The sequence below is a fragment of the Cupressus sempervirens genome, chromosome 4 (assembly GCF_028749045.1).
Source record: "Cupressus sempervirens isolate cs-2001-9-10 chromosome 4, ASM2874904v1, whole genome shotgun sequence".
In the NCBI taxonomy this organism is placed as follows: Eukaryota; Viridiplantae; Streptophyta; class Pinopsida; order Cupressales; family Cupressaceae; genus Cupressus; species Cupressus sempervirens.
The window spans coordinates 231165666-231237754 of record NC_143121.1 but is presented as its reverse complement, the minus strand read 5'-3'; the positions used below and the strand labels follow the sequence as shown (position 1 = coordinate 231237754).

At 33.5% G+C, this 72089-nt stretch overlaps 1 protein-coding gene across 1 annotated transcript; it reads right to left on the bottom strand.

Moving 5' to 3' along the window:
- Positions 1-51189: 51189 nt before the first annotated feature.
- LOC149560845 (germin-like protein 1-1) lies at positions 51190-53846 on the bottom strand. Its single transcript, XM_089827704.1, has 2 exons — positions 53720-53846; positions 51190-51776 (listed from the first exon to the last, which is right to left on the bottom strand). The coding sequence occupies exons 1-2, from the start codon at positions 53844-53846 to the stop codon at positions 51190-51192; spliced, it is 714 nt and encodes a 237-aa protein (XP_089683830.1).
- Between the last annotated feature and the right edge of the window lie 18243 nt (positions 53847-72089).

The window sequence follows — 72089 nt, the reverse complement described above, 5'->3', positions numbered from 1 at the left end:
TATTAAAGGATTTTACAATGATTGTTAAATCCACCTCAGTCAAAGGATTTCACCCTGCTAATACAGTTGTTAGAAATTAATAGTAGAATGTTTGATCTGATAAGCTTACAACTTTTCCTTGCTGATTTCAAATTGCAATTTTATCCATCTTGATCCTCTTGATCTATTGTAGCAATGTTGTATGGTTTCACCTCTATTCTGCAATTCTTTCACACTTCTAAGTCACCTTAAATGTATACTAATCAATTCACCCCTTTCACTTTCTTCAATTCTTTGCTCACATCACTTCCTCGCATACATTCATTCATACTTATTGAATTATGGGTCTTCATCTCCATTTAAAAAGACTTTGGTGGGTTAGGGTTAGGTATGAATCTACGATTGAGATTCATTCATTTTTCCCACTCAATTCCTTCTATTTTTCTGATTGGTTGCATGTTGATTGTATAGGGAATCCAAATAGATTTGATCTTATCTTCAAAGCTTCAAGATCTATCCACAAGTTGGCTCAAAAATGGTTTACGTAGTTGTTTGTGCCATCACAAATACTAGGTCCATTGCTTGACACTTGATGATACTGATGCTCAACACTTACTATAATTCTTTCTTGCTTAACACTTGAACTTGCTCAGCATCAACTATTCACTTAGTACTCGAACTGCGTGGCACATGAGTGACTCAACACTCATTGTAACTCGACATCTATACATATTATACTTGGCATGTGTTACTAGCTTGGTAGGAACTTAGTAAAAATCTTAAGTGTGTTGACACTCAATTATCAAAACCAATCTAAGATCAACACAATATATAATTAAATTATTATTTTCAATAGGTGAAACTTTTATATGCTACTTACAAAAGATTCAAAGTGTACTATGGATGTAAAATCTACCTTTTTGAATGGAATAATGGAGAAACAAGTCTAAATTGAACAACTTGAAGGATTCATTGATCCAAACAAAAGGAATATGGTATTTAAGTTACATAAAGATTTATGTGGTTTGAAGAAAGCCCCTAGAGCATGGTATGAAAGGTTACACAATTACTTGGTGAAGATTGGTTTTGAAAAAACTAATAACAATAACAATTTCTATTTGAAAAGTGAAGCTAAAAACAAGATATTGCTAGATGAATTTTTTTTTGATGATATCATATTTGGAGGAAACAATTCATTATGAAAGTCATTTTTTGATCAAATGAAAAAGGAGATTGAAATGTCAATGTTTGGAGAGATTAAAATCTTTGTTGGTTTGAAAGTTTATTAGATGAACAAAGGTATTTTTATTACTTAATCAAAGTATACAAAATAAACCTTGAAGACTTTTGCTATGGAAGAATCAAGGCCAGTTGGAATACCAATGGTGACTAGACACAAATTATCAAAGAATGATGATTCTATAGAGGGGATTTAAACATTGTATAGGTCAATGATTGGGAAAATACAATATGTTGTACATAGAAGACTTGACATTCCATTAGCTATTGGAATTTTTGCTAGATTCTTAGCTAATCCCAAAGAAAATCATATGATGGTAGTAAAGAGAATATTGAGATACCTGAAAGGAACAAAAGACTATGGCCTATGGTACAAGAGAAGTGAAATTTTTTAATTGAAAGTTTACATAGATGTCATTTGGGTAGGAAATGTTGATGATAGAAAGAACACAAGTGAAGGAGCTTTCTTCATGGATAGAAGATTGATTAAATGGGCAAGAAAGAAGAAGAACTATATTTCAAAATCTACATCAGAGGCTAAATATGTTTCTATAGTATTGAATTATTAAAACATTGTATGGATTAAGAAATTATTGAAAGGCATGAAGGAAGAGATCACTGGACCTGTTGTGACTTATTGTGATAATACAAGTGCTATAAACATATCAAATAACCATATGATGCATAAAAAGACTAAAAATATTGAGATAAAGTACCATTAATTCAGAGAGCTGGTACGAGATAATGAAGTGAGACTCAAATATGTGAACACAAAGGAATAATTGGATGACATATTCACTAAGGAACTACCTAAGGATGCTACATTGCATAAATTATTATGAACATGTAATATCTTACAGATTGATGTAGGAGCTCACACTTTAGGAGATGCCTAAAGGAGTGAAATGGAAGACACAAAACTAGAAGAAGAAGAAGAAGCTACAAGGAGATGTCATTGTAATATCAGCCAGAGTAGTGACATGATGATGTGGTATGGTATGTCTTTGGCATTATTGTGAAAGAGAGAGTTGAGTATTATCAAGTTACTGTACAAAGCCATGGATAAAGAGGGAAAAGTGTACAAGTGAGTTACCACACAAGGATGGATATAAAGAAGGAGATAATAATTTTTGTCAAGAGGTTGACATATGTTAATGTTTCTATAGAGACACATATGTACTAAATTGATAGAAGGAGCATCTTGAGATTGATTGAATGAGAATAAAAATGAAACTAAGAAAGAGAATATGAACACAGAGGGAGAAGATAGGAACATGTTGAAGAATTTTGGATTGCATGGTAACTAGTACAATAAGTGAAGTATATGAGGTGTTTCCATCAATGCCAAAGAGGGAGATTGTTGGAAACTATAATTGGAATAATTATTATGTTGTCATTGATGTCAAACCTATTGGTAAGACATAGTGTCAAACATACTATAGATATATTTACTAACAATGTAGATTTTCATATCATTTGATTGATAAATAGGAATTAAAAAGTAGAGATCATAACATGGTCTAGTGAAAGGTTGAGTTGAGATGTGTTAATTATCATGGAAATGCAATGGGCACTTGATAAGTTAGTCTTTAATAAGATAATGTTTTTTTTTCAATCAATACATGAAGTATAAAATAGTTGGATGAAGCTAAGAATTGAAATAAGCCATAAGAATACGTTTGACCAAATATCAATGTTGCATAATCAATGAAAAATTTTAAGTAGAAGATTCAAGAACTTAAGTAAAAGAAAAGTGGAACCATTCAAGCTAAGTGTTAGTTATTGCCAAGAAAATGTATGAAAAAGTATGAAAGAAACCAAGCATAGTATTGGTCAAGAGAGCATGTTGATACCGAGTAAGACAATGTAGTAATTTTTAAGCTACATAGTGATGACTGAGCTGAAGAATGCAATGATTGTTAGGTGACAAAAAAAGCTATAATTTGAGAAAGATTTGTTTTGAGGCAAACATAGTTGGAATTTTGAATTAATCAAATTGTGTAGAAGATTTAGATTGATGGGTTGACATATTTAATGCATGAGGAGAGTTTATTATGTGATCAAAGGAAAGGATTTTATTTGAATTTTCTAGAAGAAGAATGAGAAAAAAAATATGGTTTGATTTGATGAATATGACTTAAGCCTAAGATCGACAATGATGTTTAAGTGGCAAAAGATCAAAATTACCTATTTAAGGAGGCATACGAAATGAATTTTAAGGCTGGCTCATTATTAATTGACAATATTAAGGAGAAGATGTGAGGAGTTTAGTGAAGTGTGATTATTTTAGGAGGTGCCAAGAAAATAAACAATGGAGATGTCAAGGAAGGACAATCAACGAACCAACATATGAATGAATGGAGATTTGAATTTATAAAGTGAGTTGTACTTTATAGATCAAACCTACTATTACATTCTAACTATTGTATTAGTCCAAAATCCTTTAATCAAGGTTGACCTAATAGTCATTTGTAAATCCTTTAATCAAGGTGATATTCTAATGGAATGTTCTAAAGTCCTCTAACAAGGCCACTCCTGATAGGGTGATTAAATCCTTTAATATGATGAAATTTAATAGTGTGTTTTATAACCTTTAATAGGGTTAGTTCTTAACCAAGCTCACTTTAGAAGAGTGAAAAATTGGTAGCATGTTATTTGGTGGTTTTTCCCAAATTGGGTTTCCACATTAAATGTTGGTATCAGAAGTGTTATTTTCATGTGTCGACGTTATTGTTATGCATGCTATATTTTATAGTAGTTTATTTATTAGAAATCAACACATATAGAGATAAAGAATTAAGATATTGCATGGAATGTTAAATTATTGAAATTATGCTATAGAAATCAAGTGGGTATATGAGATTGATTAATTAGTTTGAAGTGTCTAAAAGTTGAATTGGTACATCTAGACTCGAGGATAATTGATCTCCCCCTCTTAGTTACTCGAAATAATTACAACACATGATTCTCAAGAGGAAAAACCAATGGATTGTTAATATTAGATTGGTTTTGACATATGAGTGTCTATAAAATTAAGTCATTTATAAGTTAGAACTTATTTCATGCTGAACAATTAATGCATGCCAAGCATAACATGTCAGATAGTGCATGCCAAGTGAGATACTTAGTATGTGATGAGTAAATTTTTAGTGCCAAGTCACTCAAGCATCGAGTAGATAGATGATGTTGAGTGATTTAGATGCCGAGTGACTGATGGATGCCGATTCATTCAGATGCCGAGTTACAAATTGAAGTTGCAGTTGATGCCAAGCATTAGGGACTTCACTTGCTGAGTAATATAGTTTTGACATAGTTGTTTGTAATGGCACAAACTACTATATAAACCATTTTGGAGCTGACTTGAGGATTTCTTTGTGATCCTAGATGATAAGAATGAATCTTAATTGAGAATTCCTATATAGTACATGCAACCAATTAGCTAAAGGGACGTTTTGAGTGGCTAGATGGATGAATTAAAGTTTTTGATTCATACCTAACCCTAAGTCACATAGGTCTTCTTAAGGAGGAAAAAAACTAAATTTTTTTTGAGTGTAGAAGGAGAAAAGAGAGAAGTTTGCATGCACAAATAGAGAATTCATGGTGACTAAGGTATTGTAAATTGAGATACATTATAGAACTAGTTAAAAGAGAATAGTGAAAAGAGGTTAGAGGATAGAAGAGATAAATTTGATCAAAGGAAGATCAAGTATACATGCAAAAAGGTGATCTATTATCTAGTAGCAGAGTGCTAACCACAAGATCATTGCTAAGACATTCTAACAGGTAAATTAGTTAAATCTCTTAAAAGAGTAGTCTTAACAAGCTAATGTAAATTATTTAATAGGGTGCTTACTTCATTGTAAGTTGAAGTCCTTTTACTAGGAACACTTCTAATAGGGTGTTGAAATCCTTTAATAGGGTAAGATCTAACAATCTTGTAAGCCTTTAACAAGGTAAACCTTTCATAGGGTAGATCATGTTTCATGATCAAACATTGTAACCTTCATTGGATACACTTTACAACTGTAGTAGTGAAGATTTGTAGGTATCATTCCCTCATTTTTACTTTCCCATTGGAGGGTTTCTGAGTAACCAAATATCTTGTATTGTACATGTGTTAAATGATATTTTCTTTCATGCTATGGATGAATATGTTTAGCTAACTATTTCAGTTTACATGCAAATTGTGAGATGGATGTGTGGTGAATGAATTTATGGTTAAAGTATTGAAGGAATGATTCAAGTTTACTTTCCCTATTGTATTTCCAAAAATTGGTATTAGAGCCTTAGTTCTTTGGAAGGGAAAGCTTTATAGCTTTGAGGAAAGATCTTGAAGATGGAAGTCTACAAGTTGGGAAATATTATTGAGAACCAAAAGATTGAAATTTAACTTGCCCTACATCAGCTAAATGAAGCAAGAGATGAGTTGAAGTGATCATATAAGAGAACGAAAGAGATAGATATTGAAGAGAATGAAACACATTACCAAGAGATTGACACTACTAAATTATTTACTGATGGAAACACAAGTGAATTTGATGCATTAGTAGTAGATATGATGGAAAATAATGGAACCCAAACTAAAGAGTTTAGAAATCTCAAGATAGAACAAAAAATCCAATCAATATTGCTATGTGAGTTGACTGAGTAGAAAAATAAAGCTAAAGAAGACAAAGTCATGATTGAAGATGACAAAAGAATACTGATCAATAGATTGGAAGAGAAGACATTAGAAGTGCAAAGGATTGCTAATATGCAATTGGTGACAATGAATAAGTCATGATTGCTAATCATGAATTGAATGGAAAAGATATTGAAATCACAACACTAAAGTTGCATAATGAACAATTGAGAAATGATCTAGAAAGAGAAAAAGAATTTGCTGAAAGTTTCAACAGACCTAATGAAGCCATCAAGTATTTTCAGCAATTGATGAGATCTCTTAGATCCAACAATGATACTACTTGATTGAGTTACACTAGTACTAAGAAAGGAGAATCATCTAAAAGTGGTGAATAAAGGAATATCAATGGTAAGAACTCCAAACCTACTTGTCATAATTGTGGAAAATTAGGACATACTATTAATGTTTGTAGAAGCAAGACTACAAATCAGAATCCTAAGTAGAAGTTCACAACCCATTGCTACAAGTGCAACAAGCAAGGACATCAGGCACATGAATGCAAAACCAAGACCATAAGTACACAAAGATTTGAAGGATACTACTATAATTGTTAGAAGTATGGACATAGAGCATATGAGTGTAGATCCAAGCCCAAGTGGTCATCAAACAAGTAGACAAAGGTAAAGCACAATGGAAACTCTTATAATTGGGATTACAATACAAGGTATAGTTATCACTATTGTTAAGAATATGGACATGTTCCTTAGAACTACACAAGAACCCATTTTAGAAGTGATCATAGTAAATGGTTAAGTCAGACTACATGGTTTACTTGCTTAAAGACTGGTTACATAAGCAGACATTGTCCAACAAAGTCAAAGGCACCAAGCAATGAATTCAACAAAGGAAAAGGAAAGGTTGATGTTGAAGAAGTCAAAGTGTAGATGAACAAGACATGGAAGAAGAAGGAGGATTGTGACACATCAAGTTTAGATGGGATCACCTGATCCACAACTAGGCAATTGGGAGGTATGTGTGGGACTCATATTTAAATGATATATCATGCATAAGTTTCAAGGATTTATTTTTGAAAAGATTATATATGCATGAAGAAAGATGAAAAGTATTGTTTAGAACCTAGTAGAAATATTTAAGTTTTGTTAGTTTCCATGTTGTTGCCAAGCATGAAAAGTTTCACCTAAGCTACCAAGTGAAATCTAGTTGATGTTGAGCTATCATAAGTAATAGTGTTGGCCAAGCTTGTAGTGGTTACTAAGCATGAATAAAACTATACAAAAGTTGAGTGAGTCAGAATTTCTATTTGCGCCAAGCTTACAACCGTGTAAGCATTGAGAATTTATTGCGAAGTTTTGAGGGTTATATGGTAGATTTTTGACTATAATCATTCAAATTTGGAGAAAGCATAAAGAGCTTAAGGTAAATTGGAGAGATCGTTCCAAGCATTTGTAGATTGAATTCAACCTATTTGAAACTACTCACTAGATTTGAGAAGGTATTTATCATGTACCGAGCTATGTTGTTTGAATTTGTACAAACCTTAGGTATCAAATATGGTGTCTAGTTCTTCTACTTATAAGGTTAAAGAGGGAAAATAAGTTTTTAATGTTTAGTTAATTAGTAATGAGATCAAACAACTAAGCTTTAAAGCAATTCTTGACATTGCATACAAACATGATCCATCTGGTGCATTATCCATGATACCACCACAAGTTTTAATGATTCAAGATGTAAGATGTTGTTACTCATGTAAGGTGGGTAGCATAGGTGTAATGGAGATAAGAGACATTTATGGAAAATTATGCGAGAGTGTATTAAAAGAAGAATTCAAGGTTGTAGAGAGAAAAGGGTTAACTTGTGCCCTAGATTTTCCAAACATGTTCAAAATAGAATGGATAAAGATTGTTCTTAGTAGAATTCATGAAAATTTAGTATGGTTTGAGGATGACCCTATAAAAATGCCCAAGAGGATTGTGTAGAGGGTAATAGGATATCCAACCCTAGATAGACCTAAGACCATGAGAATTGATGCAAAAGAGGCTACTAAGAAAAATACAGGGGCAATATGGAATAAGAGAGGAGTGACAATTGATACCATCATAGATCCCCTAATTGCTTTTGTAGTAAGGATAATTGCACATAAATTCTTTCAATCTAGTAGATTGGAAAATGTACCTTGCATTGCTATTGATGTAGGCTACAATTTAGTCAAGAAGGATCATTCTTATTACCTTGTTGAGTTGCAGTTACAATAGTTATCAAAAAACTTGGGAGCCATAAGAAAAACCAAGAGTGCACAATACAAGTTTAGTTCATTACTTTATATATATATTTTTCTCTATGTAGAAAACATTCCCTTCTTTTGCTAAATTTTCATGGAAGACAAATATATCTATTATAGTACAAATAGGATAATACATTGAACAACTTGGAGAAAACTTTGAGTCTATTATGACTAGTTACTTTGAAGACTTTAAGAAGTCAATTAAACAAAAACATAGGATTCTAGTGTCACTAGTTGAGAGGCATTTCAATGATGTTTCTCGTTCTAGTTGATACTAATTTCACATATGTATAGGCTGTAGTTCTAGGGGTTAGATGGTTAAAGATTTTAGGTTATGAGATAAATGTGGATGAGGCATTTGCAATAATTACAACTTTTGGTAATTATGATGTAACCAAGTCAAAGATAACCATGGATTTGAAGACAACATCTATAATAAGGAAAAAGAACAAAATTGTTAAGAAGCTCAAAGAAAAATTTGGTGAAGAGACAGAAGAAGAAGAATAAGAAAATGATGATGATGATGATGAAGGTGAAGATGCACCTACCCATGCACCACCGGCCATCACTCAAGGTCAAGGAGAAGAAAAAGGTGAAGAGGAAGTCAAGCTTAATGAAGGTGCTGAGGGAGAAGAAGCCAATAAAGTACCTGTAGCCAAAGAAAAGAAGAAAATAAAGGATAAAGATCCAATAGTTAGCAAACCATAGAAGGTTGTAAAACCTACACAACCTAAGCCTGCAATTCCTGCCAACAAGGCCAACACAAGGGCTACTATTAAGAAGGTTCAAGAAGTGCAAATGCCAAAAGGGAAGAGAAAAAGGACAACTACACATGAAGATGAGTTTGAGAAGAGACAAAAGAGAAAGTACATTTCTCTAGCTGACTCAGATGAAGAGAGGACAAAATTTGATGACAATAACCGATTTAAAGTGGTAAGTAACAATCTTTCTTCTAATTTGGGAAACCTCTATAAAAATATAAAGAATAATGCTGACTTATCTAAATTTACACATGTTGAGTTTGATAAACATGGAAAGATTGAGATGAACCAAGTGGAAGAGTCAATATATGCAATGATGACAACATTCAAGAAGACTCCAATTGAGCTTGCCAACTCTATGCCTAAAAGTTTATAGGCAAGAGTTGAGCAAAGATGGCAATATAGTCTCACTACATAAAGACAACTCAAAGAGATTTCACTTGCTCAAGTGATTCTAGAATTGGATAAGGCCATAATGTCAAAGGTAATTAATAAATATAAAGGGAGATTCACTCCTAAATATAGAGCATTCAGTATTTTACAAAAGGACATTGAGGGTGTTGTTTAAAATTCCACCCAGATATGGAAGTCAATATATGGACTAACAACCATTAAGCCAATTGAGTAGACACCTATTGAGGTAGGTGAAGAAAAAGGTGAACAAGAAGTAACTGAGGTTACTAAAGATGAAATTGAGAAAGATGCACATGTGGAAGGCATTGAAATAAATTTAGATATACAAGAAACAATTGAAGATGAGCAACAAACATAACATAGTATATTAGATATACAAATGTCGAGTAATAGTCCACAACATGTGATAGATGCCAACATAGATATAGTAAATATCAAGGATATTTTTGATACTGTAGCTTGGAACATCTATCCCCTAACAAAGGAGGACATGAATAAGATATTGTTAGAAACCATCACCAAGGCACAATTATGTAGTCATCCTATATTGATGAGTATAGATCAACTTGAGAAGGCAGAAAGGGAGGAAAGAAAATAGGACATAAATCAAACTCCTCTATTTACTATGGTACAACCTATAATGCCCATTGTAGTGTACCAAAGGAAAGAGACAACAATGGAAAATATTAGCACAATGGTGCAAAATGTGTTAGTACAAGAAGTTTCTATAGAAGCATAGGAAGTGACACAAGCTCAAATAGGTAAGTAAGATACTTCTATACCTACATACAAATTCAAGGTTCCATTGAGATTGAAAGGCAAAAAAAGAATAGGACTAAAGATTTAGTCTTGACTACCAAGCTTGAGGAGAAATTATCAATACAAAAAATGGTTGCTTTTCCAGAAACTCCTACTCATCCAAGTCAAGCTCTTCACAGGCCAAGTGTAGAAGCTACACCATTATAGTCATCAAGGCCTAGTCCTAGTACATCCAATGAAGATGACGTTACATCATATGGTGATGTCAACTTAGATGAGGTGATTGTGTTGCCAGAATTTGATTTTGCAACAATCAACATTGGACAAATGAGCATACTTTAGGATGCTCTTGCGAGGAAAAAAACACCAAGAACTTTTCAAAAGGGAGCATAGGTAGAATCAAGCATTGCAAGATATCAAGAAAATATTTCTTGATGCATTCAACCTAACTACACCTATAGGAGACAAGGCTACCATGGAGTAGTTGGTGAATATAGTAGCACAGGTAAATGATACAGATCTGGATTCAAATGTTAAACTACTTGAATGGTCTCAGAGAAAATTTCAAAACCAATTCAATGAAAAGATATCAAGTGCCATTGAACTTAATCAAGTTAAGTTAGTAACCAAGATTGACAACGAAAAAAAATTTTTAGAGAACATTTTCTCACTTTACAACAAGTTGTATTGCACTTAATTAGGTTGAGTTAGTAACCAAGATTGACAATGAAAAGAAAGTTTTAGAGAACATTTTCTCACTTTACAACAAGTTGTGTGATACAACTCTATTCACACAAGAAGTAAATTGAACCATATTGCAAATTTGGAGGGAGATATGGAGATGTCAAGTACTACTCTACCCAATTCTTGAGCTTAGAGTCAAAAGAACTTTAGGAATTTAATGAATTACCAAGGTTAGTTGGAAACCCTACATGCTCAAGATGCAAATATTTGGGCCACATCAATAAGCATCCAATCCATTCTGACCCCACACACGGACATATTACATAAGGAACTAGCCTTTGTAGAGATAGTGATGAAGAAGGATCCCCATCTTTCTATACATGAAGGCTTAGTCCACCTTGCTGCTAAGTTTGCCATCCAAATCAATTCATTGGAGCTAGCTTGTGATAACTGGGATGTAGCTTTGAAGATCATACTTAAGATCCATAAACCTTTCTTAGACAAACAAACTATACATGTATAACCCTTTGAAATTAGTTTCAAAAAAGGGGAGTAATAAGTTTTTTTTTGAGAGAGACAATCACTCCAAGGAAAGAATGAATACAACTTTTGGGGAGACCAAACAAAGGGGGAGTCAAAGACAAAAATAGAGTACAGTACAATTCAAAATATGCATATTTACTTAAGATGAGTATAGCTTTAGATTCAAAACAACACAATCAACTCAAGGGAAGTTATAAGATTTTGAGGTATGATTGTTAAGTCAAATTTTGCAAAATTTTGTACATATGCCAAATAGAGATAGTGAGTATTTGAGTTATGCTCATAAATTAAGATCATTCATGCATGACCGATTATTTTTGCCACTCATGTAAAAGAAGGAGATTATTAATCTTAGATTGGTTTTGACATATGAGTGTCTATACACTTAAGTCATTTACAAGTTAGAACCCAGTTCATGTCGAACAAGTAATGCATGCCAAACATAACATATTAGATAGAGCATGTTGAGTGAGATGCTTAGTATGTGCCAAGTAAATAGTTAGTACCGAGTCACTCAAGTACCAAGTAGACATATGACATCAAGTGATTTAGATGCCAAGTAACAAATAGATGCTGAGTCATTTAGATGCCAAGTTACACCATTGAAGTTGTAGTTGATGCCAAGCATCAGGGACTTCAAGTGTTGAGTAATACGGTCTTGACATAGTTGTTTGTAATGGAAAAAACTACTATGTAAACCATTTTCGAGCTGATTTGAGGATTTCTTTGTGATCCTAAATGATAAGAACAAATCTTAATTGAGAACCCCTATGCAATACATGCAACCAATCAGTTATAGGGATATTTTGAGTGGCTAGATGGATGAATTACAATTGTTGATTCATACCTAACCCTAAGTCACCTAGGTCTTCTTAAGGAGGAAAAACCCTAATCTTTTTTGAGTGTGGAAGAGAAAAGAGAGAATTTTGCACGCACAAATAGAGCATTCATGGCAACTAAGGTATTGTGAATTGAGATACATTGCAAAATTAGTTAGAAGAGAATAGAGAAAATAGGTTAGAGGAAAGAAGAGATACATTTGATCAAAGGAGGATCAAGAATACATGCAAAGAGGTGATCTTTTATCTAGTAGCAGAGTGCTAACTACAAGATCATTACTAAGACATTCTAATAGGCGAATCAGTTAAATCTCTTAACATAGTAGTCTTAATAGGCTATTGTAAATCCTTTAATAGGGTGCTTAATTCACTGTAAGTTGAAGTCCTTTTACCAAACACACTTCTAACAAGGTGTTGAGTCCTTTAACAGGGTAAGATCTAAAAATCTTGTAAGCCTTTAACAGGGTAGACCCTTCATAGGGTAGATCATGTTTCATGATCAAACATTGTAATCATCATTAGATACACTTTACAACTATAGTAGTGAAGATTCGTGGGTGTCATCTCCACCCTAGTTTTACCTTTTCATTAGAGGGTTTTTAGGTAACCAAATTTCTTGTGTCATACATGTATTGAATGTTATATTCTTTCATGCTATGGATGAATATGTTTAGTTAGCTATTTCAGTTTACATGCAAATTGTGAGATGGATGTGTGGTAAATAAATTTATGGTTAAAGTATTGAAGGACTGATTCACCCCCCCGTCTCAGAGTTTACTTTTCCTATTGTATTTCTAATATGGATTTGGTTACGAGGAAAAAAATGTGTGGAGAAGAATAAGATGCAAAAGAGATTCAATTTCCTTGGAAAGTGTGCATTCAATGTGTAGACAATTTTTTTAAATTTGATTTTTAAATTAGGAAATTTCCCTTTATATGCACACATAGAATAAATGGGGTTTTATTTAATTAAAATGGAGCATTTTCTTCTAATTAAAAAAATATTTAGGATAAGGTGGTCAAACCATAAGATAAAATTGAATAAATGATAAAATGATGATTTGATCAAGGAGTATAGATTAAATAATTATATAAAATTAATCAAGCATAAGATGTTGTCTAGCATAAAGATTGAAAATGTTGTAAAGGGGGCTTATAGTTTACTAGACCATTTTTTGGCAATTACAACAATAAAAAGAAAGTTTGGAAGGAAATAAAGGATTATATTAACCAGAGAAAATTTATGCATATAGTAATGAGTGAGTATTTTATTACTGTATTAGAATGTAGTGAAAAATGTGGAGGATCCCAACTTAAATCATAATCTCAAAAGGATTTTAGGAGTTGGGTTTGTAGAAATAATTTAATTGATATCAAACCATCCAATGAAACCTTCAATTGGAACAACAAAAGATTAGGTTTTAGTTTTATAACTAAGAGATTGAATAGGTTATGTTCTAAAGGGTATTTAGGTAGCATTGAATACTATGTCAAATAAAATTTTAAAACTATTTAATATAGGATCTAATCATTTCTTGGTTAGCTTGTTGATCAAAACATTCAAAAGACCTTCTAGAAACCCTTTAAAATAAAAAAAACATGGTTTCTCCACGAATATTTCATGTCCCTCCTTGAAAACTACTAAAAGGAAAACATGTTTGATGGCTTTAAAATATTTTTCTTTATCTCAACATTTAAATCACTTAAAAATAAGATACTAAGATGGAATCAACTATATTTCAAATATATTTTTGAAGAAAAACTTAAAACTGAACATGACTTAGACATATTGAATTAGGAAGTAATTAAATACACAATGAATGAAGAGCATTTTCTCAAGGAAAAGGAACCTATGGATAAACTTATAGATCTTTTAACTAAAGAGGATATATATTGAAAACAAAAAACCTAGGAGAATTGGCTTATGTATGGAGATAGAAATACCAATTTATTTCAAAACACTACAAAAAATAGAAGACAAGTTAACAAAATAAATAAAATCAAGAACTCTAGTGGAAATTGGATAGATAGCCTCAATATGGTGGCTAAAGAGTTTGTCAACTATTTTTCTATCATTCTTAATAATTATACACACTCTTATCTTATTAAAGAACATATCCTTCTTTCTACTATACCAAAAATCAATAGAAGAAAATAATTTTTGGTTAAACACCAAATTCATGATGGAAGAAGTAAAATAAGTTCTCTTTCAATTTTACTTAGACACATCTCCTGGCCTTGATAGGTTCCAAGAAGGAATTTTTTAAAATGTTGGCATATCTTGGGGAAATATCTTGGGGAAAATCCATTGAAGAAAAGAGAAACTTGAGTATCCTTCCAACATAAATTAATAACACATTTCTAACCCTTATTTCCAAAAAATCTAATAGTGAGGAACTAGGTGATTTTAGACCTATTGCTCTATGCAACCTGATTTTCAAAATCCAATCAAGAGCATTAGATAATAGTTTAAAGAAATTATTATCTAACCTTATATCTTAAGAGCAAACAAGATTGATACCTCAAAATTCAATCTTTGAAGGAATCATTATTGCTCAAGAAATCATACGTTTTTCCCAAAGAAATCATTACCCTTATATGCTTATCAAGTTAGATATGCAAAAATCCTATGATAAGGTGGACTAGAGATTTATTTTTAAAATTTCTTGAAGCCTTTAATTTATCTAAAGATAGATAATATTATTTATATTTTCATATCAACTCCTAGAATATCTATCCATGTAAGTGGTACTGCAGAGGGTTTCTTTGAAAATTCAAGAGGAATCCGACAAGGATACCCAATCTCCCCTTTTCTCTTTGTTGGATTAATTATGAAAGGTAGGATATAGAGAGTTGGGGGGGGGAGGTGAATCAATATCCTAAAAAAATTTCACCCTTAAAAAAATCTTCAATTCCTTTGTTCTTTTCACAACTTGGTAAATATATATAATTAACCACAATAATTTGAAAATGAAAGTAATTTTATCTATACTAGCTTGTATGAATCATGAAAACATAAACCATAAAATCATTGACACATAATTATTTGGTCACACATAAAACCTTGGTTAGAGGGAAAACTATGGTGGGGATGGTACCCAGAAATCTATCACTAGTGTAGTAAGATGGTTTCTTGTTAGGGTTTACAATGTGGTCTCACTTCTTGTGACTTACTCTACTAGGAGTAATACAATCATATTTTCTAGGATCTACCTTTTTCAAGGATTTTAGAACACTATACAAGTGTGTACTTAGTTAAAAGAGATTTACAATAAGACTATTAAGTCTACCTTGTGAAATGATTTAATCTTCTACAATAGTTAGAGAATAAAAATAAATTGATCTGTATGGTGGAAACTTAATCTTCTTAATCAAATCCCTTTTCTTCTCACCAATTTATCAACTCAAGTGATTGACATGCTGAATCCTTCCCTATGCTTCTTAAATCTCTATCCGTCCTTTTGAATTTACCCCTTCTCAACATAACACTAACAACATCAACAAACCTCATCTCAACATCAACATTAAAATTGTTCCTTGTTGCTCCTTATATGATATTGTTTTTTCCTTTTTGATCCTTAACCTAATTAGAGTTTAGGAATCATCTATAATATATCATAGATCGAAATAAAAAATTTGGTTCATAAATAACTTCTTCCATATTTTTCCTTTCTATTATTTCATTGATCTTTATTGTACCTTGGAATGATACATAGTCAATTCACATTTACTAATAAATATTTCCAAAATAATTTCTCAAGTGTGAGAATCTAGTTTCCTTCCTGGTAAGCTATTTCACATATGATTATGTGCCATTTCAAAATTTTATACGTGACCTCTATGCAACTTGGTGAGTATTCTATTCTAACTCAATAAGTTTTCTATCACATGATGACCTACCTATTGAGTTAAGCTTTCCCTTCTTAGTGATGTTTGTAATCAATTAGTATTGTTTAAATTAGTGAGTACTAAACTTGGTTATAACCTTGAAATATTATACTTTTCTTCCTTCTTTCCTTGGGAAACATATAGTGACTTGGTGATACTATTCATCGACCAATACCTACACATCTTCCTCTCTATCTTTTTGGCACTAATCAACAATATGAGCTCACTAAATAAAATAAGAATAGAATTGTGAAAGATGTAATTGTAAGCTTAAGAGTGCTCAATAAAACAAAACAACTAAAAAAATTGAGATATAGGCTCTAAGTGAATATTTGAGGTAGTTAAGGAAATATGGCCTAAGGGCATACTAAAATGGAATAATATGCTAGATGATACTCTAGCCAAGCTTAGACCTGACCTAAGAAAAAATGAGATAGGAGAGCTAGTTGAATCATCTAGAGAAAATGCTAACATGCTAGACCATGTAGCTCTAATAACTATAGGTATAAATAAGGATGCCTTTGCAAATGCAAAGAAGTTTTGATCACAACTATATGAAAAAGAAAAAGCCAACCTAAAAAAGAAGCAAGATTGAGGCCAAGAGGTAAAAGACAAGCCAAGAGAGAAAGAAGCACCTAAAATAATAGGACCAAGAAGTACAAAGAAGAAAATAATAGAATAACCTACTACAATATCTGAGAAAAAGATGCAAATAAGTCAAGACCTAAATAAATAACCCAAGGAAAGTATAGGGACACAATAAGAATTGGCCTCCATAGCACCACTAGAAGTAGAGGGACAATAGAAAGATGAAACATTGATAGGTGAGGGATACCCAAGTTTCATGGATGTAATAGTGATAGACTTTGGTCCAAAATATGTAAAAGAAGAAGGTTATAGTGCACCTGGTCATGCTAAGAAAACCATACAAGAAGAAAAGCAACTAGAAACTAAGGAAAATGAGACAAATGATGGAATGGGTGATACACAAATTTTTTCAATGGAAATGCCTATAGATAACATAAGAGAAGGAAAAAAAAGGGAAGAGCATGAAAAAGACACTAATAAGACACATATGTGTTGACCTTATAGTCAAACTATTTGTCAGTTAGTGCCAAAACACTTAATCATTTGGTTGGTTACATTGTTAGTAAGCACCACATAGTTAACCTTGTAGACAATGTCAAACGAGCCAAAATGGAGTGTTAATTGAGTAGAGCAACTAAGATAGTGTTAATTGAGCTAGCCATGTTAACCAAGAATAAGGAATAATAGTGTTGACCAAGCTTCAATTCTAGTTGAGTTGTTGTAGTATCAAATGAGCTCTACAATGTTTTTTGAGTCATCCATGTTAACCGAGTTCACACCTACTCCACATTTACCAATGTCAACTAAGTGCTAGAGTTTTCTGAGTTCACTATGTTTCCAGGAGTGAGAATATCACCTGACTAGACTTCTAAACTTGAGTGTCAGCATTGACCCAACTTAGTGAAGATTGCTTACTATAATGTTGTAGCCAATTTTGAAAGGTAATTATTTGGATTGGTATGAATGTGAGATATCTTGTCATATCCAAAAGAGTATGAGAATGTATGAAATATGAAGAGCATGCAAGTTTGAAGGCTACAATAAGTAAAAGGAAAAGTAGAGTCTCATCCATCACATTAAGGTGATCTTTCTACATCAAAGGAATCTCATTCAACAAACCAAGTTGTAGAGTAGAGATCATCCACTAGTTCATCCTAACAGATGCATCAGTCAAATCCTCTAACAAGGTGGACTTAATAGTCTTATGTAGAATATCCTAACCAAGCAAATACTTCATTGTATTATATAAATCCTTTCAAAAGATGGAACTAACAATCCTTATTGCTCCTAGTAGGGTAGATAACTAAGAAGTGATCATTTGTAAGCCTTAACATGCCAAATTTATACTATACTACTAAAGCTTGTGGGTAATATCCCCATTCGAGTTTTACCTTTTACTTGGAAGGTTTCTAGTTTACCAAATATTATGTCAACTATTAGGAATGTTTTATTTCTTTTAGTCTTTCATACATGCAATTAGATCAGATTAGTTTATGAAGAGTTAATTGGTGAATTGAAGTTAAAGTTATATTGGTTCCTATTTCACCCCCCTCTTAGTCACGTAGCCTTCTCTAAATTTCCAATAATAGGCATGAGGAATAGGCATCAAATCAATAGAAGAAGACCCCAACATAGTCTTGACCATCATTGACACTATTTAAAAAAAAAATGAGTCTCAAGAAACCAAAAAAGGATAAAGACAAGAGGAAAGAATATTCGAAGGAATCTAAAAGAAAGAAGAAGAGAAGAGGGAGACTTGAATCCTCAGAACTGGTAGAGTCATCAAAATTAGAGGATGAGGGTGAAATTTTTAATGTTTGCATAGTGGAAGATACCAAAATGAAAGAAATTTATGAAAGAGTAGAAGAAATGGGCAACCGTGTTCATCGGTTGAACACATAAGACCATGAACTAACAAAATTGTAGGACAAGAGGTATGATCAAGCTAGCACATTGGTAAATGCTCATGACATACTAAAGGAGCTTATAGAAGGAACATTCTTCAAGAAGGATGATGACCTAATTACCTAGATCAAAGATGTTTAATACTAAGGCTTTTGATCCACTATATGGATAAACTCAAAGCATATTGAAAACATCCAAGATACAATGTATCTAGTACATTAGTTGAGATCAGAGGAAGAGAAGAGAGGTATCTAACTAATGGAACTTCAATGTTTCCTATCTCCAGAGGGGTTATCAATGAGCATCTCAAGGAAACAAATGCTCAGATAGCCATGTCACTGACAAAGACAAAAACTGCATTTTATAGGCAATTGACAGATCTTAGGAGTGTAGTACTAACACTCAAAAACATGAAAGATCTATGGGAAACTCCCATGAATATAGAAAGATACTGATAAAAGGACACTTTGAGAAGGTGTAAGCCCCCAAAAAAGAAGGAAAATAATCATATAGTTAACCCATTATCATTGATGACAAAAAGGGGGAGAGATAATATACAAGAAGGATATAAACAACAAGAAAGGGGAAAACAATAAGGAATCTAGGGGGAGAATATACAAAAAGGAGGAATGAAATAATACATGCAAAAGAGAAAAAATAAAAGGAAGCCTCTAAAAAGGGAGAGTAGACACAAAAACTCTAAGGACATAGGTAGGCAAAAAGAAGACCTACTAGCATAAACCTATAAAGCAATGTAAGTCTTGTTAACCCACAAATTTATTTCCAAGTATAAAGGTTTTTCCATCAATTCCAAAGGGGGAGATTTTTGGATTAAACTATACTAGCCTAATTGATTGAGAAAAATGGTGAGCAAAGAACTCAAGCATTGAGTAAGTGTTGATGTGTTGTCATTGATTGGAAACCACTTAACACGAGAATTAAAGTGTTGCAAGTTCAACTTGTAATGTCCCTCTAGGGAACCCAAAAGAAATTAACCTAAAGTTTCACTAAGTTTTTGAAACATTTTTTTAAAAAGATAATAACTTAAAAAGAAAAAAATATATAAAATAACGGAAGCAATAACATACACATAAGCACATATCATAAAATAGATTAAATCTCCTAAAGGTCCCATGACATTGAATCACATTTAAGTTTAATTATTACTAAATCCTATATATAACAAATACACATTAAAGAATAACTATAAGTATGAATCCATTTAAATAATATACAATTATCTCAAAAGCCACTTGGCAATAATCAAAATGCACAATCATCCACTGTACAAGTCATAGGGTATGCGAGGCTAAAATACTATACATCATGAAATAGATTACATCATCTCATAAGATCCATGAAATACAATACAATACAATACAATACAACCATCTACCATAGTACATAAGAAACGTAATGAAAGAGAGTACATAATAGGGAGCTCTATCCATGTCAATGAACTATTGGATCTTAATGGTATAAGATAGTGCATTACCACCTGACCTCGTGAAACCCAAAAAGGTCCACTCTCACTATTCTAAGGAGATAAACCCAAGTCCCAAATAGGATAACAAACTCAAAAGTCAAAACCAACATCTAGGTTCAAGGAATCACCTAAAAGAAAACTATCTCAAAGGATACCAAGACACAAGAATCAACTAAATCCATAGGCAACACATCTACACATAGGAAATCTACTATGAAAGTGGGCAAGTGTCATCACATGAGCCAACTCTAAGGTTACTCAATAGTCTTTTAATACTCCACACCCCTAGTGTCTCTATGCAGCATCAATATCCTTTTGTATAGATAAGGCATACTAACAAGTTAGCTTTAAGGTTACCCTAATAGTCTTTTAATACTCACCCCCTAGTGACTTTCTATGGTACCAATATCTTATTAATTCATTTTAAACCCATTTAATGAAATGTTATCACTTAAATTAAAATAACCTACAATGGGTTACTTGTCAGACTCTTTAGGGCTTCGGCCTCCATTGCAAGCCACTTCCCAACATGACATATAGAAAACCTACCCAAAGCTCATCAAAAGAAAAAGGTCTCAAATGACTATAAACCACACATCAATTCTTAAACAAGAAATTGGAAAGCATTGAAATATTACTAATCATAATCAAAGATTCCACCAATATGATCATCCTAATAGGACTAATCAAAAATCAAATCCACATAAAATAAATCCATGTCATAACATGACATCACCAAACAAACAAATCACTTAATCACCTCAGTCCTATACAAGCAACTGGGAAGCAATTCAAAGATATTGATCGAAGACTCAAAATTTATATCAGGAAAGTCACACCATTCACCTCAATCTCACATAAGAAACTAGAAAGCACATCAAAATATCTAATCAAACTCATCATAGCACACACATGAAACAATACCATGGTTAGATATAAAAGATCATAATCAAAACATCATCATGATGTCACAAAACAAAACTCCCAAGCCTCTGGTAAACATCCCGATTGGCCAAAGCTAAGTCAACCCCAAAACCCATAACAATAAACCACACATCATAAAGAGTACATACAAAATCCATTTCATATCTCATTAGAGTTTTTTTTTGATGAATAGTGTCCTTTTCTATTAATAAAATATACTTAGATTAAAATTCACAAAAAAAGAGCTGGGATACAAGATCACCCTGTGAAAGAGTTCAAACGGCCGAAGCCAGACTAAAAACATGACCGCAGTCAAAAACATAAACTATTCATAAAAAAAAAAACATATAAAGCAACCTTAGGCTACCAATGAAGTGCCAGCCAAAGGTGGTGGATCATCTTGGTCTTGAAAACTCCAATCATCTTTAGGATTGGGGGGTGGGTTGGGAATAGTCTAGCCATCATTAGCAGTAGCATCAATAGTGGCAGGCTCTACATCTTTAACCTCTGGCCATGGAGGAGAGATCACCAGGTCCAGGTGAGGCCACTTCCCAAAGTGTACATAATGAGAACTAGGAGGAGGAGCCAAGGACCAACTAGAACCACCATGGGGTGGGGAAGCTAAGTGGTGCCTCCATCCACCATCACCATTGCTGGGAAACTGGTAACTAGAGAATTGGAAACTAAAACCCAAACTTGGAACAATATCTGGTTACAAACAATTGAAAAGCCACTTATGGATGGACTAGCTTCTCTCTGAATTGGTAGTATAACACCCTAGAATAGATTTGCAATGAATTATGTTTTTATCCTATAGAATTAATGAGAGATATAAGCTTAGTTAGACTTAATATAGAAGTTGTTGCTAGAGCTCTAATTGAGAAGAGTTTTATGGAAAGTAGACCAGAACAATGGAATAATTACTAACAATAGAATGATGCTCAAGGAGTGAAAGGTGATAGTAAATAGACAATGTTCACTAGATTAATCCATAATAGAGAAAGAAGATCATAGAATATTCATAGAGCATCTTAGAGGATCTACAAGGAAAGTTGTTCCACATCTTTAAATCTAATCTTTAGTTTTAGTTCTTACCATTGCAACTATCGTAATCCTTTGATAGGGAAGACTTGTAATAAGTCTTTGAAATCCTTTGACCAGGTATCTCTTAGAAAGAGACCAAAATCCTTTAACAAGGTAGCCTTGGTAGGCTGATGCAATCCTAACAATCCATGTTCATTCTTAACATGATGGGTTCTCAGAAGTAATAGATCTAAGAATTTAATATGAAACCTTTTTACTTGCAAGGAAAGGCTAGTGGATATATTAATCCCATCAAGGCTTTCATCCTCACACCAGAGGGTTTAACATAAAAGTATTCATGTCATTGATGTATGCATCCTTGTGCAGTTTTGTATAGTTCTACTACATTTATTTTCTCATATTCTTGATTGTAAAAGAGATAGTAACAAGTAGTGTATTTAAACTAGCTACATTGACCAATAGAATTTGTAGATTGAACATACTGATTCATCCCACCATTTAGTAATAAGTGGGACCAAAAGTTTTCATGGTTTGACTAAATTTTAAAGATTTTTTTCAAGAGTTTTAGCAATGTCCATGGACCATTAACATAAATAATGAGGAGGGATATAAAATAGTTTAAGTGGACTACACAAGGAGATACAAGCTTTGACTTGTTGAGATTATAGAAAGTTATAGAACAACCAATTTTAGTACTTATAGATTTTAATAAGGTGTTTTAGGGAGATTGTGATGCTAGTGGTAGTGAAATTGGAGTTGTTTTGAACTAAGAAGATATACTTGTTGCTTATTTCAATAAGAACTCAAATTTAATGCCAAATGAAAAATATCCTATTTATGATCAAAACATTTATGCTATAGTTTAGGCATTGAAGAACTGGTGAAATTACCTTTTTCCTGGGGAGTTTTTTTTTTAATATAATGACCATCATGCTTTGCAATATTTGAATAGTCAAGGAAAATTGAATCAAAGGCATTTAAAATAGGTTAATTTTTTGTAGAGTTATACATTTATTTTGAAATAGAGAAGTGGGAAATCTAACTGGGTTTTAGATGATCTTAACAAGAGACAAATCTTGTTGATAGAGATGTAAGTTAATGTTGTGGGTTCAAGGAACTCAAGAGTTTGTATCTAGAGGATCTTGATTTTTGTAAAGCTCAGAAATCTTGTAAAAAGCCAATTACTCTAGAAAAAACCAAATTCTTGGATTTCATCATCCATGATGGTAAGTTTTTCAAAGGAAATTAACTATACATTCCAAGGAGTTTAATGAGGGATAATCTCATTAAAGAGAAGAATAATGGTGGAATAGCTAAATTTTTTGGTCTTGCTAAAACCTTTTCTCTAATTAGTGAGAGTTATTACATAATAGAGTTAAAACAAGATGTCAAAAAAGCTATATAGATTTTCTGAGTACATTCATAAGGTGAAAGAATTTTTGAAAAATACATGGTTATATCATCCATAACCTACACTAGAGAAATCATTGGAGGATATTGATGTACGATTTTTTCTTGGCTTACCAAGGACTCAAAAAGGGTATGATTCAATTTTTGTGGTAGTGGACATAATTTCAAAGATGACACATTTCATTCATTGTAAGAAGACTAATGATGTTGTTCATGTAGAATAATTATTTTTAAGAGAAGTGGTGAGAGTACATGGTCTACCAAAGAGCATAGTTTTAGGTCAAGGCACCAAGTTTCTTGGGTAATTTTAGAGAATATTGTTGGGCGATTGTTATGCATGAGGTCAACGATAAGAATCCATTGTGCAATTCCTCTCTTGAAAAGCTAATCTTTTGGGATCAACTCCAAGGTTCAATATTTGTCTTGTGACATACCAAAATCTACTCAGTTGAAGATAAATGTGATTGTTTACGAGGAGGCCTTTGCTAGTTTTGTTTTGATGTCAGAATGGAGTAAAAGTCTGTTCGTTGTCTCAAAATAACACACAAAAGAATAGTGTTTTTGTATTTTTGGTTTTTCGATGAATGCAATCTAATAATGCAACTAAAATGAGTTCCTATTCTACCAAGGGTTTAGCAAAGAAAATAATGAAATTGAAAGAAAATAACATGAAATTCAAAGTAAATAATGTGAAATTGAAATCCTAATGGACATAAGCTATAGAAAGCAACATATTGTGAGTTAAAATTTTCAAAGAAATCAATAGGAAACCAATGAAAATAGGAGTAGCACTTCCTAGAATCCACTGATGCAATTGTCGATGGGAAATTTCAATAATTGAATGATGTTTCACTCTTCATCAAATTGCAAGACCACAAAAAGTGCACTCATGTGAGACAAAAAGTTATGCAAGCACAATTTGGTGATTTCTTCTGGAGCTAGATGTGTTAGCAAAATTCATAAATTTGTAGCAAACACTAGAACTAAAAGATCGCACAACTAGAAACAATGCAATAAACCTTTGGCTCAATCACAATATCATGAACAAAATTTACAAAACAATGACACATTCAGGCAAGAATCACTACACTCCAAATGCGAGCACCAAAAGCATAATTTTATTTCATAATAATGGTATCCTTTGTTACATATTACAATTGGGTATTTATAAGAAATCATCTCCTCAATTTGTGTTGAGAGTGAGAGATATCTTCATGCAATAAAATGCTTTTAAAACATTAAAACAAACTAAATATATACAATCTAATAGTTAATCTGGTGCTTAGAGGGACTTCATCCATATTTTATTCATTAATTAGATGCATGAGCCCTTTACATGTCAAAAATAAAGAAAATATGAGAGAGAAAAGAGGAGGAAGCCTTTAGTCAAAATAGGAGCACTTGGAGGTGCCAAAAATAGAAGCTAGTCTTTACTAGGCGTGTATCAAAGTTAAACTATCATTATAATGCATTTCTGATGAATGGAAAGCACTATTTTTGGAATAAGCAGTTAACTATCGGTGCATCTCTAAATTGTAGAGCTACAAACCTGTGTACCTATGGACCTGCGCACCTACAGAGCTGTAGACCTCGACAAGGTCAAAATCTCAAAATTTTACTGAGTGTCAAAATTAAAATTTTGGCATTTAAGTTTTGTTCTGCTTCATCCCAAAGCTATGTTTGGATGTTTTCCCTTGACTTTATCTATCATCTTAGTAATCTTAGCCACATCTAGAAGATCTAAAGCATCATATTTATCTTTTACCTTCTATTTATAACTTTCTACCTCAATCTGGGTGTTAGCAAAATCCCCGAGTTTGGTATCCAATTCTAACAAGGCTTCTTCTGTCCTGAAGGCTTGTCAGATGTCCTCATCATCAACAACCTCCACAAAAATATTCCTAAAATTCTCCATTACTGTCTCTATAGGTAACAACTTTTCTCATTCCTCATCTTCAAAAATATCCAAGCATGCATCACTGTAGTGTCTCTCTGCTTCCAAAATTTTCTCTTGGGCTTGGTCCTTGAGACGATGAATCTCCTCATGTAATGTCTCCATTACTTTATTTCTATTTTCTATTTTCTCTATCCATTCATCGATCATGTCTAATTCTTCTCTAGTATATACATAAATCAAAACCTAGTATCTTTGGCCCTTTATGGTGTGTAGAGTCTGTAAATCCTTACTCTAGGCCCATACCTCATCCATGATACTAAAGTCCTGCTTCAAAATTGCTATGATTTTATTCACATTCTCTTGCATAGCATGCAATAACTTTAAATTCCCTATGATGATCGTAACACCTTCCTCCTAAAAACTTTCTTGCCACTCCTGACAAGACTTCAAAAATGGATCAAGTTGTACACCTCCCCCTTCCTTAATTATAGTGTTCAAGTTCTGCTCGAGGTGTCCAAGATCTAAAGGATCAACAACTTCAACTAGATATCCCTTTAGGATCTCAACCTGCCTTCGAAGTGCTTGGAGTTTGACCTCATCCTATTCCATATGCTTAAGGACCTCTTTGACTCCTAGAGTCATCATTAATCAGGTTGAATCTTGTGTAGGCCTCCCCAACATAACATCCTTCAATTCATAATCCTTGAGGCTAAGACCCTCTAGATTTGTGCCTTCAGGAGGGAGAGCCACTTGTGTAAATAGTTCTTGGTTCCTTTTGCTGGAGATAAATACTAATGGTGTTGCCTCGTGTGATGGAGACTCAAGTTTATTCAAAATCTCTACAATGTCACAAGTGTCTTCCTCTAAAGCACAGAATTGAGGCTTAGTACTCCTCATTATCTCCTTTTAGATCCATCTAGGGATGCATCCTACTTAGGACCTAGCCCTTGATGACGAAGGAGTATGTTCTACAACCTCCTTCCCTTGTCACTCTTGCTTGGAGTTGTATCTTGTCTGGAGGCCTCTTCTTCTATAGCGTTAGTCTCAGTAGACCCTATATCCTAAACCTTAGTATCTTGGGAAGGTGATTGAGAATATTCCACCATTTGTCCCTGCTTTGATACTTTAGCGGTCACCATTTTTTCAGGTTGCTCCTCCTATGATGGTTAATTCTGAACCTTCTCTTCCTCTAAACTCTGAGGTGGAGGAGTCACCAAGCCCTATTCTACCATTGTAACTTGTGGTGGTGATGGAGGATTAAGATCAGGACCCTATGTATCTGGTGGCATTTACATCTAGTCTTCTTGTTGAGGTTCACCTATAGGGGTGTCCTTGATCTTATCCCCAATCAATTTTGTACCTACGAGCATGAAAACAAAATCTAACATGGAGAAAACATTATCAGCCTCTTCACTTTGCTCATCCACCCACTGTTGTACGTCATCTTTTGAAGAAAAGAGTTCTAAGGGTTCTGCTTGAGTGGATGGCGAGGTACCCATGACACTCTTTCTCCTTTGCAACTCTATGGCTCTAGCTAGCTAAGTTCTTCCCTATAGGGGCACTTGTTCCTCTTCCTCTTCTGATTCTTCTTCTTCCTCCTCTTTGTCTCCTTCTGAAATGCTTTTAGGAATAGATGGATTAGGCACTAATCTTCTACTAATCCTTTGTCTTTTCTTCATCCAAATCTTAATTGTTTTCTTTTATTTCTTTGAGGTAGAAGGGGAAGTTGGCTCATCTTTCATAGGAGGAATGGAGACTTGTGGAATCTCTCCCTCTTCTAGTTGGCTAGACACAATGGGGGGCAATTGAGGTTCATCCTAGACTTGAGTAGCTCCAGTATCTTCAAATCCTTTTGCACTCTCTTCTTGCTACTGGGGAGGCACCTGTTCTATTTGAATCCTTTGAGGAGAGGTCCTCTTTCTTTTATTCTTTCCCTTTCTTTTAGGAGGGTGATAATATCCAACTAGGCAATCAAGTTGGTATACTATTTCTGGCCTAATAGGAGATTGGGCTTCAAAGGTAGGAATCGTGACTTTCTTTCCTTTACCTCTTTTTGGGTGTGCATGTGCATGAAATATCACTGTATTTGGAATTGGATCAAGTGGAAAAGGTTTCTTGATCCAATCCTTCATCATTCTAACAAAATGCCTTTCTTGATGATTAATATCATTGGCCTCCTCCCTGTCAACCTCAACATTCATAATGGGTCTTTCACCAGTTTTATCTCCTCTAGAATGTTCAACTCAAGAGCCTTCTTTGCTAGATACAAAGTCATCCTAGAATAGTCCCTTATGTGGACATTGTAGTCATTTGTTGTGTTCATCCAATGATCTTCAATAGCATCCTCATAATGGAAGTCTTTTCCTGCCAAACTCTCCACTCTCCCAACATTGTCGAAATAAGGCCCACGTCCACTCAAAGGGTGGAATATCCTACTTCCTCTTCACCTGATATGGTCCAATGACGAATGGCCATGCCCAACAAGTCTCTGTTGTCTCTTTATCTTCTCATAGGCTAACTCAATTTGTCAAAATATTTCCAACAACACTAGTTTGTCACTAGGATATCTCGGGAGCTTCTTAGGATTGATAGATCCACTAGCTACTCACAAATATGTGAATGTCTTGAACTAGATGAAGTAGGCTCTAAGAACTTGTAATGTCCCCATTTTAGTAGTTGACCAAGTGTGTGTGCATTAGCCTTGTTCTACATGGTCCCGAGGGCTAACGAAGGGTTTAATGGGATCTTGGAGTGTTTTGGCCTAGTCATTTCCAGTTTGGGCCAAAATGAAGTTGATTTACTAAGTTTCAGGCATACTTACTATTTTTAGTAAGTCGGAAGGACACAGTGCAGGTCAATTTTGATGATTGGATTCGATACTCCTCGGTGAGAGCTTTTCGATGAGCTATCACTCGCATTATTTGGAGTTCGATTGCTAATACATTTTAATGCCTGAAGTTTTATTAAAGTAACGTCTAATTTAATTGTAAAATATTAAAGTGTTACTTTAATATTTATTTTATGGTGATGTGTACCCAAGGGAGACATAAGGGGTATTTTAATATATGTTTTATATTACACATCTTTTATCCCACATTGCCCATATGAGTTGAGCGGACCCGTGGGAATAGAATAAAAGGAAGCATCTGTGGCTTCATTAGGCAGGTTGAATATGAGAAGAAATTGGTATGTGAGTTGCAGCTCAGTTCTTGGCATTTGAGGACGTCTATCCTCTCTTGTAACATTCTAGACGTCATTCCCTTGGGGTTTGGCCTTTGGAATTCTTTGTTTTTGGCTTCATTATCAGGCAGTTTAGTTACATTTTTGGCTACAGGCAGATTTGGTATTTTGCTCATATCTTCTTCACTACTTGTCCGACGCTTATGCCACTTTGAGGGAATGGTATAATGAAGGTAGTGGACTGATTGAAGGACAAAGTATTGCAGCAGCAAGTTCGTAAGCATGGGCTGGAGTATTATGACAATATTGCTGAAGTAATTAGTGAGTTGATAAATCTGCCATGTATTTGGTTTTATGAATTCTGAAAATAACATTTTATTAGCAGCAATTCATTTCCACTTTGCATATTATTGTAGTTCCTTTCTTGTTTATGTTGTATGATACCAATTCCATGCATGAAACACAACAAACAAATAAACGTTTGATTTCCGGAGTTATAAGGGGTTTTAAGAAGTTGAATGCAAACTGTTTGACATAATTCTTTTCAGCAATTTGGTTTAGTTTTTTGGGACATCCAGGGGTGTCCATTACAGTGGTATCAGAGCTATAAGTCCTGCCATCCTGTGGAGGTCTTATAGGGAATTTGGAACAGCCGGATAGAGGGAAAAAGTAAGTAAAAAAAACACAGGCTAAGCATTTATGTTTGAGCATGCGACAGGGGTCTTATAATTTCCGCGATACCAGAGCAAGACAAAATAGGATTTCAGACTTGCAAAGCAAACAGTCTAGTACATCCGTGCAGGGGGACATTGAATTCAACCATACAGACACAGAGGAGATATTCTGTGATCAGGACAATAATATGGGTGATCGAGATGACAGGAATACAGGATTAGGCGGAGGCAGAAATGCTGGTCCAGATCAAGGGGAGGTACTGTTCCGACAGTTACTGGATACATTAGAGCAGGGGCAGCGTATGCAGTAGGAGCAGAATAGGCGAATGGACATGATGTTGCAGCTCATGGCTAGACAGATGGGTGTCAATATTAATCCAGGTGATGCCAACAACAGAAACAATAACAACGAGAGAAACAATAACAATGGGGGAAACAATAACCATGAAGGCCAAGGCAACAACAATGGTCTTGAGAATAACATTAATGGTAATAATGGACACGGCAACAATGGGAATGAGGCTGATAACTTTAGACACGTTGCGCGCCCAGCACGGACTGCGAGCTCGAGACCTCTTCTACCCATTTTTCCACCCAGAGATTCGGTTCATCCAGTAAACGAACTGCAGATTACCGAGTTACAGGATCAGTTCAGGAGGGACTGGGAGGCTAGTGGACCAGAGTTTCAGGCGGATATTTCTCTTAGAGATTATATGGACTTGAGGATGAGACACATGCCTAAAGCAGGAGGGAGGAATCAAAACTTTGAGCTGAGGAAGAAAGTTGGAAAACTTTCTTTACCTTATTATGATGCTTCAGGGAAGATGACTGCACGAGCTTGGGTGCAGAAGGTAGATACATACTTGCAGCTAAATCCTATGCCTGAGGAGGAGGCTATCAAGTATGCGGCTATGCACTTGGATGGCATTGCACATGAATGGTGGCATCATGGCATGGTGACTTTGGGGCATAATTAGATTACATCCTATGAGGAATTCACTGAAACATTGATTGGGAGATTTGACACTAAGGATCCCGAGTTACATTTCAAGGAGCTAGCACAGTTAAAATAGTCAGGTTCTGTGGATGCTTACATTGCCGAGTTTCAGCGCTTGTCTGTACTTGTTACTGATATCTCTCCTAGGAGATTGGTGGTGTTATTTTGTGATGGTCTTGCTGATCCATTACGAGGTTGGGTGAAGGGACATGATCCACTCACGTTAGCTGAAGCAACTAAAAAGGCATGAGATTTAGCCCCTTCGGTATACAAAGGGAAAAACCATTCAACAGATTCTTCCTACCACAAGGACAAAGACAAAAATCATTTCAAAAAGAGTATAGCAAACCCAAAGAAGGATCAAAAGGACTAGACAATGAAACCTTGAATGAACTTCGAAAGAAGAAGCTGTGCTTCCATTGTAGAGAGCCTTGGGACTTATCTCATAAATGTTCTCTCAAGGCTAAGGCAAATCAAATGGAGTATTTTTCAGCAGAAGAGTCAGAGTCAGAAGGGGAGGATCAGCACTCCGATTCAGATGAGGGTAACACTATAGAGGAGAGCAACATTCCTAAGGATGATAGATCGTTGGCACGCTTGACAGGGGCCCAAAAGGCAATCACATTTAAGGTCAGGGGTACTATCCAGGGGCAGAAAGTGATATCTCTTATTGACACTGGGGCTACACATAACTTCATAGATGCACAGTTGGTAGCCAGGAGAGGGTTACAGACAGAGGAGCATGATGGGTTTAGAGTCATGGTGGCTAACGGTGATAAGTTATTATGCACTCGGAAGATATCTAATCTTTGCATCAGGTTTGGAGATGGCTACGAGTTGGAGGATGAGTTCTATGTTGTGGACATGGGAGATTATGATGTCATCCTTGGCATGACATGGATGGCTTCACTAGTTGAGTTCACACTCAATCTAGCAAAATTGGAGATGAGATTCCAGCATGAGGGGAGAACTATGGTACTTAGAGGGCTTTCAGATGGAGGTTGCAGAATAGTGTCCTTGAGGAGAATGCAGAGATTTTTTCGTCATGATGACATAGAGTGGGCAGCAGAGTGCCACATTATGCCAACTTCACCAGAGCCACAAGAAAAGAGTCATCCACTAGATGTCTAGAAGATACTCGATAGACACGCTAATGTATTTAGCGATATTCCTCATGGGGTTCCTCCTGACAGAGGGATGGAACATGTTATTGAGCTCAAGGAGGGAGCCAAACCAGTTATGATTACTCCCTATCGTCATCCTAAGAAACACAAGGATGAGATAGAGAAGGCGATTAAGGATTTGTTGGAGATGGGGCATATCAGGCCCAGTAAGAGCCCTTTTGCTTCAGCAGTAGTATTGGTAAAGAAGAAGGATGGGACGATGCGCATGTGCATCGATTACAGGGCACTGAATAAGAAAACAATTAAAAACAGGTATCCCATTCCTAGGATTGATGAGCTGATTGATGAGTTGCATGGGGCATGCTTCTTCAACAAAATTGATTTGCGATCTGGATATCATCAGATCAGGATGAGAGAAAAGGACATTGAGAAAATAGCCTTTCAATGTCACTATGGCCACTTTGAGTTCATGGTTATGCCATTTGGTCTAACCAATGCACCTGCTACATTTCAAAGTTGTATGAACCAGGTATTCAGGAAGCAGCTGAGGAGATTTGTCTTGATCTTCTTTGATGACATCTTGGTCTTCAGTAAGACCTGGGAGGAGCACTTACATCATCTAGAGGAGGTGTTATCTATTCTGGAGAGAGAGTCATTGTATGCCAAGGAATCTAAATGTGAGTTTGGCATGACTGAGCTCCTTTACCTGGGGCATATCATTAGTGCAGATGGCGTTCGGGTTGATCCCGAAAAGATTAGAGCTATTGTAGAATGGCCTACTCCCACAAACCTTACACAGCTTAAGGGATTCTTTGGTTTATGTGGTTTTTATAGGAGGTTTGTTAAGGGATTCTCACAGATTGCTATACCCTTGACAGATCTTACCAGGAAAGGAGCCTTCGTGTGGACAGGGGCAGCACAGAGGTGTTTTGAGCATTTCAAGCAGGTAATGTCTTCATGTCCAGTTCTAGCTCTATCGGATTTCACGAAGCCTTTTGAGCTTCATTGTGATGCATCTGGTGATGGGATTGGAGCAGTATTGATGCAGGAGAAGCATCCCATTGCATTCGAGAGTAGGAAGCTCCGAGGAGTTGAGAAAAGTTATGCTGTCTATGACCGGGAGATGTTGGCCATAATGCATGCATTGGCCAAATTTCGATCATATTTGGTAGGTGGACATTTTGTGATCAAGACTGATCACAACAGTATTAAATACTTCATGAGCTAGCGTGATCTTAATGACCGGCAACAAAAATGGGTGACTAAATTGCAGGCTTATGACTTTGACATAGAGTTTGTCAAAGGTAAGAAAAATGTGCTGGCTGATGCCTTATCTCGGAGACCTCACTTATGTGCTCTGGCAGAGATTTCAGGAGATTGGAGAGATCGGATTATAGCAGAGTATGTCGGAGATGCTTGGGCTTCTGGATTGATTTCAGGTACCATACAGGATGATGGCTATGAGGTGATAGATGGATTGATCAGAGTTCAGGACAGGGTTTATTTGATTCCATCATCACATTTGAGAGAGGCGATACTGAAGGCATTTCATGATGCACCCACAGCTGGACATCCGGGGGTCTTCAAGACCTACAGGCAGATCCGAGAGTGGTTTTCATGGAAAGGGCTCAAGGATGATGTTCAGAGGTATGTCAGGGAGTGTGTGGTTTGTCAACAGAATAAGGGAGAACACACATTTCCTGCAGGTTTATTACAGCCCTTGCCCATTCCTGATAGGAAATGGGAAAGTATTTCGATGGACTTCATCACTGGTTTACCATGAGTATAGGGAAGGGATTGCATCTATGTGGTGGTGGACCGCTTGACGAAGTTTGCTCACTTCATTGCTATTCCGTCCACTTACACAGCAGCACAGGTGGCAGAGCTTTTCTTTAAAGAGATATTCAGGTTACATGGGTTGCCCAGATTCATTGTCAGCGACCGGGATAGTAAGTTTATGAGTGTTTTTTGGAAAGAGTTGTTTAGGTTGTGTGGTATAGATCTTACACCTAGCACTAGTTATCATCCGCAAACAGATGGGCAAACAGAGATTGTGAATAAATGGGCGGAAGGATATTTGAGGAACTATGTAACTACACAACAAAAGGCTTGGATCGGATGGTTGCATATGGGAGAGTATTGTTATAACACCACTTATCATATGTCCATCAAGATGACTCCTTTGATGGCACTCTATGGTTATGAAGCACCTAGCTTCATGGATTTAGTTTTGGGGGACAGTAGAGTGCCCAAAGCCAAAAACTTATTGCAGGATAGTCAGGACATCCTGAAAGTGCTCAAAGAGAATATACAACAGGCCCAGAATCAACAAAAATTGTATGCTGATCAGCACCGAATAGAGCGTAGCTTCAAGGTAGGGGATATGGTTTACTTGAGGCTACAACCATATAGACAGTCATCGCTCAAGAAGAGCGGAGCTGAAAAGTTGAAACCTAGATTTTATGGTCCATACAGGGTGATTCGCAAAGTGGGCAAAGTCGCCTATGAGCTTGAGCTTCCAGAAGGCAATCGAGTGCACAATGTGTTTCATGTGTCTAGGCTTAAGAAAGCCATTGGTCAGAGTGTAGTGCCTTCTACAGATTTACCCCCTTTGGATGAGGAGGGGAAGCTTGTGTTAGTACTTGAGGCTATTCTGGATACCAGAGAGAGGAAGCTTAGAAGCAGGATAGTGAAGGAGTATTTGGTCAAATGGAAAGACCTGCCAGAGGAAGATTCTACATGGGAGAGTGAGCAGGTTATTCAGCAGGCTGGACTGAGATTGCTTGAGGACAAGCAATTTCAAGGGGGGCAGACTGTAATGTCCCCATTTTAGCAGTTGACCAAGTGTGTGTGCGTTAGCCTTGTTCTACATGGTCCCGAGGGCTAACGAAGGGTTTAATGGGATCTTGGAGTGTTTTGGCCTAGTCATTTCCAGTTTGGGCCAAAACGAAGTTGATTTACTCAGTTTCAGGCATACTTACTATTTTTAGTAAGTCGGCAGGACACAGTGCAGGTCAATTTTGGTGATTGGATTCGATACTCCTCGGTGAGAGCTTTCCGATGAGCTATCACTCGCATTATTCGAAGTTCGATTGCTAATACATTTTAATGCCTGAAGTTTTATTAAAGTAACGTCTAATTTAATTGTAAAATATTAAAGTGTTACTTTAATATTTATTTTATGGTGATGTGTACCCAAGGGAGACATAAGGGGTATTTTAATATATGTTTTATATTACACATCTTTTATCCCACATTGCCCATATGAGTTGAGTGGACCCATGGGAATAGAATAAAAGGAAGCATCTGTGGCTTCATTAGGCAGGTTGAATATGAGAAGAAATTGGTATGTGAGTTGTAGCTCAGTTCTTGGCATTTGAGGACGTCTATCCTCTCTTGTTACATTCTAGACGTCATTCCCTTGGGGTTTGGCCTTTGGAATTCTTTGTTTTTGGCTTCATTATCAGGCAGTTTAGTTGCATTTTCGGCTACAGGCAGATTTGGTATTTTGCTCATATCTTCTTCACTACTTGTCCGACGCTTATGCCGCTTTGAGGGAATGGTATTATGAAGGTAAGTGGACTGATTGAAGGACAAAGTATTGCAGCAGCAAGTTTGTAAGCATGGGCTGGAGTATTATGACAATATTGCTGAAGTAATTAGTGAGTTGATAAATCTGCCATGTATTTGGTTTTATGAATTCTGAAAATAACATTTTATTAGCAGCAATTCATTTCCACTTTGCATATTATTGTAGTTCCTTTCTTGTTTATGTTGTATGATACCAATTCCATGCATGAAACACAACAAACAAATAAACGTTTGATTTTTGGAGTTATAAGGGGTTTTAAGAAGTTGAATGCAAACTGTTTGACATAATTCCTTTCAGCAATTTGGTTTAGTTTTTTGGGACATCCAAGGGTGTCCATTACAGAACTATGATTTGTGCTTTGGCTTCATTAGATAACCTCTTCCCATAGTCTCCCTTAATGAATCAAATGATAAAAAAGATGTACACATCATTCACAATTTTGTACTCCTTGCTTTGTGCTGAGAGCTTCTTCTTCACCAGCTGAGGGTAAACTTTATATGGCTAGGCATTGGGATCCTGCATACTACCTCATCTGTACAAACTAGGGTAGTTTGTTGCCCTTGTTGCAAGTAGGTATACCATGTAAGAAGTCATGTAAAATTTCTTCTTGTCCTTCACTATCCTTAGTTACTCACACAAGTTTTCACTTAGTGTGGTGGCCCAATCTAATGGTATCTTCACCTGTCTGATGGTCTCAATAAAGTTGACCATAAAGGTGCTGAGGTGACCTATTGTGAGTAAGCCCATGACTCTACTCAAGAGAATGATGGAATAACCAATATCCTCCTTTATGTATCCTCGGGTCATATCCACTTTGCCTATTATCTTTCCCTAAGGGGGCTTCTCAATGAGGTAAGAGGATTGAATGATGTCAATCACTTCCTACTGGTGTTCCCTATACCATCTCTCAGCTACTTCATATGAGAGTCTAATGAATTTCTCTTCTTTTGAGAGATGGAAGACCCTCTCAATGTTATTGGGTCATAGGTCCAACACAACTTGTCTTGTTATTCTCTTGACCACTCTCTCATTAGCAAAAAAATGTTGCGCCAATGTCATGATTAGTTCTGTTGACTATAGTGACACAAGATGTGACGCTGTGTTCACCAACCTAGAATGGATCAATGTAGATACCAAGGCTAATCTCTTAGTGGGCTTGTTGCAAATTCTTAGAAATTCTCCAAAATCAATGTGTCTCAAGTCAATGTCTCTGATTTCTACATGGTCATAATGAAATCTTGACTTTGAAGGAATGCCTTGGAAATTGAAAACTATGGGTTTGGGTGCTACTTTGGATGTGGATGCCATTTGATCAGCTACACATCATGAGAAAAAATGTTTATCAGTTCAAAGTAATAAATACTAGAAATAAAATGTAAAAATTCTCAATAAACATAAAGGAAAAAAAATGCCCAGTTTGGGCATTTTTATTTATTTTTTATTTTTTTAAATTCATCCCCTTTTATTTTTATTTTTTATCATTTTCTATTATTTATATATTTATTTTATATTTTTTCCTTTTTTATTTCTAAAAAAAATGCGGATGGAAACTTGACACATGTGTGGTGCTCGGGAGTGTTAGGTGGTTAGGGTTTTACACAAGAGAGCACGTGGAGGAGATGAAACATATTAGGTGTGGGTGGAGGAGGCACCACTAGTGCAAGAAGTGCACTGTGGGCACTTGGCACGCCTTAGGCACGAGAGGTAGTGGCATGAGGCACGCGAGGTGGAGTTTTACATGGCATCAGAGAGATTTGTTGCAAAGGATGTGCATGCACCAATGTACACCGCACTTGCGAACATGGTGCAGAGCATGGTGTGCTGTCATGGGCTATGAGAGAGAAGACATGCACTACTCTGGCACTTGTGGCATGTTTGGGCACTAGCTTATGAAACTCGAGCTAGTGTGAGTGCTCACATAGGGTTGGTGTGGTGCCTCCACATGTCAATGCGTGAAAATGTAGTGCAAAAAATGTTTTTTACCTTCACTAAGCATCGATGAGAAAAATGAGAATAAGGAAATGAACGAGTTGTTTGGCAGTGGGATGGGGTTTTATAACCCCTTGCACCAGGGACGGGTGTGTGGCGTGCTTCCACACAGTGCACCGATGTGTGGAGCACACTTTACCCCCGTGCACGCCTGCACGCATAACAATTATTATTATTATTATTTATTTATTTTTGTTTTTATTTTTTCTAATTTTTTGATTTTTTGGTTTTTTTAGACTCTAACACTTTTAACTTCCAATATTTTCTCTTGAATCTCAAAATGTGAGTCCGGGAGTCAGAAAAAAAAGTAGAGGGTCCCCATTCCTCACTAGGAATGGGGCATGTGTTGTGAGACCACAACAAATACTATGGAAGAAATTAAAGGCAATTTAAAATTAGGCTTATCACATCATCCACAAACTGATGGACATGTAAAAGTGGTAAATATAAATTTGAAAAAACTCATTGGGATGTTTGGTGGGAGTTAAGCCAAATGAATGAGATTTTATTCTACCACATGTAGAGTTTGTATAAACTAATTGTGTAAATAGGAGCACAGTGTTAAATTACCAAATTCTAGGTAGTATATGGAAGTAGTCCTAGAAATACTTTTGAATTAAGGAATTTGGGCAAATGGGATACAAGTAGTGTCAAACCTAAATACTTTGTAGAAAACTTGAAGAAATTGCATGAGGAAGTGAGGAAGCACATCATTGAAATGAATACACAGTAAAAGGCTAAGGGAAATGAGAAAATAAGACATAAGGAGTTTCATATTGGAGATGAATTCATAGTTTATTTGGGAAATGGGTGAATTTCTAGTGGGTACATATAATAAGTTAAAGATGAAAAAGTTTGGGCCATGCAAAATACTAAAGAAGCATGATTTAGGAAATGAATCTTATTAAATATAATTTTTCGGTAAACTAAATATTTCACCAATATTTAACATTTAAAATAAGACAAAGTATCATGAAGGAGGTCTTGAACATGAGACCTCACAAAATCTCAATGGAGCATTCCAACACCTATTTTGGCTACAAAAGAGCTTGAAGACATTTTGGATAGTTGAATTAGTAGAAGCACAAGAAACATGACATGAAGAATATCTAGTCAAATTGGAAGAAAGAGAAAATGAAGATTCATCATGGCTCACAAGGGAGGATGCTAGGTTAACCATATTTCTTTTCCTCTAAACATTTATAACATGACATGGTAACTTCTCAAATTATCCTGGGCATATCTAACGTTGTCCAACATCTTGGGTATTAAAGAAATCTTGCATCACCCCTAAAAATATATTTCTAATTTTTCCTTTTAATTAAGGGCTATCTCAGTGTAGAATTGTTATTTATAGAACTTGTTACTATTTTTATTAAGTGGTTGTTTGATCTTAGAATGTAGTGATTTATACCCTGTAGGCTTCTATATATATCAGCTTGCCAGTGAAGTTTCTTTGCAATATCAAGTCTATTTTGGAAAGTTATTAATTTTTTTTGGTATTGGAAATGGGATATAAATACTTCAAATTAAATTTGAAGGATTTTGAGGCTCTAAAATTGGGTAAAACCTCAATTCAATAGAGCTTATACAATGTAAGCACTATAGAACACTTTATGGCATTTATGAAATGGGGTTATAATATCCAATCAGTGCAACTGACAATGAGTTATGGTCTCCAAAAGTTGTGATATTCCAAATCAAAGAAGATAAAATTCCTAAAAAATATCTTTTCAGTTCGCAAATTTTTTGTGGCATTCTCTAATGCAATAAGATATGAATATTAATACCTTAGGGTTTGTCAACCTCAAAACTTAGGGTTAAAATTTCTAGAACCTTCTTAGGTGGTGAAAACTTTCCTATATAAAGAAGGCCTGTAGGGTTTTCTAGGATAATTTTGGATATAAAATGGTGGCATTGTCCTACAAAATTTTATAAGGAAATGTCCATGTACCTTTGTACATGCTCTATTTTTGAATATTGTAATTTTATTTTATTGGAGATAATAATAAGCCCATTTTTTGTTCTACTATGCATGTCTGTGTTAATAAGGGGAATACCCTTCATCAAGTATATGACAACTCCTTTTAAGAAGGCAATACAAATACCAAAAAAATGTACAAGGAATTTTTGTAATTACCATACAATTTAAATTGGGTCTCATAGCCAATATATAATTTTTTTGGCAAAGAATTCTATGTATCATACTTGGACTAAGCACATGGATGTATATTATCATCATTTTTTAAGGAAACGATTATAAGTGTAATTATGAGTTGAAGATCAACACTAAAGAAATGTTTCAAATTATATTACTGTGCCTATCACTTGGTATAAAAAGGCTACATTTTTTGTTTCTTATACTTGAGCTATTATGTTATCTTATAATTAATTTTATAATATATATGTCAAATAAAAATTAAAATTAAAATGAAGGTATCATTCACCTATCTTATCGAAACTACTAGTCTAAATCTCTCTTGAAAAAAACATAAATATGTGCTCATAAATATAAGGGGAAACATATTTATATTTTATAAAATAGTAAAATGTAATTTCTTCCTTTCCAAAATTACTTGCACCATGTGAGTTCCCTCATTAAAGAACTGCGTTACACAAATAGATGTGAAGTAAACATAAACAAAAACAAAGCCTTGATTTTTAAAATATTTTTTGAAGCCCAATAATAATGAACCAAATGAGACTCCAAACTCTCTTTTGATTTCCTTGTTTACAAGGAGGAATTATGATATAACTAGGGAAAAAATAAGAAACATAAGAACACCTTATTTTGGGGCTTTATTTCTTTGATATTGATGAGATGTTTGGTCATGGAATGCCTTTAAAATCTATTACAATCCTAATTAGTAACTTATAGGTGTATGTGAAGTTGCACTTGAATGGATTTTGTTAGGCAATAATTTCATAAGTTATTGGTCATTTATGTTGAATGCCTTATCCAATACATCTTAAAGAATAGAGGGATCAACTCCAAATAGTGTAGATTCAACCACTTAAACTCTTGGCAACTGGCTATTAAGAGCAATAATTGAGTTGCATATGATTTCTTGATTTTTTTTTTATAAAAATGAATCTTATTACATAAAATTTTTAAAAAAGGAAATTTCTCTTCGTACATACCTCACCCTTAGATATTATATTTTCAATTAAGGATTCTAACTTTTCTATATTCCTTTCTTATTACTCAATCTCTTCTATATCCTTAACATATCTTGATCCATATTTAAAACAATTAAAAATTGTAGAAATTTCACTAGATTCATACTTTTTCTTGTCATTAGAAACATGAGCTTTAAATGTAGATTATATACATTAGAAAACTTATCACCAAATCTAGTCATTTCATAAGTAGATACCAACCAGTGAGTCTCTTTTCAAATTAGATATTGTTCTAATTTTTCTAATTTCATTAATTGAAAAAAAATTGATGTCATAAGGAGGCAATGATCTTAGTATTTTTGAAATGATTTCATCTTCATCCATGTGGTTCCACTAGAGTATATAATTACACAAACAAGATCTGTCACTTTTTGCACATATGAACTAATATTCTAATCTACCAATCCATATCTTGGGCCAATGCCAACCCTATGATTCCCTCCCTATCATAATCATCAACCTCACAATCGAATAACTGGTGTGAAAATGTGTAAACTCCCTACCATTTAGAAGTCTTCCCATTTCAAAGGCCCATAACCCTTCTTGGGCTCTTGTAAAGGAACTATTGGAAGTCTTAATTGGGAAACTAAGATACTGAGAGGTGGGGTGTTGTTGGGGGTGGGGGGGTGGGGGGGTGGTGGGGGTGGGGAGGTGAATTAGGATCTATAACACTTTAAACTTTTCACACAACCTTAGTGCATTCACCACATTTTCCATCTCATGTCTAATGCATGCATAACATAACTTGTAAAATCAAACTATAGTATCATGTAGATCTAATCTATCAATCACATGCATGGAATTTAAGCACATAAAACAAATATTTGTTTACCTAGAAACCCTCCAAGGTGAAGGTAAAAATGGCATGGGAATGACACCCACAAATCTTCACTACTATAGTAATAAAGTTAACTTGTTAGGGTTACAATATTGACCACTTCTAATGATCTACCCGATGAGGGGTCTACCCTATTAAAGGCTATTAACACTGTTAGGTCTTACCTTTTGATAGGATTTTACACTTACAGTAAACTAAGGACTCGGTTAAGAGATTTAAACAAGATCTATTAAGACCACTCAGTTAAGAGATTATCCCTAACTCAATCTGTTAAAATTGATTTAGTACCTAACCCTCATTTTGCTTCTAATAAGCTAGTTTTGGATCTCCTCTCTTCAATATGATATGATTTGTAATCTGATATAGCTTTACTATCCTTCATTACTTGATAATGTCACTTCCTTTGTTCTACAATAACAAAACTCAACTCTCAGAATTTCACACTTAATCTACTTTGCAATCACATGAATAGCTTGCTTGTTTCTTATCACCATTATCTTATCAAATAGGGTTTTGATCTGCACTATTTAAATTTTTCTTAAAGAGTTTTCTATATGCTTCCTTATTTTTCCTCTCCATTTGATTGCTTGATCGTAACATAGGGATATATGATCCACATCATAAAATGTGTAATAACCTCAATGAAAACCTCTACAACTATTAAATATCATGTCAATGTTCACCTAAAATGATTTACCTCAAAGTTTGCATCCTATGTTACTCAACACTTAATGTCTCTAATACTCGACATTCATTGTACATGTTGCTGATGCTTGATCACTATTGTGCTCGACACTTAATGTGTAACTTGACATTAATATGTTTGAACTACTCAACAATCATTAGGCTTGACATATATTGAAAATACTCAGCAACCAAAGACTTGCTCATCTCCTATAGAGCTTGACATATACATGTTTATTTACCAAGTCTTTATATGACTCATCCTATATAGAGTAGCTTGGTCATAGTGATCACCTTCAAATTCTGCCTAGTATATGACTAAGTGTTTGATGGTAATAGACAATAATAGTTAGAGAAACCAATAGGAGGCATGGCCACATTCATGAACTAATGTTCTCATCTGTACCCATCCTCAAAGATTCAAAATTTCCTATCAAATTCTACAACTTTCTTACTTCACATAAGTGTCTCTTTATGCAATGATTCCAACTTCACCCATGTATTATGAGAAATCTCAAATTCTATGGCATTTGTATATTCTATATTTGATAAGTCACTATGGAATGCTTTAAGGACTCTCATGTTATTTGTAAATTCCTTCTTCTCATTAGCACTAACATTAGATATATTTCTAGGATGCATGAAATCCTTCTTTGTAACTTACTGATATTCCATTCCCATGGAAATCAAATGAGTAATCATTCTTCCTCTCTGTCAAGTATAATTAGTTCTATCAAACTTCAAACTATCCTCCTTAAATGATGTCATCATAGATCTCCTCAAGTTGTTAATCTTCCAAAAGAGGACCAAGCTCTAACAACAATGTTTACCTGACTAGGGCAACACTCAAAATTATGAGGGAGTGAATCAATTTTTTAATAAAAATTGATCCATAAAACCATTCATCACCAAAATCTATAAGATATGAAACATAACCTTTCTAGGGGAAATTTATGATGGAGATCAAATCTAGTAGATAATATTACGATATGAATGTACATGCATCTAGGCTTACTGCCTAGAGCTCACTACTCAATGAAACACCACAGGGCAATAGCCCTAAGAGTAAAACAAGGGAAATAACCTTTAAATGAAAAAAAAATCAACCATGGTCACCAATCCACTTAATTATGAACTAACCAATAGAATCTCTATTATGCTGATACAACTTGAATAAAGTACATCAACTCTCTATCTGAATAGATTCCACTTATACATATTATATCAATCATAGATACAAAATGATCACAAAACTTCATATCTCATATACTTATCACATTATCCTATGCTTGAAAATGCTAAATATTTTCATTTTTTATACAATACATAAACATAAAATTAAGTCTATCAAGATTAAGATCATAACCATAATAATATGTTGCAATAACCAATGATATCCAAGATCTGTTTATTAGGACATAACTAGGACCTAAATAATATTTAACACACCATAATCTGTGAATCACACTTGTAATCCAAATCAACATGCAAACCAATAAAGTTAGATAGGAATACATCAATACACTTCATGAAATTTTCCCTAATTCAACCACATAGGATAATGTGATCTAGCAAAAATAATAGGATGCTATTTAGAAATAATAATAAACATAAGTGAATAGAAAAACAACAGTTCAATAATATCTCTATCTTCAAATTTATGAAAAAATCTACATCGTTCATCATGACCATCACTAGGAAATCTCTACCATACATAAGATATAGCTTGCATGTCTCAAAATAATGAACTATTCCAATTGAAGATAGATGTCCAAGTCTTGAGTATATCACTACATTAGCAACAATAAATATTTCATAACCAATATGCATTGATCCTTGACACTATAACATTGTCATCACTAGAATAACTAGAAAATATATATAACCACAAAATTGATTAACTCACTATAACTCACACAAATCTTAATATTGAAAACTATGATCCAAGAACAATCGTAAAAGAACATAAATGAGTCTAAACACACTAATTACCATCTAATTGATAATACATTAATCATACCTATCCAGTCTCTCCATATAATAAATTATCAACATTTTTCGGAAAATAAATATGTTGACATAAATGCAAAAAAATATAATGCAATCTGCTTTACAATAATTCCAACATCCAACACTTATAACTTTTGAAGAAAAAAGGAAAAAAATGCACCTTGTTTGGAGGTCAAAACAATCTCTTTATGATTTGAAATAATCACCTAAGGCATGATATCAATGTTCAGAGATTTAAGAAGTAAAGAAGATCATAATACTATGTAATGCCCTGCAAAGGGATCCAAAGAATTTCACTAAGTTTTCCAAACAATTTTTTTTTTTTTAATCATGAAAGTAAAACCATTCATAACATTTGCGGAAGCAATAGTAACATCCAACTGAAAGTAAACATAACATACATATTAGATTACATTCTTTAAATATCCCTTAATGTTGTATCACATCTAAATTAACTATTCATCTAACATCACATCCTTAGCAATGTTACATCTAATGTTTTTAAACAATATTACAAGTGTCCTTTTTGTAATTAGATTTTAGATTGCTCAATCATCCACTATACATGTCACAAGAATGAAGGAATAAACATCCATGTAAATAAAAAACATCATCATCCAATATTAATCCATCATAATGAAACCATAAACCATACATGATACATCATCATCATAAAGATATAAACATCCATCATAAAAGATAATCATATATCACAAACATAATAAACTAAGTGCACGGTTCCTCCCAACCGTTAATAGCATCATTAGACCATTGTGGATCCTAGCCATCCCTCTGTGCATAACATTCCAAAGCACCGAAGAGATCATCGGTATTACCATAGTAGGAATGTCACTCCTAAAAACATCCTACTAACATGAAAAGTAAAGTATAAGATAACATCATCAACTAACATATGCAAATCATCAATGTAAGAAACATACCAGTAAATACATCCATCATAAGGTATAGCATCTATCATAATGATCCAAGAACAGAATGAAGATAAATACCAACCAAGAAATACTCTAGCCATGGTGTCTCAGACGGATCTCAAATGATAAGAGTGGAAATACACTACCACCCAACCACGTGGAACCTAAGTGGTCCACTCCCACCGTGCTAAGGAGATAATCTCAAGTCCCAAACAGGCTATCAAAACCACATAGCATAAATCTCTATAAATTCAAGAATCCTAAAAGTATACTAACTCAAAAGTTCCAACACACACAAAATTGACATCTAATTCTCAGAGGCACACAATGACATGTAAGAAACCTACTATGCAAGCGGGAAAGTGTCATTGCAATTATCACGTACAAGTTACCCTGGTAGTTAGCTAAACTCCACGGGTCCATACTGATCTCATTCGGCCACTAGTATCCTCCCATATTGACGAGGCATACTACGGAATGCACGGTCGCAACCATGCATTCTCACTACTCCCATCCTAGCCTGTACAAGCGCTCAAGGCATGGGCGAGAAAATCAAAACAATTATCTTTTTAGGTTCATTTAATCCCCATTTAGTGTGTAAATGTTATCACTTATTAACCAAACTTACAATGAGTTACCCTGGCAGCCATTTAGGGCCCTGGCCCCCATTGCAAGCCACTTCCCAACACTACAAGTAGATTACCTACCCTAAGCTCATGGAATCATAAATCACCAAAGTCTTGTATAAGCGACTGTAAAGAAAATCCAAAAGATAATCCATAAAAGGAATCATCAAATATCCACAATATAAGCATCAAATATCCATAATAAGAATCATCAAATCTCCAAGATAAGAATCATCAAATCTCCATGAGCATCTGAAAAAGCATCCATAGAAAATCATGACCACAACAGTTCTCTATTGGAAACTGAAGGCATCACTGATAATCATAAGTATCCATTGGTTCTTAATAACCAAAATATATCTTAAATAAATCACAATATCCATTGGTTCTCAACAAGCAACCAAGAATATCTCAAAATCATACTGATCGAAGACTCCAAAAGTGTTGAGTCAAACATGTCACAACATGACATCATCAAAATATAAATCAATACTTCAGTCCCATCATGGCGACTAGAAATTAATCTAAGGATAACTGATCGATGACTCAAAAATGATTAGCTTAGGTGTCTCATACACATACATCTCAACTTCACACATGAAGACTGATGAACAAATACAAACATTTCATAGAGCATATGATCACATTACCATGGTTGGGTTTATAAAGATCGAGACCAAATAAGATCAACATGCCAACACATCTCATAACCCCCGAGCCTCTGGTAACAACCTAGGACTGGTCAACAGTAGTTAACTCAAAACCCAAAACAAGAAGCATATAGAATACACGATGCAAACACATATTTTGGTTTACTAAAATCATATAGTTGAATTAAATATAGAGGTTTTTAGTTTTCTATTTGCAAATATACTTTCAAGTGTCTTAAGTTTCATCATTTGACCTACAAGTCAACCCAATTGTTCTCCTATAGCATTATCCTTCCATTATTAAGAATTACATTCTAAGAATAACTTAAGGATAAATATTTACTCATTAAATCATTTTCTTTATTTGCTAAGATCCATAGTACTAATTGGATAACTCTTCCTTAATGTTACTTCTACATTTCAACATAATCAAAATATCATTATTCATTCATAAAAGAACCATTTATCAATCTTCGAATAAAAAGATTATAACTTAATTAAAATGATCAATTTAATCTACCAATTAATATAGGTGCACAATTTCATGATCCGTTAACATTTTAATGGTTAAAACTCAATTAAATATTTCTAACACTTAAGCCTCTTAATTATAATCATTATTACATTGTCAGTAATAACCGTTAAAATATCTAAGTCATTATTCAAGTTATAAGACTTATCAACTTCGATATAGATAATCTACAATCTTGTTAAAAGAATTATATCAATTAAATCTCTATTACATAACTTAATTATTAATTAAATCTAATTAACTCTAATTAATTGATTTAATTAATAATTGCATAACCATAGCAACATTTCAATTAATATCAGTTGACTAATAACTAATTAGAATTCTGTAAGATATAAGTCAACTATAATTCAATACTTAAATGATCATATTAATAATTCAATAATAATAACTTGTTAATATTAATAACTAGCTATATTGAAAATTTTAATAATAGATCACATTCATCATTCTTTATGAATACTAATGTTTCCTTAATTAATTCGTATTAATGATAGTCATTTCAAGATAAATCTCATTCGCATAATATAATTATATTGACAACTCAATGAGTATTAATTGATTAAAATCAATTATAATCCAAATCCAAAAATTATTATCTTTTACGAAACTTCAATAAATAATCTCCACTAGCTTATCCCTAATCAAATTTGTTGATAACTATTTGAACCATTATTTATTAATAGTCTGCTAGTCTTTACAAACATTAATAAATAATGAACTCATCAAACTATAAATACTCGATCTATAGAATCCTTCCATATACTCATTAATTAATATTTGATTAACTCTTAACACCATTAAGGTAAATCGACAAGTTATCTAATAATACATAACATAACAATTCTACTTATAGTAATGTTATAACTTCATGTCAATTAATCCATTACCATTACATTCTCTTCATTTAAAATTGTCATTTCTTAAATTATTTAATATATATTAAATAATATTTAATATACATTAAATAATTAATATTAAAAGTCATCCATTCTCTATTGAATTCAATATCTCTATCCATTAGCTCTATTTACAAACTTTCCTTCAAAAATCTCCATTAATTCATTTAGAACATTCTTATTAGTCTTTAGACTAATTAAATAATTATTAAATTCTAATTATATTGCTTTGATATATTATTTTTGTGAAGTTTAAGCATAAAGAACTCTTGGTTATGAAAAATGGAGAAATATATATCCTTGAATAAAACAGTCCTAGTACGACGGCTATATCTCCCTAATGAACTGATGGATCGGGTTGAAATAAAAATTTGTTGGAGAGGGCCAAGTTGCGCCAATTCTGACTGGAGCGATCGAATAAATTCGATCATGATAAAAATTTATGAACGACTGAGTTCGGGTCTATCCAAGAGGTAGCGACATGACAATTTGTGATGAATTAAGAATTTTTTCTTAAAATAATTGTTCTCTAAATTTACCCATTCATCCATCTAATAGGTTTGTCCATACGCATCTGAAAATATAATTTGATAGAAAGATTACATCTAACCATTCAAATTTTCAACTTAGAATTTCTATTTTAATTTCAAATCTTGTCTATCTAATTTCACAATATAAATTCGAACCCAAACCCGATTAAGATCTAATTTCTTTCTCATTTGAAACTAGGGTGTTCTATTATTTTCTTCTCAACCAAATAAAATATCTAGATTCCAATTTCAAATTGTAGATTCAATCACAGAGAGTATTCAAACACATATAACAAACACAATGAAGATAGGAAGAGAAATAGTGCAAAGAGAGTATGCGAATATCACGAGTGCACCTGGACACTGATGCTAAATTTTCCATGCCTCAGAAGTCCATAGAAAATTCCTTCCTTCTCCATCATTCATAATTCTTCCAAGATCCAAATCAACCGAATCCTCCAAGTGACTAGAAGTGCTAGAAGAAGCATAGAAGCATGTAGAAGCATATGATCTTCTCAATGAATGTAAGCTTTGAAGCTTGTAGCTTGTAGCTTCCATTCAGCTTATAACTTGTAGCTTCCATTAAGCTTGTCCAGACACACTAGGAGAGCTTCTATTTAAAGGCTTCTAAGATGCATCTAGAGTGTCTCTAGAAACAACTAGAAGATAAGCATGACAACCAAGCATGAGTCTCCTCCAACCTTCTAGATGAGTCTTAAGGTTGTAGACACCATGTGCTTAAATAAAATATGCTAACTCCTAAGTGTAGACAACTAGTGCATTCTTAGAGTGCAAACTTCTGTGTTGTCTACATGACAACTCCCAAGAATTTGCCAACTCCTATGTGAGCAAATATTAAAATAATGCACAATTATTAATATAATATTTAATTTACTCTTTCCAATTTAATTTATTTATTTATTAAATCTCATGCACTAACTTTAATAATTCCACTTTTCAATCTTAATATATTTATATTTTAAGCACATGAAATCTAGAATCTTTTAATAATTTTAATATATTTTCCACTTTTAAATTTCATTTTCCAAAACTTAATTCGCTAAAATATTTATTAGCTTTAATAATAATATTATTTAGACATTTATTTAAAAATGAACTCCAAATATATTATTATTAAAATAAATATTGTCACATTCCAAATTTAAACTTTTAACTTTTATTTTCAAATTTAATTATTTTATTTAATTAATTTTTTAATTAATTAAATAAAATAAATATTATAATACCATATTAATTTTCATTTAATTAAACTATTAATTAAATCTTTTTAACTAGGCTTAATTAATAGAAAATACTCCAAAGACTCATAAAGGTAAAAATATGAAAAACCCATCATAGCCAAAATACATACAAAATCAAACCAAGGGTTAATATCACGAATTACGTCATCTAACGCATTCGAAGGGTACTCAACTCGGATACTTGTCCTAATTTTCCAATTAGAACAAATGGCTTAAAGGGTTGAGATTTGGACTTGAGAATTTATCTCCCCTTTCTTATCATTGAGATAATGTGATAGGGTACGCTCATCGTAACAATTCAGGGAAGTCGATATTTGGTACCTGCAACCTGCATAAAAACCACGCATGTACAAGCACAATATATACTAAACTAAACAGGCAATGGCAGGAAGTGGTGCATCGTGTAGATCCCGACTAGCAGGTGACTACGACTCCCTTCCTTAACCACATCAGACACGCCATACAAAAGTAAACACACAAAGAAAACACACACACCATACACATGCAAGTATGGGGTAAGTATCCATAAGAAAACACATATGATAAATCATCTTACTAATCATCATTAATAACTGAAAACAATGTAATGATCATCACACATACATGAAATGTAGAGTCTAAGTAATCTCATCACATAATAAACTGAATCCATAGCACAATATCTGATAATCTCAAAAGAATGCTGCTAACCAACAACATAAAACTAGCTCTAAAAGAGTTCAGCAATGATAACAAAATGTGAACTAGGGGCAGGCACTACATACTACGTTAGATTTATTGATAATCAGTTGCTAATTTCTCCCTCTTATATGTAAATGTCATACTATTTTTAAGTAATAAAAAAGGAAAGATTAATGACTTCAAAGCTCCATTTTCATGTAAATTTGAGATTAAATATATAATGGGAAGTTCATGTTGGGAATAAAAATAAAATGGGATTATGGTGATATAAATCCTTTGTTGTCATAAGTAACTGTGTGAATACTAATTTTCATATATTTAAGATACATAATTATAAGCTATTTAGGATCCTTTACAACTAAAATCTAAATTTGAGAATATTTAAAAGTTATATTTGCCACTATTATAGATAACTCCCAAGAAGCGGCATTATTGAGTAGACTAATATTTAACCTTGGTAGAGAGCATTGAAATTATCCAAATATGGTGTTAGGTTTATTTTTGATAATAAAAATAATAAGCCATTAAATATATACAAATAATAATGGTACTAGAATAGTCAAAGGTCTATTAGTGCATTTATATTTACCCTGTTTTTGGTGTTGTGAGTTAGATGAGTAAGAGAGAGCCCACAATTAATTTACTCCCCTCAAAGTAGATTATGATAGCAGTCCATGTGTCCAAGGAAACAATACAACTACAAATATTTAGTGCGAGAAATTCTTTCAATTATTGTAAAATTTAGATTGGATTCCAGAGCCAATGAGAAAGTAGACTATGGTAGTAGTCCATATGTCTAAGGAGACAATACAATTACAAATATTTAGTGTAATTGTTTTAATTATTGTACAATTTAGATTGGGTATCATATCCAATGTGCAATCTATTTAGTAAAGAATATTATTCTTCATACTGGAACTAAGCACATGGATGTCTATTATCATTAGTTTATCTAGAAAATATTATAGATACACAGTAAAGAAATGTTTCATATTATATTACCAAACTTATCACTTAGTATAAAAAGACTACAATTCCTGTTTATTTATTTCTTATTATACTACCCTATAATTAATTTTCTATTATATATATAAAAAATATAAATCACAATTAAAGTGCCATCCACATTATAAAATACTTTATCATAACTGCTAGTGAAATATCTCATTGCAAAAGAGGAAAAAAACAAAAACAAACAAACAAACTATGTTCATAAATCTAAGTTAAAAATATATATTTTTTCCTTCCAGAAATACCTGCGCAATGTGAGTTCCCTCATATAAGAATTACATTGCACATAGAAATGTGAAGAAAACAAACACAAAACTTGACTTCCATTTTAATAAAAATATTACTTGAAGCCCAATGACAATAAAACCAAATGGGACGCCATGGATTATTTTTCTTTGCATTCTTACAAGGAAGACTTTGATATAACCGAGCTGAAAACATTAAATGCAATAACATATTGTTTCAGGGCTTTGCAACTTTGATATTGATGAGATGATTGGTCCATATTCTAATTAATAGCTTGTAGGTGAATGTGAAGGCGCAGGTGCAGGTGCACTTGCAGAGATTTTGTTAGGCAACAATTCCTTGAGTTGTTGGCCATCGATATTAAATGCCTTAGCCAACACATCTTGAGGAAGAGGGGGATTACCTCCAAAGAGAGCAGATGCAACCAGTTGAACTCCTGGCAGCTGGCTGTTAAAAGCAGTAATTGTAGTTGCATGTGATTTCCCAACGTTTTGCTGAAAATGCACCAAACCCCTTGGTATCACATAAACATCTCCCTTCTCTAACTTTTTTGAGAGCAACTTATTATCTGTGGTAACAAAACCGGCCAAAATGGTGCCTTCCAATACAAATATGATTTCAGTAGCACGAGGGTGAATATGCGGGGGATTTAAACCACCAGGGGCGAATTCTCCACGGTTCATTGATATGCCCAGTGTGTTTATGCCTGGGAAATTTTCTACATGACCTGCGATGACATTGAAGCCAAAACCATCCGCTGTTGACAGTGGATTGAGTAGTCCTCTAAACAGGAAATCTGATGACTCTACTGACTTTGGGTCCTTGCATAGAAAACCGTTCACCACCACATTCCCTGATAAAATCATATAGATTTTTTTTTGTTTAGTTGTGTGCAGGAAAAAACTGGTTTGTTTGGATTACTTCATAAAAACTTGCCATGTACGTTCTCAATGAATATCATATATTTTTATTTGGCAGCACAATTTTTTATAGTTTAGATGAATTATATAGTTGACATGAGCAGAATAAAAGACCGGGCTTATTCATCACATGGTTTTTGCTTTTACCAACTTCAAATTTGTGACTTAAGTATTTAAAATATAAATATGTTTTTTAAATTTCAATATAAAATATCTTTGTATTTATTATTTTTAATCTAAATATAAATTATGTAGTGATTAAAAAAATATTGGGTTCAAATTAATCATATTGACTTAATAGATATGAAAGATAACATGTATTAAAATATTTAATATGTATTTAATCAATATATAAGATAATATAGATTAAAATTTTCAATCTTGAATTAATTGATATATCATTATAATTTAATAACTAATAACTAATATCAAATGAAAAGAAAATGAAGAATGCCTCTTAATCTAGTTAAAATCTAAATTATAAAAGATATTATACAATTTAAGACAAAATCTTTTTGTTTTATTAAGAAAGCAAGAATTCAACATCCTTGTTTTGCTGCATAATTTTATAGAGAATAAGGTGAAAATTTAATTAATCAAAATATACTAAATTAATTTTTCGACAAACTTCTGATTTTTGAAAGTCAAAATTATTTTAAAAATCATTCTATTATTATTAAACTATACAAATAATAATGTGAAAAACACACACACACACACACACACACACACACACACACACATATATATATAAAACAAAGAAAAGAAATGCCCATTCTTTGAATAGTTTTAAACTTAATTATATATCTTTTTTAATATTAAAGTTCAGCTAAAGATAATTGCATAATTGCAGCATAATCATGAATTTGATTTAGAAAACTTTTACAATGAAAAATACTAAATATTCTTTACCAATTTTCTCAAAACCTACATGCTTCACTAAACTTCTCTGTCCTCCTCTCTTTCTTGTGTATTATTCATTTATAGAAATTCTCATTCTCTAACATCTCCTTCTCCCACAACCTTCCCTCATCCTGTTGTCAATTAGACGGAAACCCATTCAACCGTTTTATAGTTTTCCTACTTTAGTCCTATCTGGTTAGCATCTTCGGCCATGTATATAAAATCTCGTTAAATTGTTTATTTCCAGTTGCACAAATTTCTGAATCAATCCCTAGGGTCTAGTGTTTCTATTTATAATTAGCAATAATCTTTGTCCTATTTACATGATGTTTTATTTGTTTTTCTTTCCAAATAACAACAGAGAAGACGAAGATTTAATATATTTAAAATAAGGATTTATTGACGAGCAATAGAAATGTTATATGGTAAATTAAATTATAATAATAGTATTATTGTCAGGACTTAATTATAGAGTTTTAAATTAAATTTATTGAGCTCTAGTTTATAAGTAAAATAAAAAAAAGTAAATAGAATGTTTAATATTTATTGTTGAAGTTAGGATATTTCATCTCTATGAACGAATGGTAAATGAATTCTTATCAACCACTACTCATACAACTTAAGCCAATAAATTTAACTGAAGAAATACATATGAAATACATAATTAAATTCTAACAAGAAATATAAAAAAAACTAACTGAATTACTTAAGCTGAAAATTTTTGCACATTACTTGCTGTAGGTAGTATTGAACCCATGATTGTTGGTTGAATTACCCTGCCCGGTTGCCATGAAATCTGGGGTACCTGTTGTGTATGGGTCATCGCATTCAATACCAACAGCTGTCACATTTCCTGTTACGAGAACACATGTAAATCTTCTGTTTTTATAAGCAAGCATACATTCCTTTCTACGAGGTAAACCAAATGATCCACTAGAACACAATCAAAATAAAGGGGTATTTTTTCATTTACCTTTACGCAAATCGGCCACACAGAAATCTTGCAGAGAATATGGGTCTGAGGCTCTAATGGCTTTGATTATCGACACCCATAAAACCCAGCTTAGTACAGCTTTTATCATAGTTCTGGAATTCCTCATCTCTAAAACTATACAGTTCTATATTCTTGCCACAAATCAACAATTGAGCTTGGTATGATTTGAACATTGTGTGAAAAGACCAGGATAGCAGATATTTATGGCATGAGAAGCCAAAATTAGTCACAATTTTGCAACAACAACTATAGACTTTTTGTGGGAAAACATTACTAAAATAGTTTGTTTGGATTAATTCTTAAGAACTTGTCAATCAATAGTGTGTAAATCAACTTTGTAATAAAAATTCACACATTAGACAAATTTGGCACCATAAGAACTTAGATATGAAAGATAAGCATTAATGCATAGAAGGAAGAAACACCATAATACAACACAAGACATTCTAGTGCAGAAAATCTATTAGGAGAAAAACCATAGAGATCAAACACACTAGATAATTTCCTAGTAAAAATATCCTATAAAAGATAGAAGGGGAATGCACATGCATTTAGGCACACTCACTAGAGCCCATTTAGGTCAAAGCTACAAAAGGGAAACAACCTTGAGGTTACAAAAAGGAAAATAAAACCAAGATTAAAATATAATCCACCGTGGACAGTAATCAACTCAATATTAAACTAACAGATAACATTTCTCATATGAAAAGAAAGTTTCAAGAAAATACAAAATATTTTTTCTCAACAATAGATTCCACTTATACCAAATCATTTGATCTCCAATACAACATGCTTGCATACTTTTCTTCCTTCCCATTACACTCTCTCTACATTACATGAATGATTTCATCTTCATATACATTACATTATAAAGAAGGTAAGTCTCAACATGATGTAAATTACAATTAACAATGTGACCCCAAGGTATTTTGGCTCAGTCATAGCTTAGACTCAAACAATTAATCTCCAACACACCACGATCCATAAATCATGTTCAAAATAAAATCTAGCATGCTACCTAAAAGAGTTGACCAATGACATACCAACACAATTCAAGAAATATTCTAAATTTCATAGCCTAGAGTGATCCAAAAAAAAAGAAGAGGAAAAAGTTAAGAAAAACACGAAGCATATTAAAATACCACATTAGCAACAAAAGCATCATTTCCTTATAATCCACAAAAAATATTGCACTTTTTACCATGAGAATCAAATAGCTTCCTCTATCATCAAAGAAAAATATCTTTCCAATATTCAAAATCATAAACATTTCTAGGTGAGGACACACATCTAAGTCCTAAACATACGACCATGCTAGTGATGAAAATATTGCATAATTGGTACACCCTAGTCTAAAAACTACAACATTGTCTTCTTTAGAATAACCAAAAAATTCAATAAACCAATTTATGACAAAAAAAAAGTCTATTAATTATCCTTTCAAGTTTGAGTTTATGTGACTAAAAGATGAAAATGTTATGGAACTTATTAAGTAATGGTGGGGAGAAACTAAGGTCAAATGGTCCAAGCTATTCAAGATTTTTAGAAAATTAAAGGTAATGATGAAAAACCTACTAATATGGAATATAATTCACTATTTTAATATCAAAAGGAGAAAAATAAAAAATTAGAAGAAGAAATGTAAATAATTAATGAAGAGGTTATTGAGAAAGGTATGGATACAAGTCACTACCATAGAGGTAAATTGTTTATAACTGAATATAATGATAGACAAGCCAAAGAAGATATCTTTTGGCACTAGAAATCAATAGAAACATGGTTAGAATAAAATCATAAAAAGTGGAATTATTCCATAATTTTAGAACACGATAATTAATAAAAAAAAAAAAAAGAACTAGTAAAGGAAATTGTACCGAAGAACCAAACATATTTGTATTTGAAACAATAAAGTTTTATAAAAATATCTTTAACAATTGGAAATGATCCAATTTAGGAACAAGGGATAAAATAATTACAAATATTCCAACAAGATAAGGAACAAAACATAATTCTGGGAGCTAGATTCTCTAAAAGTTAAATTGAAGCATCATTGATGTAGTGAACCCTAATAAGGATGTTGGAAATTTGGCTAACGTAATATGGTAGGTGTTTTCATTAATAGAAATATTATGAAGTATTAAGGCCCCTGAAGATGAGTCAAGTTTAGTATGGAGTTACATAGAAAATTGTCTAAGTGTAAAGCATGAATACATGTTACATTTAGACTATTTTGTTTGGCAAGCTTTACAGAAGATATATATGGTCATGTGGACTTAAGGGAAGTTAGTTTGGACATCTCAAAAGATGTATGTTAGTCCACTAAACTTTTCAATTAGTTTTAGATATATTTTGGTAAGATTTGTAGCAACAAGTTTTGTATCATAGAAACAAAGAATTGGCATTTTGGTCAAGGTATTATTTTGATTTGCCAAAAAATGAATTTGATAAGGTAACAACAAAATACATGATGTTAAACCTCATGTGGTATAATGTAATATGAAGTTTTAGTAAAATGTAAAGGAGTGCAAGGGCAAAAACTTAAAGTTTTTGTTGTAGACAAATAAGTTTTTGATTAAGAAAAGTATGAAATTATATTATAATTATATGATTGACTTATGTGCACTTTGATGACATTGTATACATGTGAAGCTGATGATCAAAGTAGAGAAGGGAGATGTATAAATTCTTTTATATGCAAATAACTACAAGGACTAATTTGATACTCAAGACATCAACATAGTAAAGGATTTAAATATACATAACTTGTAAAGTTGTACATGATTGTTTGGCCAATGAGCTCAGCTTGTTAAAGGATAGGCCATTGGTTGTCATTATTTGTCATATTTTAAATTTTTTACATAATCATAGAAAGAATGTAGGATTACCTTATCTCTTTATTACTTACAACAATTACATTTAGTTCTTATGACAATATAAAACTATAACATTTATTTACTTGGATTAATATTAAGGGATTCATCAAATTTTATTCTCAACTATAAATTACCTCTTTATACTATGCTTACTAAGTGATTTAAATAAAATTCTTACAATTCTTATGAATTTATTATAAGATTATTGAGTCAATTAAGAGGGCTTTGACTATAAAAAGAAAGGCTCAAGAATATTGATTTGAAAATCAAGCATTTAATGAGAATGAGAAAGCTTAAAACTTTCATTTGATTCAATTAGAAAAATTTCTACATTGATTAACATTGGCTTATATTTTATTAAAGCCATTATCCATGTGGATAACCACTTATGAGAATGAAAATTCCCATCTAATAAACTTATTTATAGGAATAACTTCAAACACCAAATTATTCATTTTATTTACTAACTATCTATAAATATAACTAATGTATTGCTATAACATCCCTGACCCCCTCCTTATTACATTAATTGAACAAGAGTAGAATTTTCAAAGGTTATTAACCCGGTCCTCTAGAGACTTTGAGGAAGGGCCTACACCAATCCTTATTTTTCACTCATGAAATATCGAGATGATAATGCTAGTGGACCTCCTAACCAAAAATCCTTAAGTTTTCTTCATAATATGTGTGTTTCCACCTCCCCTATACAATGAGATGTTGGTTTCTCTAACCATTTTTATCTATTAGTGTCAAACACTTAGTCATTTACAAGGTATAAATAGATAGTCATCATTGCAATGAAGTTTCTCTATATAGGCCAAGTCATGTACATAAGAAAGTATGTACTAAGCTCTATATGAGCTGAGTAAGTTTATGGTCATCGGGTATTTGCATACGAGCCAAGATAAAAAAAACAACCAAGAAAGTTCTAAGCATACAAGTGTAGAGCTATATAGTATGTATTGATTGCAATATAGACTGAGCAACATCAATGCCAAGCATCAAACAATAGTAAAGATCAAGAAATTTAGAGTTTACATAAAAGTTAGAAATGGAATAAAATTTGAGGTAAAACAATTTCCAAGCCAACTAGGAAAGAATATTTAATACATGAAAAGGTTGTTACAAAACATTTAATATTTGTAGAGGTTGTTAATGATGTGGATTACATATCTCTATGTTGTGTGATCAATGATTTAGATGAAGAGGCAAAATATGGAAGCCTCTAGAGAAATCTTTAAAAAACTCTTTAAATAGAAAAGATCTTAACCTAGATCAATGGAAGGATGCAATAATTAGTTAGTGTGCGAAGATGAGAGGGAGATGAGAAGAGAAGTGTGTGATTTTTATCAGATTAGAAGTTAGTGAAAGGGTTATGTTATCACTTAACAGAGCAAGCGACCTATTCAAGGCAATGAAGTGAATGGGGAAAATAATTTTATTAGATCATACAAGAGGATCAATTATCAAGGAGGAGACTCAAAATCAACTTATTGAGAATACCAAGAGTTAGGTACTGAATTAGTTCTAACCAACTTGAATCAAGGTAAATCTCTTAATAGAGTTGTATTAATAGATCTTTGTAAATCTCCTAATAGAGTCCTTACTTTGTTGTAAGTGTTAAATCCTCTAACAAGGTAAGACCTAACAATCTCTTAAGCTTTTAATAAGGTAGAGATGTCATAGGGTAGATCATATTTTATGATCAAACATTATAACCATAACAGGTTAACTTTATAGGGTAAAAGCACAAACCCATGTCACGCTTTTGTAAAGGAAAAGGCTAACAAAAGTATAACTATTCACCTTCAATTACATAAAACTTGTATTATTGTTTAGAATTTGAGAATGAAGTAAACTAATGAAATATGTAGAAATGGATGAATTTTAGGACTATAAGTTTTGATAAATTTTTGGAATAAGAATTGATATTTTTTCCTAGTTTTTATAGATATTTTTTTAGTTGCTGAAAAATATTGAAAATTAGGTGTTTAGTTCCCACCACAAAACTATATGAAAATAAAATTACTTCCATTTGAACTTAGACTATGTTATAGATAAAATATATAGCTCAAACATTCAAAAATAAAAATTGCCTTTAGATCTATATTCTCTCTTTTATAATGATTCAAATTTCAACATGCCTAAAATCGATAGTTTTCATCTCCCACCACATTTTTCAAAACAAATCTATTCTAACTATAAGAACATGTATACATTTCAGAAGAGGACTCTCTCCTCTAGAACATCATATAATTTTTAATTTTTTTTTATATGATTTAATATTTTTTTCTTTCTCAAAATCGACATCTTTTCAAGTGTTAAAATACTTGCTTGTAATTTTTTTAAAATTATAATATACTATATCTAATTAAAACACTATAAACTCTATATGAGAATATTCTTGACTTTGAGCTCTATAAAATGGTGTTTATGTGTTATGGAAAAAATATCATAAAAAATAGTGAGAGTTATTGAAACATCATTTTGTTAGAATTCTTTAGAATAACTAAGAGGGGGGAGTGAATCAGTTATCCAAGGTCCAATTATGTCCAATACAACTTTTTCTACAAATCCTTAATGGCACATAACTGAAATTATCATGCATGGAATTGAACATTAAACAACCATGAAAATTAAACATACATCACACCATAACACTAAGGATTTTGATGACCCAAAAACCCTCCAGGAATAAGAAGGTAAAACTGGAGTGGGGATGATACCCACAAAATAACTGCGTAATTGATTTCAACCACTTTTGATGGTTTGCCTTATTAAAGGCCTAAGATGTGACCCTGTTAAAGGATTTAAGAACATTCAACTTAGAATATCACCCTGTTAAACGATTTACATAGAGTTGTTAGGCTAACTCAAGTCCATGGGATTTTTAGTAACCTTCTTAAAAGAATCTTTCATCCCTCTCTAAGGATCTCCTATCCTCCTCTTAAGGATCTCTTTATCCTTCTCCTAAGGATCTCTTTATCGTTCTCTTGAGGATCTCTTTATCCTTTTCCTAAGGCTTATCCACCTAGCTATTAAGCTAACCTAGCAATGTAGGGTTTCAATATCTAATACAATGGTAAGAAAGTATTAGAAGGGTTTTGACCTGATACAGATTGCAACTTCAACCTTGCAGATTTCAGATCACTTCTTCAGTTCCTTTCTTTGTTTGGCTTTTCTCCCTTGTGCAGATAGCTTGTTCACCATTCAAGATCTATCTCCTTGAGTTCTCTCACTCAATATGCCAAAGCACTCTATGGTCACTTGATCAACTTAGAGTCTTGATGCTTTGTTCTTACTCCTCTTGGCTTCTTCGCATGATCACACTTATGAACAACTCCCTCTCATGCATGCATGCTTGACCTCTAATGTATAACTCCTTATAAAGAAGTTTTGTTCTTCATTTCCCACTCAATTCTTTATTTGATGTTGACAAAACGGTATTGTTTTCTCTCCAAATTGTTTCTTCTAAAAACTTCATGATAAATCCATTAATATTTTCCTTGAATTGATTTTCATGGATTACATAGAATTATGTGACATCTACTCATCATCCTTATCATCCAACTAATTCACAAAATTCGATGTAACAACCTTATCATTGCTGATCTGGTGAATCTTTGACTTTAACAAATAATGCACCAACTTGGCATCATTGACTTACTAATGCTCAGCTCCTTCTATGTTACTTGACTTCTATTATTATTTTAATGGCACTCAGCACCTGAAGAAATTGTATGTTACTCGGCACCTGATCTTCACTCGACATCCATTATCTTTTTCTTCTACTCGACACCTGAAGGCTGCTTGGTGCTTGAAGATCTCTCAGCATCCATTATATTTTTTTTGCTACTCGGCACTTGAAGGATTCTGTGTTACTCGATGCCTGAAGATCACTCAACACACACTAAGTTGAACTTTCTCAGTTTCAACTGAAAATATGTTTGGCACTAACTAACTTGGCTCTCTCCAATGAACTTAGCTAATCCTTACATCTTTGATGTATCTCAGTGTGTCTATCCTCTGTATCTTAGAGTATGTCATCAATACACTATTTCATCAATGGCTTAGCTAAACTTTATACTTCATTAAAACATCATAACTTCAACCTTTCTCTAGGTACTCTAGTTACACCTCCTTGTCAATCAACCAATTGATAGTATTTGGATCACTTAAGCAATTGTCATTCCTACAAGTAGCAAGTTTAACATCAATGACAAAAAAATGATTGAAACATTCTTTACTAGTTCCATTATTTTTTATTTGTAATCTTTTCAATCATTTCCAACAATCTCCCTCTTTGGCATTGATTGCAAACCAAATTGATCAAGCTGATCAACTTAGTTACCACTAGTTTTCTTTTGCTAATACAAACTTAATCCTTTGTTCTGCTTCTACTTCTCCCTCTGGACTATTGCATCCTTACTATTCTGAATCTCCCTCTTTCATATACCTCTCTCATATATATATATATATATATATATATATATATATATATATATATATATATATCTCCCTCTTACTTTGTATTGATCAGTTTCTCATATATCTCCCTCTTTGACATAAATGCCAAAGATGTAGCATCTTCAACATGATAAATATAAGCTTTGCATCCTCATGTTATCTCCCACTGTCACCATGCTTGTGACTGATTTGGAGTTTCTATTCCTATTTTCATTCCTCTGCATCATTCTTTTGATATTTCAATGATCTACTCCTGTTGATGCAGGGTAGCTTCTTTGTTGCTTTAGACTACTTGAGTTAGGGGCATTACTCCCAACTTGCTTCTAAGATATTCATAAGCATCCTTGGAAAATGGTTTGGTGAAGATATCTGTAGTTTGTTCCTTTGTGTGAATGTATTCCATCTTCACTTGTTTGTCTTCCACCAATTCTCTAACATAGTGATACTTGATTGCAATATGCTTGGTTTTTGCATGCATTACTAAATTCTTGGATATGTTTATAGCACTTGTATTATCACAATACAGTATCACAGGTTTGGTTACCTCTTCTTTCATTCCTTTCAATAGATGTTTAAGCCACACAATGTTCATAAAATTGACTGCTACTGCCACATATTCTGCTTCTACAGTGGATTGAGATGTGCATGTTTGTTTCTTGCTAGTCCAAGTAACTAGCCTTTTACCTAAGAATAATGCTCCTCCACTTGTGCTTTTCTTGTCATCAATGTTGCCTCCCTAATCTGTGACTGTGTATGCATCGAGCTCAAACTTCTCATTCTTTTTTTAATATAGGCCAAAATCATCAGTTCCTTTGAGATACCTCATTATCCTTTTTACTTCCATGAGATGATTTTCTCTAGGATTAGTAGAGAATCTAGCAACTATTCCAATTGCTAGTGCTATGTCTGGTCTGCTATGTACAAGATATTGTAGTTTTTCAATCATGGATTTGTACATTGTTTGATTAACTTCAACTGATTCATCATTTTTAGTTAGCTTATCTCCTGTTGCCATTGGTGTGCTGACTAGTTTGGAATCTTCTAATCCAAACTTCTTGAGTATCTCCTTGATATATTTTGATTGTGTCACAAATGTACCATGTTTTAATTGATGTACTTGCAATCCAACAAAGAATTTGATTTCTCCAAACATTGACATCTCAAACTCATGTTTCATTTTTTTAGCAAAATTTTTGCAAAGTACTTCCTTTCCTCCAAAAATTATGTCATCCATAAATATTTCAGATACAAGGATATCCTTACCTTCTTTTGATTTGATATAGATGTTGTTTTTATCATCAGTCCTTGCAAATCCTATTTGCACTAGATACTTGTGAAGTCTCTCATACCAAGCTCTAGGGGCTTGCTTTAATCCATATAGAGCCTTGTGTAATTTGCATACATTATTTTTGTTCTTTTCATCAACAAAACCTTCTGGTTGCTCTATGTAGAATTCCTCTTCAAGTATATCATCCAGAAATGTGAACTTAACATCCATTTGATAGACTTTAAATTCTTTGAAGGCTGCATATGCCAGTAAGGTCCTTACTCCTTCCATTCTAGCAACTGAAGAAAAAGTTTCTCCATAGTCTAGTCCTTCTTCTTATGCATACCCTTTGCAAACTAGTCTTGCCTTGTTCCTTGTGATTTCACCATTCTCATCTAACTTGTTTCCGAACACCCACTTGGTTCCAATCACATTCTTATCAGTTGGTCTTAAGACTAAGGTCCATGTCTTGTTCTTCTCAATTTGTTCTATTTCTTCTTTCATAGCATTGTACCAGTCATCATCTATTATGGCTTCACTTAATATTTTTGGTTCCATTTTGCTGAGTAGACATGTTTCACTTCTTAGTCTATTCCTTGTCATTGGTCCTTCCTCTTTATTTCCAATAATTTGATCTGTAGGATGATGTCTTTTCACATACTTTGCCAATACAAGTTCTTTCCTTGTTTTCATGTTGTATCTTTCAGAATCTAAATCCTCATGCATATTTTCATCAGGTGTTTGTTCATTTTCTTCTTGTTGGCTGTTCTCAAACTTTGAATGAACATTTTTTGTATTTTGCAGCTCGGCTTCTGAATGTGTTTGCTATTTGACATTCACCATCTATGACTTGGTAGATACTGGATTTTGTTGTTGATTGTCATTCTGAGTTGCAACTTCACCATTATTGGATATACCTTTATAAAAGTATACAAAGGTCTTCTATTCTTCTAATTTCTTGGCGTTCTCAACACTTTGAACTTTTACAAGCTCATCATACTTCACATTTGTGCTTTCTACTACTTTGTTAGTGTTAACATTCAAGCACTTATAAGCTTTACTTCTAGTAGACTAACCAAGAAATGTGCCTTCCTCACTTTTTGCATCAAAATTTCCATTTCTAGAATCTTTATATATATAGCATTTGCATCCAACTATTTTGAAATATTTTACATTAGGAGAATGCCCATACCATAATTCAAAAGGTGTTGGATTTGTACCTTTCTTGACTTGAACTCTGTTGAGTGTGTAGACTACAATACTTACAGCTTCTCTCCAGTACTTGAGTGCAACATTTTTCTCCATCATTAAAGTCCTGGCATAGTCAATAACTGATCTATTCCTTCTCTCTACTATAGGATGCTAATGTCTACCTTTTAATTCCTCTTTCATTACAAAACTCTTCAAATTCTCTTAATGTGAATTCACCTCCTCTGTCAGATTTGAGACATTTTAGGCTCTTTCTCTACTCTAGCCAAGTTCCATTTGAACATTTGGAATGCATCTAATTTTTGTTTCAAGAACATGACTATCATCATCCTTGAATAGTCATCTACAAATAGCATTATGTATCTGTCACCTTTGTAGCTTTGTACTTCAATAGGACCACACAAATCAGTATGAACTAGCTCTAATACTTCACTAGAAGTATAAATCTTGCTTTTGAAAGTTGACTTGGTCATCTTCCCTAGTTGGCATTGTTTTCACATGATGTTATTAGGTTTCTTCAACTTTGGTAGTCCTCTGACTTTCTTCATTTTGTTGATGCTTATCAGATTGTCAAAATTTACATGACATAGCCTCTTGTCCCATAACCATACATCATCAGTTTGAACAATGAGCCAAGAAGAATCTTCCATGTCAAGGTAAAACAAATTACTCTTAGTCTGATCACCTTTTCCTAATAGAATTCCTTGAGAATCATAGATCTTAGCAACTCCTTTTTCAAATTCAACCTTACATCCTATGTTGCCTAACTCTGAGACACTTAACAAGTTATAATTCAGGCCTTCAATGTAGTATGCATTATCACATGTTATCTTTTCAGTAAGATTGATACTACCTTTCCCTTTGATCTGACATGGTGCATTATTACCAAATCTAACACTATTTCCTTCATATTGAGTAAAGGTAATGAACTTACTTTCGTCTCTAGTCATGTGATGAGAGCATCCGCTATCTATGATCCATCTATCATTCCTATTCATGCAGGTTACCAGGGCAGTTGCTTCATCTTCATCTGATTCATCTTTCATAGCCACATAGACTAATTCATCATCATTCTCGTTAGAGTCTTCTTCAACAATGTAGCATCTTTTGCCTTTACCTTTGTAGTCCTTGTTTTCCTCTTTCTTGTTCTTGAAGTTTCCTCCATCCTTGTAATTTTTCTTTTGTGTGCATCTAGCTGCAATGTGACCAACTTCATTACAATTAAAATAGATGATTGGTAGCTTACCTTTGAATTTCCCTCTTCCTCTGTGAAATCTTCTTGCTAGTAATGCCTCTAATTGGTCTACATCATCTTCATTAGTGTTGCTGTCACTAGATACATACTTTTCTTTTCCATTCTTTTTCTTTGTTTTCACCTCATCATTGTCTTTTAATGTCATCTTGGCTTTGAATGCAAATTCAAAGTTTTTTGGCTTGTAGTTGTCAAAGTTGGATAGCTCAAAGGCAGCGAGTCTTCCAATTATTCCTTCAAATGTCACTGTGTTTCCTGGGACACATCTAAGCTCTTGGATGGCTGATACTCTTATAGCATAGATGGGAAGCAAAGTTGTCAAGTATTTGCTACATACTATTTCTTCTACTAACTATCCTCCTAGGCTTCTTATGGCACTAACTACTTCCTTCATTCTTGCACCATATTGGGTAGTATTTTCTCCTTCTTCCATTTTCATGTCATCAAATTTTCCTCTTAGGCTTCTCTTTTGGCTCTCTTAACATTATCATCTCCTCCATAGATTCTTGACAATGTTTCCCACATCTGATGTGAAGTATCACATCCTTTGATGTCATCATACTTGGCATAGCTTAGTGCTAAAGCAATATTTAACATTGCTTGATTGCACTCCTTCTTCTTGCTCATGTCATCTACAGTGAGGGGTCCTGTAGGGTCTACATTATCAACTGTGATTGAGGTCTATGCATAGTCACCTATTGATCCAAGGTGTAGCTTCATCAAAATTTTCCATGCAACAAAGCTGTCTTTGTTTAGCTTGGAAACTTCTCTCTTGGACATCTTGATCTTCCTGCTACTAGTACCTTGAAACAAATCAGCAATCAGCTCTGATACCAATTGTTAGAATTCTTTAGAATAATCGAGAGGGGGGGGGGGGGGGGGGGGGGGGTGGGGGGCGTGAATCAATTATCCAAGGTCCAATGATGTCCAATACAACTTTTTCTACAAATCCTTAATGGCACATAACTAAAATTATCATGCATGCAATTGAACATTAAAAAACCATGAAAAGTAACCATACATCACACCATAACACTAAGGATTTTGATGGCCCAGAAACCCTCCAGGAATAAGAAGGTAAAACTGGAGTGGGGATGATACCCACAAAATAACTACGCAATTGATTTCAACCACTTCTGATGGTCTGCCCTGTTAAAGACTTTACTAATTGTAAGATGTGACCTTGTTAAAGAATTTAAGAACATTCAACTTAGAATGTCACCCTGTTAAAGGATTTACATAGAGCTGTTAGGCACACCCAAGTCCATGGGATTTTTAGTAACCTTCTCAAAAGAATCTTTCATCCCTCTCTAAGGATCTCCTATCCTCCTCTTAAGGATATCTCTATCCTTCTCCTAAGGATCTCTTTATCCTTCTCATGAGGATCTCTTTATCTTTTTCCTGGGAATCTCTTTATCCTTTTCTTGGGGATCTCTTTATCCTTTTCCTGAGGCTTATCCACCTAGTTGTTAAGCTAACCTAGCAATGTAGGGTTTCAATATCTAATACAATGGTAAGAAAGTATTAGAAGGGTTTTGACCTGATATAGATTGCAACTTCAACCTTGTAGATTTTAGATCACTTCTTCAGTTTCTTTCTTTTCTTGGCTTTTCTCCCTTGTAGTGCAGACAACTTGTTCACCATTCAAGATCTATCTCCTTGAGTTCTTCCACTCGTTACGTCAAAGCACTCTATGGTCACTTGATCAACTCAGAGTCTTGATGCTTTGTTCTTACTCCTCTTGGCTTCTTTGCATGATCACACTTATGACCAATTCCCTCTCATGCATGTGCGCTTGATCTCTAACCTATAACTCCTTATAAAGAAGTTCTGTTCTTCATTTCCCACTCAAATCTTTATTTGATCTTGAGAAAATGGTATTTTTTTCCCTCCAAATTATTTCTTCTAGAAACTTCATGATAAATCCATTAATATTCACCTTGAATTGATTTTCATGGATTACATAGAATTCTGTGACATCTACTCATCATCCTTATCATCCAACTAATTCACACAATTCGATGTAACAACCTTATCATTGCTGATCTAGTGAATCTTTGACTTTAAGAAATAATGCAGCAACTCGACATTATTGGTTTACTGATGCTTGGCTCTTTCTATGTTACTTGGCTTCTATTATTATTTTATTGGCACTTGGCACCTAAAGAAATTCTATGTTACTCGACACCTGATCTTCACTCAACATCCATTATCTTTTTCTGCTACTTAACACCTGAAGGTTTCTTGACACTTGAAGATCACTCGGCATCTATTATATTTTTTTGCTACTCAGTACCTAAAGGATTTTGTATTACTTGGTGCTTGAAGATCACTCGGCACACACTAAGTTGAACTTTTTTGGCTTCAACTAAAAATTTGTTCGGCACTAGCTAACTTGGCTCTCTCCAATGAACTTAGCTAATCCTTACATCTTTGATGTATCTTAGTGTGTCCATCCTCTGTGTGTTAGAGTATGTCATCAATACACTATTTCATCAATGGCTTAGCTGAACTTTATAATTCATTACAACATCATAACTTCAAATTTTCTCTAGGTACTCTAGTTACATCTTATTGATTGCCACCTCCTTGTCAATCAACCAATTGATAGTATTTGGATCACTTAAGCAATTGTCATTCCTGCAAGTAGCAAGTTTGACATCAATGACAAAACAATGATTGAAACATTCTTTACCAGTTCCATTATTCTTTATTCATGATCTTTTCAATCATTTCCAGCACATTTTTTTGAAATAATTTCATTTCTTGAGTAATTGGATACATATTAGTATAAAACATGCATTTAATAGACATTTCCAATTAGAAAAGTGTGAGACCATATATAACTTAGCTAGAATGAACTTATCTAGATCATATATTTGAAGAAAATTGATTTTTAGATAGAAATACTCAAATTTAGTTGTTTTGATAAGTTAGCCTAAAAGGTGACACAACTTTGGACTTTTACCCTTTATTATTGTAATATTGAAGATTTTTGTGGATGTCATCTCCACCCCAATTTTTCCTTCACCTTGTAGGGTTTTTGGGTAAAAAATATTGTGTTATGTGTTTATTTTCATGCATGTGATAGATCAAATTTATATGTTACTTGAAAAATTTACATTATAAATTTTTACATGCTCAAGATTATTGATAGATGTGAATGAATTGGTGAAATTTTTTAAGTATTTAAGACTCTGATTCACCTCCTCCTCTCAATATCTTGTTTATCTTATTTATAATTCCACACTCAACAATTGACATCTGAGAACTAGTACTTTGAGAGAAGCTTAATCACTTAGAGATTAGATCTTAGAGATGGAGCCTTTCAAACTGGACAAGGTTATTGACAATCAGGTGATTGAAATCTAACTCATACTATAGAAACTTGACAAAGAAAGGCAAGATCTAAAGGATTCCTTAAATAGGAGAAAATAAATTGCCATCCAAATAAAATAATTTTCCTATGAAGAAGTTGAGACTGAAGGACTATTTGAATCAATCAATCCAAATGAAAAAGCATTTCTAGATCTACTTGAAAAGAATAAACTCTTGAATAAAGAAATAAGAGGACTAAAATGAGAACATGAAATTAAATCAGTAAGATTATGTGAAGTGACTGAATAAAAGAAGAAAGCTGAAGAAGTAAGGACTATGGGTGAAGAAGAAATAAGAGTAATGGCTACCAAACTTGAAGAAAGGACATCAGATGTCCAAAAGCTCAGAAACACACAACTGGACATGATAAACCAACTAATACCTGCAAATCAGGAATTGAATCACAAGGATGTGGAAATAGAAAACCTCAAACCATAGAATGACATACTAAAGAATGAGTTGTAAAATGAGAAGGATAAATCTAAAAAGAAATGAGGTATTTTGAAGAACTTATGAAGTCATCTATCTATTCTAAAGGGCCAAGACATTCATGTACTGAAAAAGGAGAACCATCTAGGAATGGAGAACTAAGGAATGCAAAGTCAAAGAACAAACAAACATGTTATCACTATGGAAAGCTTGGTCATATTGAAAGTATCTATCAAAGAAACATGGTATGAAAAATTCATTACCTTATTTTACTAGTCAAAATCTTTACTACAAGAAGTGAAGACATCAAATACAAGAGTGTAGATCAAGAATGAGGAATGCATTTCTACACCTAAATTTAAAGGATATTGCTATAACTATAAAAAAGTATGGACAAAGAGAATATGAATACAGATCACTAACAAAACCTTACTGGAAAAATCAGAGGAAGAATTATGCACCTAACAATACATGCTCCAAATGTCACAAGTTTGGACATCTAAGAAAAAATTGCAATACTAAAGCACATTCAAAAATTAGATAAAAGACAAAGACAATGATAAAGTGGACATTGAGCTTGTGAGGAATGAAATTAATTTTTTTTTAAATGGAAAAATAAAGTAGAAGATTGAACTAATGGAGCTAATGGAGTTGAGGTCACCCAATCCAATGGAGAAGGTGATCATGTCATCTCAAACTAAGCAAGAAAGGTATGTATGGAACTTTATACGTAATTGATATATCATACATTAGTTCCTTACATATAAATGTGCCAAAAGTTCATATTTAAATATAAATATGCATAAGAACAATTTTTTGAAAGGTTGTTGAGTGTCAGTAAATTTTTTTATGTTGACTGAGCATTTCAACATAGACTGAGCACTTCAGAAGATGAAATGATAGAGACCAAGTGATATGGAAGAGACTGAGTAGTAAATAAAAGACTTAGTTAAAAGACATCAATATCGACCAAGACAGTTGGATTCTACCTACCTAAGTACACAACATTAATGGAGATCCTAAATCAATCAAAATGAGGTATATATAAATTCAAAGAAATTATCACATACTTTTCATATTGATTTTCAAGAGCATAGAGAGACTTGGCAATTTGAGTGACCAGTAAGAGATTTCAAGAGTGATTTGAACAAGAATCTTGAAAGTGTAGAGATATAAAGTGTGATGAGTAATCTAGAGAACAAATAACATCAAATGCTAGCAATGAACATGGTAGCATCATCAATTGCTGGAGTGAGTCAAGAGGTTAGTAAAATCCAACTAGTGAAGAGTGATGCTTGTCCTCCACCAAATTTTCATGCTATTCCATAAATTATGATGAAAGGAGACTCAATGGATGCACTATCTTCGATACCACCTAAACTCATTATGTTCCATGATGTTAGAAACTATTACATGTGTAAAATTGGAGAAATAGGAGATTACAAGATTAGGGAAGCATTTGAGAAGTTGTGTGATAGAGGAATCTTGAAGGATGATTTAAAAGTTGTTGAGAGGAAAGGGTTAACTTTTTCTCTATAATTCCTAAGAAATTTCAAGATTTAATGGATTAAAGTTTTGAGAAAAATTCATGAGATAAACACCTGGCTATAGAATGGGCCCGTGGAGATCACGAAGAAAATAATTCATAGGGTTACATGATATCCAACCCTGGATAAGTAGAAAATTATGTGATTTCTAAGTTGAGAGGAAATTGAGGTGAACACATGGGCCAGGGGAAATGGGCATGGTCTATCCATCACAAATATTGCTAATCCACTAATTGAATTTGGAGTGAGGGTCATAGCTCACAAATTCTACCAATTAAGAAGTTTGAACAACATGCCATGTATGGCTATGGATCAAGTGTGGAAGATAGTAATGAAAGATCATGAGTATGATCTTTCTAAGCTACACATACTACAACTTATAGAGAATCTGTCATCTATAAAGAAAAAATAAAATTCAATGTGTAAGTTTAGATCCCTCATTATGTATATTTTCTTTTATATCCAATCTATTTATGAAAAGGAGGATGAGGATAGCTGAAGAACTGGTCACAAAGTATTACAATGACATATATTTTTGTGTAGATATAAAAAACACTTTTTGTGTCGGTAGTAAAGCTAAGGAAGGCTCGACTATAAATTTTTTACTATGAAATAGATAATGATGTACTAAGTGTAAATATTGAAGTACTATTGAAAGAAGAGATAGATGCCTAGGCTAAACCTTTTGGGAGATATGAAGAAGCCAAGGAAAGAATAACTGTAAATATTCAGATAGCTTCTAAGGAAAAGAAGAGGATGAGAATGATAGAAGACCTAGAAGCAAATTTGGGCACCTTAGGAAAGGGAAAAGAACCATTACAGTTGACACAAGGTCTTGGTGAAGAGGAGGACAAAGATAATGGTGATGAGGAAGAAGAAGAAGAAGGTGACAAGGGAAATGCCCTAGTTGTTGTCACTCAACGAAGAAAGAAGGCTAAAAGAATCAAGAAAAAGCTAGTAGTGAGAACCATCTCTCCTCCACCACCAAACAAGCCAAGGACTAGGGCAACTACTAGTTCCAACCAGGCTGCAAAGCAGAAATTAGTAGATGATATAGAGCCAAGTGCTCCAAAAACTAGAAGAAGGAGATTGGTAAGAGGACCACCTATAAGGCAATCTAAGTCTATTGAAGAACTATGTGCAGATATGAGAAGATCACAAGGTTTATCTAGTTTTAGATTTGTAAAGTATGATACATTAGATAATTCTGATAAAAATAAGATTGAGGAGGATATGGTAGACATGAATACAAATCATAAACTAGATCCTAGTGAAATTGAGAAGAAGATGCCTCAAGATCTATATGATAGATTCGAGAGAAGATGGCAATAGGATGAAGTAGTAAAGAGAAAGATAAGAACTGACACATGTATTAGTCAAAGTCATGACTAATCTATCATAGGAGAAATAGGAGAAATTTTTGCAACAATATAGGAGCAAATTTGTTCCTAAATACAAAATATTTTTTATACTATAGAATAAAGAAGTAGTTTTACAAGAGCAAGACAAGATTCTTTGGAAAAGAAATTTTGGGTTATCAACTAAGAAAATAAAGACATACATTGTAAATATTGAAGATGGTTAAATTAGTTTAGAAAGCTCAGGTGTGTTGATTCTAGAAGGAAACATGTCACTAGTACATGCTGATACCCCTGACACTTTAGAGGCCAAGCAGTCAAGGCTCACATGCACAAAGGTAGAAGGTGAAGAGAAAGAAACATGTTTAGATAATAAGATTATTTTAGAACCTCATATTGAGGAAAGGAAAGAGTCAAATAAAGCTGAACTAAGTGTGGCTATTATTGTCTTGAGCATAGATGCACAAGCATGACCAAATGGTGAAACCCCTTCACCAACTCTCAAAGTAGTGCCAAGTAACAACACTCCTTCATCAGGTAGAAGAAGATCAATAAAGGATGTTTCACCA

Excerpts from the sequence above, each read along its gene's own strand:
- LOC149560845 (XM_089827704.1), bottom strand. The coding sequence starts at position 53,846 with ATGAGGAATTCCAGAACTATGATAAAAGCTGTACTAAGCTGGGTTTTA. Across the intron at positions 51,777-53,719 it reads TGTGGCCGATTTGCGTAAAG|GGAATGTGGTGGTGAACGGT; the intron begins GTAAATGAAAAA and ends TGATTTTATCAG.